This window comes from Bactrocera tryoni, chromosome 3, assembly GCF_016617805.1.
Source record: "Bactrocera tryoni isolate S06 chromosome 3, CSIRO_BtryS06_freeze2, whole genome shotgun sequence".
Taxonomy (NCBI): domain Eukaryota; kingdom Metazoa; phylum Arthropoda; class Insecta; order Diptera; family Tephritidae; genus Bactrocera; species Bactrocera tryoni.
Genome location: NC_052501.1, coordinates 11649949 through 11722037, shown reverse-complemented (window position 1 = coordinate 11722037; position 72089 = coordinate 11649949). Strand labels below are relative to the sequence as shown.

The 72089-nt window shown below is 35.3% G+C and overlaps 7 protein-coding genes across 10 annotated transcripts in view; 5 read left to right on the top strand and 2 right to left on the bottom strand.

Annotated features, from left to right (window-relative positions):
- The window catches only part of LOC120772976 (location of vulva defective 1-like), a 2495-nt gene extending 1068 nt beyond the window's left edge, over nt 1–1427 (top strand). The window contains exons 3-4 of the mRNA XM_040101888.1: nt 1–591; nt 682–1427. The exon at nt 1–591 is cut by the window's left edge and continues 335 nt beyond it. Coding sequence (XP_039957822.1) covers nt 1–591; nt 682–1337 — 1247 coding nt within the window. The 3' untranslated portion in view covers nt 1338–1427. The remainder of the gene's footprint in view (nt 592–681) is intronic.
- Nucleotides 1428–2096: 669 nt separating this feature from the next.
- Nucleotides 2097–8984, top strand: LOC120772975. Its single transcript, XM_040101887.1, has 5 exons — nt 2097–2197; nt 2266–2493; nt 2597–2726; nt 6430–8399; nt 8594–8984. Exons 1-5 carry the CDS (start codon nt 2097–2099, stop codon nt 8910–8912), a joined length of 2748 nt encoding a protein of 915 aa, XP_039957821.1. The 3' UTR covers nt 8913–8984.
- A 576-nt stretch (nt 8985–9560) lies between these two features.
- LOC120772114 (histone H1.1, embryonic-like) lies at nt 9561–10428 on the top strand. Its single transcript, XM_040100525.1, has 2 exons — nt 9561–9634; nt 9708–10428. Exons 1-2 carry the CDS (start codon nt 9632–9634, stop codon nt 10347–10349), a joined length of 645 nt encoding a protein of 214 aa, XP_039956459.1. The 5' UTR covers nt 9561–9631; the 3' UTR covers nt 10350–10428.
- A 1274-nt stretch (nt 10429–11702) lies between these two features.
- LOC120772599 (kunitz-type serine protease inhibitor nigrescinin-1-like) lies at nt 11703–16439 on the bottom strand. 2 transcript variants are annotated; one of them, XM_040101313.1, is made up of 3 exons: nt 16386–16439; nt 12028–12235; nt 11786–11967 (listed from the first exon to the last, which is right to left on the bottom strand). In XM_040101313.1, the coding sequence occupies exons 2-3, from the start codon at nt 12101–12103 to the stop codon at nt 11786–11788; spliced, it is 258 nt and encodes an 85-aa protein (XP_039957247.1). In that variant the 5' UTR covers nt 12104–12235; nt 16386–16439. The 2 variants fall into 2 exon arrangements, with proteins under 2 accessions (XP_039957248.1, XP_039957247.1); XM_040101314.1 differs by lacking the exon at nt 16386–16439 and having other exon boundaries at nt 11703–11967; nt 12028–12103.
- A 12312-nt stretch (nt 16440–28751) lies between these two features.
- On the top strand, nt 28752–34687 carry LOC120772022 (troponin C). The gene is made up of 4 exons (XM_040100389.1): nt 28752–29466; nt 31777–31804; nt 33714–34109; nt 34178–34687. The coding sequence occupies exons 1-4, from the start codon at nt 29461–29463 to the stop codon at nt 34204–34206; spliced, it is 459 nt and encodes a 152-aa protein (XP_039956323.1). The 5' UTR covers nt 28752–29460; the 3' UTR covers nt 34207–34687.
- Nucleotides 34688–39309: 4622 nt separating this feature from the next.
- On the bottom strand, nt 39310–39827 carry LOC120772389. The gene is made up of 2 exons (XM_040100978.1): nt 39614–39827; nt 39310–39538 (listed from the first exon to the last, which is right to left on the bottom strand). The coding sequence occupies exons 1-2, from the start codon at nt 39785–39787 to the stop codon at nt 39353–39355; spliced, it is 360 nt and encodes a 119-aa protein (XP_039956912.1). The 5' UTR covers nt 39788–39827; the 3' UTR covers nt 39310–39352.
- Nucleotides 39828–44727: 4900 nt separating this feature from the next.
- On the top strand, nt 44728–51958 carry LOC120772723 (troponin C). 3 transcript variants are annotated; one of them, XM_040101485.1, is made up of 7 exons: nt 44819–44907; nt 44985–45084; nt 45225–45312; nt 50516–50549; nt 50624–51022; nt 51089–51109; nt 51759–51958. In XM_040101485.1, the coding sequence occupies exons 3-7, from the start codon at nt 45310–45312 to the stop codon at nt 51761–51763; spliced, it is 462 nt and encodes a 153-aa protein (XP_039957419.1). In that variant the 5' UTR covers nt 44819–44907; nt 44985–45084; nt 45225–45309; the 3' UTR covers nt 51764–51958. The 3 variants fall into 3 exon arrangements, with proteins under 3 accessions (XP_039957418.1, XP_039957419.1, XP_039957417.1); XM_040101484.1 differs by lacking the exons at nt 44819–44907; nt 44985–45084 and adding an exon at nt 44728–44812; XM_040101483.1 differs by lacking the exon at nt 44985–45084.
- Nucleotides 51959–72089: the final 20131 nt, after the last annotated feature.

Sequence of the window (72089 nt, the reverse complement as noted above, 5' to 3'; positions counted from 1 at the left end):
GAACTGTGGAAAATTTCCAATTGTTCAATGTGCTCAAGCAGGAAACTCTGCCCTTCAGCGCTAGTAATTTCTTGCAACCAATGGCTGCGAGTCTCAACAATTTAGTGTTGCAACAAAGAGAGGAATCATGTTGTTCCAACATCATACATGATCCCACTGAGTGGTTGGGTGGTAACAGCACCACCGTCTTCAGTAAACTAACGTATGTCGATTTGAGCGGCACGAATTTTAACGACGCACTTAACGGTAATACATTCGCAAAACTAACAGCAGTGCAAGAACTTCGGATGACCAATTGCAGTTTGAGCACAATCGCCGAAAACGCATTCACTGGCATATTGTCGACACTAAAATCGCTCGATTTGCGATATAATCGTTTACAGACGCTGGACAGTGAACTCCTAGCCGCTGCTATTCCCATAGGAATTAACATGGAATTGGGGTGGAATATGTGGAGATGCGATTGTGACAATATGGAAATCATAGAGTACCTGAAGCAAATAAAAAATAATTCCGCGGCTGATACCGTATGTGCAACGCCAACAGAACTGCAGGGTACACAAATCCGTTTTGCGCAAGTAATATGTGATGGTAAGAAATTCGTATATTAGATGAGAATTAGTGAACAATTAGCTTTTACTAAAGTACTTACATTTTTTTTCACTTCATTGATTGTTTCAGGCAGAACTACGCTTACAACAATTATGACGACCTTAACGTCGATAGAAGCCACTACAACTATAGCAGTGGAAATGACAACAATAAAGGTCACAACCACAGATTATACGACTAGGGACCCGACAGAACCTATCAGTCAAGCAACTTCCACTTCTTCTACAAATACAATCACCACCTCACCCTTGCCCACATCAATAACTGATATAACACCAACTACTGAAGGTGGTAAGACTGAGGGTAACACAGACTCTACTACAACAATAAGCGCCGATTTAACCTTTCCGACTTCATCCTCTACCACAAATATAACGCCGACAACTACTGGTGATAGTAGTGAGGAAACCACAGAAACAACAGAGTGTAACTCAGAAACTCCATCAACTTCTTCTACGACTCCAAACAAGAACGCAACCTTGTCGACTTCATCCCCTACAACAAGTATAAAGTCGACCACTTCAGATTCCACTATCATTAACACAACAGAGTCTCACTCAGAAACTTCATCAACGTTTTCTACCACTGCAAACGACAACACGACCTTTCCGACCTTGTCGACTTCATCGTCGACCACTATTATAATGCCGACAACTTCAGATGATAGTGCTGAGGAAACAACTGTTTCTACTTCCTCGGGTGCAGTAAGTATTCATCGATGGTAACAACATAACTCATAACACTTGGCTTGAAGTTTCTCTTTTTAAACGTGTTTTCCCAAAACAGTATTTACCATACTTTTCTCCCTCATATTAGTCGACCTAATCTATTCTAAAAAAAGTGTCTACATACGTAAAATAACAATAAAAATATATGCATTATTCAAGTGTTTTTTTGTTTTTGTAATGAAAAATATTGGGGAGTAAAGAGTTCTGGTGGATCAGGTCAATCTAGAACCAGATCTGTCTATATTATATAATACAATTGGTTATACTAATGTTTAGTTACAGCACCGAAATATACTATAAAGCTATATATATGTATATGGAAATGGTCAGGAAACCGATAATACACTCTACATACTCAAAAATTCGTTGGAAGTTTTCACTTTCTGAAATACGTCGTACTTTAGGGCTTCTATGGTTACAGGATTCTACTTAAAATTCAGTTTTGATATAAATTCGAGGAAAAGCCTTTACTGTTTTGAACAGACATAATGAGGAACTATTATATACATCTGAGCGTACACAACATTAATCAAATGCAAATTTAATATATTCTTTATATGGTATCAGTTCGATATGAAGGAAAGATAACGAAGCACTGATAAAAAAACCAATAGACTATTAAATGCCGAAAGTAAATATTCATATAGACGGGTATATCAGCTCCAGTAAGATAATCAAATAATCGTGTGTACACAATATTTAATATCGCCGATTTTCTAGTGTTAGTTCAGTATTAAATAGCTACGCGACCGGGCAATGTCATCAGCTGAAAACAAAGATGCGCCTGTTAAACCTAAGCGCGCCACACAAGCCAGGAATGTGCATAAAAGTGGCAAAGAGGAGAAACCGAAAAAATGGTAGACATTGAGTATTGAATATATTTACGACTAACATACTCATAATTTGTCGAAATTTCTCATAACAGCTGCTGGAAAGCATACTTTCTGAGCGATATCTGCATACAGGTCACCGCCTGGTTGCTCCTCACCGCCGGCTTGTGCATTATAGCGTGCACCATTTATGTGGGGATTATGATGCGAAATAATCTCGATAGATATGAAGATTTCAATCAAACTCATGAATTTGATTACGTAACAGAGCACACTGACGCGTATGAGGAGACAACGACAGAGAATTTGAACAAAAGCGTCAGGTAGGCTTTAAGCAAATTTCTCTTACTTATACTTATACATAGCGAAATAAGGCTCTTGAACTTTTACATTAAAAAAGTGATCAATAAACTAATAAAAAAACAGTTATCCTAGGTCTATTGCTCTACAGATTTCGGATGTTGCGGAAGACAGAAACGGATGTAGAGAAATTAATTGCAGGATATCTTGTATGGACGCGCTTTATTTCTACGAAATGCTTTATGAGGCTACTATGGTAAGAATTAGTGATAAAATATATCCAAGTTAACAAATAATCATAACTTTTTAAACGTGAAAATGGTTAATTTTCAATGAACTCAAAGCTAAAAAGCTTGTAGCTTCGATCTATAATATCCTTCATAGGTATAGCTCTGATAACATAAAAGGATGTAAAACGATATTGGTTATGTTCGGTCAGTTTGTATGGCAGCTATATGTTATAGTGTCCGATCTGAACAATTTCTAGGGAGATTCTACATGGACTTTGCGCAATGATCCATTAATAATTTCGTTAAAGCATCTCATCAAATAAAGAATTTTTCTATACGTGGACTTGTATTTAGTACACTCAGTCCTTTTTTTACGCGACCTCTTTTTACGCTATTTCACTTTAACGCTGTTTTTTTTTCTGTTTTTTGCTTGGTCTTAAACTTGCAGCAGAATTGGAAAATTATTTTGTAGCAAATGATACTGATGCCGAACGTGCACGAATTTTTCAAAAAGAATTGAGTGTCTGCATGTTAAGATATAAAGAACTACATCGGAATTTATTGGGTCCAAAAAGAAGCATTCAAACAAAATTAACTGAATTTATGGTGCAAACTCAGTCGGAGACGCTAAGTCAATCAGAACATCATTCCACAGTTCTTACTATTGATTCTGATACAAATTCTAATGATATCAGTGCCGGCCATCAAAATAAGCGGATAAAAATAATTTAAACTACGGACAATGACTGTGATTAAACAGCATTCAACGGTTTTTTCAATAAATCTACCTATTTTCCATTTTCTTCTCTTTTATATATGGTTTTTGTTTTTTATTTTTTATTTTGTTATGAATGAATAAATCATAAGTCTGAAATTTGAAACTTATTGTATTGTTTTTGAATATTTTTTTGCGCGAATATTTTGTTATACGCGATATTTTATATATTCGGATCCAATTTGTCAGTTAATATTGGAAAAGTAACCATTTTAACGCGATTTGTTTTTACGCGATTAGTGGCAGAACCGAAAATCGCGTAAAAAAAGGACTGAGTGTAGTTCAGTTTGTATCGCAGCTATATGCTAAATTCATTCGATATCGTCTATTCTGCCAAATACATAACTTCTTGGATAGGAAAAGTCGTATGCCAAATTTCAGATCGATATACCAAAGACTGAGAGGCTTGTTCATTATATAAAAATTATGCAAATGTATGTAGTAATACTGGATTCAGTAGCCTTTATCGTCTACGTTTAGGCGCCAACACAACAACTGTTATATTGAAATTATTTATTATCGATAATACTACGTTGATTGTGGTGTCAATTCACGGTTTCGTTTAACGATAGATGTAGGATAATAGATAAGCCAGCAACACTCTTTTGTCAATGCAAAATAGGCAAAAGCTGCTTAATTGATTTTTTTTGAGATAATTGAAGGAACAGAAGGGAAATTTGTCAGTATTCATAATATGTGGGAGAGAAAAAATATTCGAACAAATGTACTAAAAATAAGAAATGGCAAGAGAGAAAAAGAGAATGTAGAACATATTATTTTTGGTGAAATATTTCCAAAGATCATCTCATCTCTCTTCATCTCTACATTCGGCGATTTTTCCATAAATGTATAGTAAGTCTTTATTTATTGTTAACCGAACATTTTATACTCTTGCAACTTACAGGAATCAAAGCTGACGAAAGTCCTTCAGCTGCATACGGTTTATTATCTAAGAAACATTTTCTCCGTATTTAAATAACATAACTGACAGATCGACCGATATTTTTGATGATTTGGTAGTTTTTAACAAAACCGTTATAGGGGGAGTCGGCGAGGTTTCCATCCAATTTCATCTATTTCCACACTGTCGGTAGGAGTTCTTCTAATATTTGTTCTAGGCGAATTTGGTTTTGGAAGCTTTGGTGGCTTAGCAGATATCTACAATAAACCTATTAAAAAGCGGGGACACAACCAGTTCTTTTTAAAAGATTTGTCCACAGGTGCCCCTTGCTACTGCAATCCTCTGTACCAAGTGTTTTATATCTTAATTCAGTGCTTAGTTAAGGCATTTTATAAGTTTTCTGTTAACGGCGTTTAGTGGGAGTGGCAGTGGTCGGAACTCGTCCTAACTTTTTTGCAAAGAGAAACGTGTACCAAGGTTCATTAAGATATCTTAATTTTTACTTAAGTTAGCGCCCACAGCAGACGGACAGGCGGACGAACAGACAGTCACTTAGGTTTCAACTTTTCTCGTCATCCTGAGCATTTATATATATATATGTATATAACCCTATATCTATGTCGATTAGTTTTTGGTGAGACTTACAACTGTTAGGTAAACAAAACTTTTATACTTTGTGACAACATTTTCCACAGTATAAAAACGAAATGCTGAAAACTGCAAAGTAGAACTGAAAACTTGTATGATAGAAGAATCATGATTTTAAATAAATGGTTTATCCCGAAAGTAATAGTATTGATTTTCATCCGCCGGGTCTGTACTTCGGGACGTACGCGCATCGACTGGATTCGATAGAGGGCGTTCCTAGCTAACTAACGAACGGCTGGTCAGTTGTCCCGCGCACCTGGAGAGTCAGGACAGACATTTTCGCGCTACGTGTTTCTGTCATAACTCAGAGAGGTACGCGATTAAATACTGCGTGAAACTCGGTAAATCTGCCACAGAGATCTTTGATATGATCAAACAGGCTTACCCAGATGTTGATTTAGCAATAAGTGGTGTGTTTCGGTAGTACAAGGCCCTTTTGGAGGACCGGGAGGAGGTCGCTGATGAAGCAAGTTCAAAGTGAAAACGATGTTAATGGTCTTTTTTGGCATCAAAGGCATCGTTCACCATGAATTTGTTCCTCCTAGACAAACCGTCAAAGCCAAGTTTTACATGGAAATCCTCAAGAGACTCAAACGTAGGGTAAATCGGGTACGACAAGACATCGCAGCCGATTGGAAGTTGCACAACCACAACCCCCCGGCTCACACCGCCTTTCTTGTGAACAGCTATCTTACCAAGGCCGGCATCACAACGATTCCGCAGCCGCCTTACAGCCCAGAAGTGGCCGCATCAAACTTTTTTTGTTTCCTTGCCTGAAAAGGCCGATGAAAAGCAAGCATTTTGAGACGACAAAAACAAGCAGGATGCACCTTGGCTCTCAAGGCTATTCCAGAGAATACCTCTCGTGATGCTTTCAATGCTTAGAAATCGCGTTGGCAGCGCTGCATCGACGCAGAAGGAGCCTATTTTAAAAGTTTTTAAAGAATTGTTTCGATTGGTTCAATCATTTTTTTTAGATTGACTCAGTCGTATTACTTTCCGGACAAACCCTGTATATGCTTGATATAAAGTGATTCACTTTAACTTTTCCAGCGAGTCTATAGTCCTGTCCCTTGTAGGTTTTACAGTAATCATAGTAAAATCCCTTTGTTTCCAACGCACTTCTTTTTATGGTGCTAAGAGGCTAATTATTAGCGATCACACTTTACTAGATCATATTAAAGAGCTTAAAAGTGTACATAACATAACCCAACTTTTTTAAAATTTTCAAAAAAACCAATTGGTGGTAGAAGTTACGAAAAAAATATTCTAATTTCGTTACGAATATATTTCATTACTTACATATGTATTTCAAATTATTTGAAGATTTTGATATTTTAGTGTTCAAAATATATAATCGCTGAACACAAATTACTGACCTAAAGCTTTCTTCACTCACTCAAAGGCTGCCACTTGTACCGTTTTCGACGCGTTACTAATCAGAGAGCAGAGTTTTGTTAATGGTGTTTTACAAAATTCCTGGATTGATTCCAACCAGTCCATCTATGAGCTGGTGGTGAGTGAGAGCAACATTACACGCATTAAAAGTGGCGCCTTCAATTCACCGCTCTTCGTGGACACATATCTCTTGACGTTAAGTGGCCTGCAATTGGCTAAAGTTGGTAGTGGTACCTTGCTAGGTTTGCGCTCGCTGCGTTACCTAATCATCGACACACCACTTACCGAGATAAATCGGGCTTTCTTCCAGCCAGTTCAATCGACACTGATGCACTTGCGCATGAATTGCGGTTTGACTATATTACCAGAGACTATATTCGGTGTGAGTATGTTGGAGAAATTGGAATATGCCGACCTAAGCAAAAATTTCTTTTACGGCCCACTAACACGACAAATGTTTCGGGCCACGCCCAATTTGCGCTATCTACACATGATTCAATCGAGAGTCACTGCTATCGAAGCGGATGCATTTGACGACCTGAGTGGTGTTCTGGAAGTGCTTGATCTATCGGAAAATTTAATCACCACTATTTCAGGCACTGCGCTAAAACCGTTATTGTTGGACTCGAAGCGCACGCTGATCAGTTTGGCACACAACAAGTGGGATTGTGTGTGTGAATTGCTGGAATTAGCTAAAATCTATCGGAAATACCGTAAGGCATTTTTAAGCAGCATTTTTTGTCAGTCTCCTGAACTTCAACATGGTAAGCCGTTGAATGAATTGATTTCTAAAGATGATAATTGTACGATAAATGAACAGAGCGAGCCTTACGAACCGCTGGTCACCACAATTCATAACAGGGTGCCTAGCATTCACACAAAAACAACTAAACCAAGTGCAACAACTAAAAGAACAATATTTACTACTACAATGCACCAAACAACACCTACAACGATTAGCACAACAACCACACATAAGCCCTCCACTTCTACTGTCATAAGCAACACCCTAAACAACACCACAACTGCAATGTCAAACGCGAGTAGCAATGGAGTATTGACACCAATAGATAGTGATGGCTCCAGCAGTCGTTCCAGTGCAGAGGATTTAAATACAATTCAATTGCGTTGCTTGCACATTTTGACTAGTGGAAACCAGAGTGAAGCGGTATCTACTTCGATGGTTGCCGAACGCTCGATAGCAGCTATTTCGTCGGAATCTAAAGCTGTGTCTGAACTTAACCAAACCAACATAAGCGAAGACATCGTAGCGAATTCCGTCAAGCTGGAGCAAAGCCCAACGGTACTGCTCACGCAGTATCCGAGCAAAACTACCTCGGTAGACGTCGGGATTACTAATATAACGAAATTGCGGAGCAAACGCGAATACCACAATCCATCAATGGCCTATTATAAATTTGAGGTCCCAACATATAATTTTAAGTTGACTTTGTTAGCGAATAATTCAGTGCAAGTGTTGATAAACGATTACACCGGTCAACCGAAAATCAATATGATATGGTTTAGTCGCCAGAATGAAGTGGCTAGTATTGAGAATGTCGATGAGGCAGCACAAAATATCGAGTATCATTGCGAGATGTATCAAGAACCATATTTATTGGTTAGCAAACTTAGTGAGAACACTACTTATACCTTCTGCATGTTAGAAATACCGCAAACAACGATTTCGCCATTCAATTGTCTGCCATTGTATGTGCCGAGTTTGATAATGGAACTAGATAATACTTGGATTACGCTGGATGATAAACAATTCACTTTGGGCATGTTGTCATTGATTTTTACACTCTCGGCATTGTTTGGTGGAATCACTGCCTATTTCGGCATCAAAACATATCCGGAACTGTTGGAGGGATCGAAGAATGTTTTGGTTGTAAAGCGTTCGGAACAAGAATCTGAATACTTGAAGAGTATGGGTTCCATTAAAAAGGAACCGCTCAGTAGGCGATCCACAACAAAGTAAGTATGATATATTTGCGCAATATTAACACTTTTGTAGTCAGAAAGAATAGACGGTAGATGGAAGACGCAACTTTAAGGATTATGATTTATTAAATCCCAAAAAAAAAAATAAAATAAAGCTATATACTTCTATATATTTCTATAATCTACTTCAAACGCAAATACTTTATCTGCAATATTATGGTTTGCAGGCATACACTAGCAGCTTCGGAAATGCCACCGTTGTCCTTGCCACCACCACCGCCATTCAGCGTATCGAATTATAATTTGGAGCGTTTATCGAGCATCAAATCGTCTTCCACATTATTTGAGAGTTCATTCTGTCCGCCGCCATTTTCCGTTATAGACGATCAATATGAGTTGCCCAAGCAATATAGTCGAAATGTCGAAGAGGAGCGTTGCGTGCCCAATCCATATGCCATGAGCCCGTGTTCGCCACCACCCTTACCAAAGCGGAATCCGAGCATTACCTCGTCCATTGCGACAAATCGTTTCTCCAAAATTAACTAGTTGCAGGGATTTCAGAAAAGATTTTTGAAATTATACAGTAACTTAAAATGGTTATAGCTTATATGATATAGAAACTAAACACTGTGAAAATTGGATTCAAGAAAATCAATTAAATTGTCATCTATATAAATATGTGTATGTATGTATCTCTAACAATTTCTAATAAAATCTAACTGTAACAAATATAATTCATACAATTTTTTCCCAAATATTTTATGTGAAGAAATTTCTGTAGGTTTCTTTCATTCCATATTAAACGTTTCGAAATTATTCCGAGCACCATCACATAAAAGACTATCATACCATATACGGGGTTTGTCTGGAAAGTAATAGAACTGAATCGATTTCAGTTCGCGCGATTTCCAAGCACCATTCGCCGGAATAGCCTTGAGAGCCGATGTGCATGCTGCTTGCCTTTCATGGTGTTAACAGACTCAAGCCTTAATATATATTGCCGAATGTGTCGAACGAAAGCGGAAATGAATATTGAGTCCTACGCAAACCCCTCGTTCCAAGATAAGATTTCATTATACAATCCTTTCAACTGTCTCAATTTTTACTGGAACAAAAAATTCTTTTCCATGAAACTTTAGTTTAAAAAAATATGTAAAACACATAAAAAGTGAATATTTTCAATATTTTTGAATACTTCAGAAAGATTTTTACTTATACAAAGACATTATTTTTCTACAAATTTTAATTAAGAAATTAGAAACGAAATGGTACGAAGCTTTACAAACAACCTTTAATATTTACCTTACTTATAAAAGCCACGAAATTATCTTTCTCAACCAGGCAACGGATAATTCAATCGACGTATTCTCTGACAGTTGGATTCAAATCGGTGCACTAATGCCGGGGACAAGCCACACTGAGCCGAAAATGAGCATACAGCCGATGCAAAGACCTTATCTCAAACGACGTTCGGTAGCATCGAAAACAATGGTAAAAACAGCTATTAAAACACTCACGCGTAATCCACGTGTTGGCGTCTCGTTTATGGCAATCAAAAAATTTATTGAAGAAAACTATTCCTTTACGCATACGAACAAGCGATTTTACTTCGTCAAGCGTTACATTAGGAATTCACTCGAGAAGGGTGAACTTATACGTACAAAGGGAGTTGGCGTGAGCGGTTCATTTCGTTTACCGTTCACAAAGCGCGTTCTTAAAAAGAAACGGAACAAAAAGAAGCCAAATATCAATAAACGAAAACGTAAAGTCAGGAAGGCAAATATCAATAAACGAAAACGTAGACTCAGAATCAGAAAAGCTATTCAAAGAAAAGTTAGAAAACAAATGAAAGAGATGAAATTGAATGATAGATCACGAGACGCACAATTGAGCGGCGAAAACGCCATTGATGCAACTGCTTGTAACACCGAGGACCCGAAGCAAGAAATGAGCAATGTTGTGAGAAAACTGAATGACGCTTGAAAAGCAACACATCGCTGAAGTGATTGTAGCCTCAAGACATAAAATCACGGCGGAAAAAAAAACTATATTTTTTATAAAAATAAACCACTTTTTCTACCGAATTCGAGTAAATTTTTTTCGAATCTAGTTTCAGAATAAGGCCTCTGGACTTAGATTTTTTTGGATGACAGCTATATGCTTGTAGATAATGATCTGATATCGGTCTTTTCGGCAAACATGTAGCTTCTTTGAAGGAAAGAACGTGAGCAAAATTTCTGGTCAATATCTCGAAAACTGGGACTAGTTCGCGTATATACAGACACACATGGATATGGCTAAATTGACTCAGTTCGTCACGCAATTTATTACGTTTTCTTGTTGTGTATATTTTCAGTTGAAACTTTGTAACCTTCCTGAAAGTTATCATACCTACCGATAGCATTGAACTCTCCTTCATATACTTTTAGCCACTATTTTCCTTTTTGGACAAATGTGGCTCTGTGGCGAATGTGTGCTGCAGAAAGGAATTCGTGTTTGCTGGGTTACGGACGATAAGAACAAGTGTCTTATGTATTTAGATATTTAAGTATGTATATACGTTGGTGTTTTGGTTGTTGGCACAGTCTGTCGCTTCAGCTATTTGCGGCTTTAGCTCGGCAATAATCTAAGAGAAACGCGCCTGTGAATATTCTATTTTTATTACATACTCGTACATATAAACACACATAAATCTGCTTCGAAATCGACTAGATTATTGCCCCAAGTGCTCATTCACTTAAATCTACATGAACATAAAAACTCTCATGCTAAGATACATACCATGTATTCGGTATGTATACTTATACAATATGTAGTACAGAATATATGTATACATTCATAGAATTTATTTGTTTTATGTATTAATGAGTCGCGTGAATTTCATCGCGTGCCACAAGTACAAATGCATATGCTTGCTTTTACTTATTTGAGGCGTCTTTGTACCTCATATAGCACATAAGTGAGGTAAGACTTCCGCTGAACAACTGAAAAGTATTTTCAAGTTTGACAGAAAATTGTTGAAAAGTGTTTTTGTTCCTGGCACTATGTTTACATATATGTATGTCTGAGATGTTGGAATAAATTTATTTGAAAATAATTATATAAATTTTACTGGTTTATTTCGTTTCTGTTGTGAGTCTTCATCTTATTCCATAAAGTGAGTGTCTTGACACCTCATAAATGCGGACGTCATAAAAATCGATTTCACTTTTCCAAAACACACTTAGAAGGTTCAGTTGGATTACCGCTGCTATTTCTACAAAGCATGTTTTTGACACATATACTTAACCTGCTTCCACCTTTTTAACTTAGTTGAACCTACCAAAAATATTAAGCTATTATCCAAATTTAATTATATTCCATAGTTGTGCTTTTTACATTTCAAAGTTTTGTTGAGAAGTAATCATAATAAACACTTTTTAATTAACATTTACACATTCGTTTACACAATCTTCGCGTAAATCATATGTGTGACCACCGATGACTTGACAACCACTCTCTTGCCACTCCTCACACGCATTTTGATCGGCATTGTAGTAGAAACCACTGATGAGCATATCGCAAAGACCCTGACCTTGTGGATGGGGTTGTAAGCAGTGTGCTGAATATATGATAATATAATAACAGTAAAGGTTTTTATAATATTACCAAAAAAACCAACCTGGTCTTTCGGCCGCACTGCAACTGCTGAAAGCGCAAATAATCATTATTATTAATAAGATGACTTTTGTCATCATTTCTGGTTATTTAATGATAAGTTTTTATATAAGTGACTAGTTTTCAGTTTTAAAATTTTCCAGCATTAATGCTACTATTCCGACCACCTGTAGCGCTTATTTTCAACTGAGGCGAGTTTAATCGCTAATCAACTGTGAAAGCGAAAATAATTAAAAGATATTTGATATTTGTTTATAAAAATTATCAACTGTTGGCGAGGCTTTTGATAACACAATAATACAGCAATGATAAAACAACAGGCACACATGTGGTTATGCATTCCGGTTAATAAAACAGGTCTGTTTTCATACAGCGCATCATATCTTTTTCATAACAGAGCAAATAAACATATGGGTACAAGTGAGGTCAGACTGAATGAAATGTATCGAACATGAGGTGCTTTTGGAGGTGGATTACAGCATAATTGATATATGGATATTTGGGTGATATATGTATGGATTTTGGTTTGGCACCCTTTTTATCAAAGCAAACATTTGGTTTTATGAAAATAAATCTTTTCCAGACCGATTTGGGAGATGAAATAAACCATTCTTCGATATGTTCATTTCTTTATGTAAGTACATATTATAATAACATAGTTCTATTATATCATGATAGGTAACTAAAAATGATTTTTGTATCGATTTCACTTTCTAGAATCGAAACCAATTTTCGAAAATAAGTGATAGATTAAGGTCTATTAGTCCTTTAATTTAATATAAAAAAATAACTTCACTCGGCTAGATCTGCGGTTAAACGCCGGAAAGAGATTCAAGATAGAGCTTTATGATATTGGCCGAAATCATCTGTGATTTTAAAATCATTGAGAGAACAACGGAAACATGTGAATAGAAACACTAATAAAAACTTTTCTTTCTGGAAACACTTCGAAGATGTGGAAACCCGAGTTTTACAGGGTGGTTTTGTCCTTAAAAATTATATTTTGGTGGTTTTGCCAGCATTCAAAATAATATGCAACAAATAAGATAAAGTAATTACAGAATATATTTTCACTCACATCATTATAAGCTCCAGATTGCAAGCAGCAAAGATATCAAAAGTGAGCTTAACTTTCTAAAGGAAGTATGCGACTCTGAAGCTGAACTTCCCAAGAGCAGAACACTACCTTCTTAATTTCTTTTTAAAATGTATAAAAAATTTTATATATTTTATTTTTATTTACTTTAAACTTACGCTCTTTGATTTACGACTAGTTTTAAGTAAATTTATTTCACTGCATGCTTTTAGTGACTTTGTTTCATAGAATTTCGCAAATTCTGTCAACATTTTGATTAATCGCCGCAGAGTGTTTGCCAATTCGAATACATAACGGTAAAGTGGTCAAATGTTTGTTTTCAAAATGGCGATGCGCTAGCACAAATGAGACAATCCAGCGAAATAGTATTATGATAAGTAAATTTAAAACACACAAATAAAAAAATAAATAAAAATTAAGACACTTAAATGAGAGCACAATATATTGACGTATGAAAATGCTTAAACGTTTAGAATAACAAATTGGCATGTCAGCACGTTTTGCCAAGAATTCTACCAGCATAGAGACACTGTGATATTCTGACTTGTGTCCACATTAGTTTAAAAGTAGTTCGGGAAGTAGTTACCGGAGAGGAAGAACTAGTTATACACTGAACAGGGTATATTAAACCTGTCCCGAAGTTTGTGAACCAAATGTAAATCTCGGAAATCTTATGAAATATGCATATAAATGATCAACGTGACAAGTTGAATTAATTTAGCCATGTTCGTTTGTGGGTATATACAGGAACTAGTTCCTCAGTAATTGATATATTGATCTAAAAATTTGCACACATTTCTTCTCCTAAAGAAGCTGCTCACTTATTGGAACCACTATAGAAGCTGGCATACAAACTAAATGATCTAAATCAGGTGCTTGTATGAGAACTAATTCCTTGTGACGAGATATTTGGCATGGATTATTGTCCAAGGCAACAGTGCAATCTTCGAAGTAATTGTTCTGTTCGAGTCACTATAGCTTAAAAACAGACCAATCACAGTTCTAAAAGGTATTTTAGCTTCGGTTCAATCGAAGTTAACGTTTTTTCTGTGATAGTCCACTCTTGAAACCAGTTGGTATAGAGTATTATAGTTTTTTTCACCTAACGGTTGTACGTATCACCTAAAACTGATCGAGATATATAAAGGGTTATATGTATATTATGATCAGGAAGACGAGAAAAGTTGAAATCCGGTTGGCTGTCTGTCTGTCTGTCCATCCGTGCTGTAACTTGAGTAAAAATTGAGATATGTATATCGATGAAACTTGGTATGTGGGTTCCTTAGTAAAAATTAAAGTTCATAAATGGGCGTAATCGGATCACTGCCATGCCCATAAATCGCCATTAACCGAAAGTATATAAAGTGCCTTAACTAAGCACTAAATTAAGATATAAAGCTGTAATTTGGTGCCGAGGATCATTTTTGAAAAAGTGGACGTGGCCCCGCCCTCTAATAAGTTTAAAGCACATAACTCCTAAACCATTTAAGCCACAGCTGAATACAAATCTTATAAAAACTTCTACCGAATTTGAGTAAACGGGTGAAAACGGAAGATAACTCCGCTCACTCCCCATATACATAATGGTACTGTAAAAACTAGTAAAAGCGCGATAAGTCAATAACTGAATACGCGAGAGACATTAAATTTTATCACCGAGATGGTATGAGAGGACTTTATGCGAGTCGGTCTTCTTATGTAACTTTGTGAAAATGGACTAAATCGGACAACAACCACGCCTACATCCCATAAGCCACAATTTTAAATTCCACTCGATTCGTTCACTTTCTGGTACAGAAATCAAGAAGCAATTGATATAATGGGATTACACTGTGCACTAATAATGCCTTTAGTGTATGCCACTTTAGGGCAGAAAATTGCGCAAATCCAACCAAAACTGTTCAAGACCCTAGGTACCGAATATGTGGACCCCAGTCCCGATAGTTTACTTTTGATCGAAAATATCAGTCAAATTGTGATATATATAACTTAAATTAAGGAATAATCATTCTCTTATAATGGTTTGTCTGTATATCAAAAATGGTTTGACTAATACTTCCCTTAGCCCCCATATACTTAATATAAAAATTTTCGAACTTCGCGGTGACTTTGTACCGCATATATCGGCCAATATGTGAGTTATCCCAATGAGAATAAAAGAGCGTGTTTTATTCATAACAGTGTATCTTTATGCCTAAAATAGATAAATTTGAGCAGAAACTTAGCCTAGCCCCTATATAACTAATATCTGGATTTTCGAACATCCGGCTGCCTCTGCTCTATATGATTGGTCTTACACCTCAAAATATTTCTTGGCTTTGACTTTTGCGAGTTGCAAGAGTATAAAATGTGTTTTAAATACCTTTTTTTTGACATGAACTTTCTAATTCTAAGAACTGGGTCGATTTCTTCAGTAAATTTGTTCCAAGTTTTGAAATATGGGAAATCTACCGATTTGGGGTAACCTTATACATAACTGTTTCGAGTTATGGAGGTTTTTAATAAATATTTTTATGGGTTTTCAGAAGTGTCTTGATGAGTCGAGATTATCCTCTCAAAGATTTCCATAAACGCTTATGAAAAAAATCGTGAGAGGGATTTTATTATTATTATAATTTTTTTCATCTTTTCATTAAATTATTAATGACTTTTTTGCATTAGAAAATTTAAAACTTTGTTAACATTGCATCGTCTCTATAACTTTGCTATTGATTTGTTTGTTTGATAAAAAAAAGAAAAAATTATCTACATATATATAATATATACAATAATGGCAATTTAAAATTAAAACATTTGATAATGTTGACTCTTTACTGGACAGGCCATACTGAGGTTCTCTCGAACCCTCTTACTACGTGGTTACTAAACTCAAACGCTGCGCACCTGACACTACATACATCTCTAGCCGTAGCGCTTTTCACTTGTGTCTATGCTTGTATAAATTTCACTGACATAAATTAATATTTACGAAAATTGTTTAAATATTTTAAGTTTGATTTCAATGTCAGCACTTGACGAATTTACCAAAGTGCAGAATTCTCTTTCATGCTATGTCTATGTATATGATTTTTTTCGTTTTTGCAAATATAGTCGATTGCCTACACAAATTTCTAGTAGCTTTCGCTTCATACTTTCGGCAGTAAGGCAAACAGACACATACACACACAACATTATGCGACTACATAGAAATTTTAAATATTGCTCCAACACCAGAATAACTAATTAATAGATACCACTAAAACCACAAAAATTATTTTGAAAATTACATAAAGGTTAGCCATTGTTTTGTATATGAAAGAAATTTTCGAATTTGCAAAATTCAAAATTAAATTTGCACTTGACCAATGGCAGAGGCAGAGCTCGTTAACGAATGCCCAGTAACCCAGAGACCCAGAAATGCATAAAACCGAGGAGTCAATATATTGCAAAAACCCATGCACATGCCAAAGCATTTATTGTTTCAGTTCGTTGGTCTGGCTAATTTTAAAACAAAAGTAGTTGTATGTTGGTATGTATGTATGCTTGATCTGCTGTGTACATTGCACTTTTGGCAGCAGAAGCCCTCTAACTTGCAACGCAGTCTTATCTGCGCTATGCTCAGACGATCTAGTAGTTTATATATTATGTACTTATTTACTAGTCTATGTACATGACAGTTGTTTCTTGTTTTCTAGCTGTTGTTCAGAGTTTGTAGTCTTTTTCAAAATACCTTCATATTGTTTAAGACATTTCTTGCCTTTTCCTATTGTTTTGTTAGACGCGTTCTTGGCAATGCCTACGAGTGAAAATAAAACTGATAATAAGATGAAGAGGAAGAGAAATCACACACACATTAGAAATTTTTCGTTTGTTTCTACTAAACTTTGTTAAGGGAACTTTCAAGACTCTAAATTATTGGTCGAACGTACAATGATTGACGGACAGTTCTCTCGTTATTAAAAAAGCAGATTAGTTTGCAGTAGCGCTATTTCTTCATAGAAAATATAAATTTTTGAGTATATTTTTCTTCATTCCACGATTTGAACTATTTCTAACATGTTTGATACCATCAAGAAATATAACATAAAAGTTCGAGGCTTTGGCGTTCGCTTTCAATATGAATTAAAAAGATTTACCCTTTCTCATTTAATTCACCTTCTGATACAATATTTTGGGTCCTCGCCGGCATTACAATTCGCATTTCCCATAACTCATCTAGCACCAAAAACCTAAAATCTTTCGGATTGTAAGATAAGGGGTCTTCTACTTGTACTTTTCATTCATTCGGGTTTCTTTTCTCTTTTCCCGTGCTCGTACAGTTCGTGTAATTGTTTGCCGACAATCGTCACCCACTAAATTAACCATAAGCATTTTCGAGTGTGTGGGTGCTAAAATATATTTAAATGTTTTCATCTTTCAGATGACGGAAATGTGCAATAAATAAACGCTTGTCAAGCGCTTACAACAAAAATGCTTCGCCACAGATTTTCCCACAGCTAATGGAGCTATGGTAATACTTTAGCATAAATTAAGATACATATAAATTTAAATATTATTGTGAAATGACAAAGCCCATAAGAACTACTAACATCAATAATAATCGCATTTGTGTGTTAGTTAGGATTAAAGGGATGTAAGTTGTCATGTGGAGCTTTTAGAATTATTACTGCATCAGCCACAAGTGATATTTATGTATGTAAAGCTTGCATGTATCAATTAGTTGCAAACTTTGGCACAAATTAACTCAATTCAACTATTAGAGGACTAGTTTAGGATTTTCCAAAAAAAAACTGTTATACAGTTTGCGTTAAATACCCTTAGACTTTCAAACAAACAGAATAGGGATGTAAACGAATTTTCGCTGCAGTGTCAAAGCGGTCGGGCCAGTCAACTCCACCACGGTAAACGTTATTGATGTCTTAATCGAAATTGTATTTTTCATTAAAATTTTGACCGTAACTTCACTTTAATTAAATTTTTTGTTATTATTGTCATTTTTTGGAAAAAATATACTACCAACTTTGTCGGTCACAATTCACAAAGTCTTAAGGAAACTAAGAATTCACTTTTCATTTTTTTCCATATAGCACGAGTTCGCAGAATTAGCGTCAGCCGTTGCGGTAATCTTGAGAAAGTTTATTCCAAAGAATGACTGAGTAGGAACGTTTAGTACAAAAAAAAAACAAAACAAATTTGAAACAATACATTTCTGTGTTGTTTAAATCTGAAGTAGAGACGTTCTATTCCAGTTTTATAAGAGCCAGAATAAATGATCAAAGTTAGGTGTTTTTAGTCTGTAGTATTAAATATTTTTATTTCTTCTTTCACAGTCAATGCTTAATTTCTATAAAATTTGTTTATGATATATGGCAACGTTATTGGCAACAAATGTCATCATTTTACAAAAGTCATCCATAAAAATATGTTCGAAATATTTAAATTATAACAGACAATACAAAAATTTGCTAAGAAAGTTACATATATCGAAAATGGATGAAAACAACCAAAGGACCCCGAATTTCACCGCTAGCGAATCGAAGCATCTATTGGAACTGATGGAAATCCCAATCAGATTCCATATTTTTTCACAAAAAAATAATTTCATATTTCTTATTATTTTTCTTTTGACAAATAACTCAAAATTCAAAACAAAACCCAGCTGTTACTTAAGCACTGCTTAAGTCTCCCAGTAAAGCATTATTTTCCTGTTTTAACTTAAGCACAACTTAAGTATGGACTGTGAAACCGGACATTAAAGTTAATTATTGAAATCAACTAAGATTATGACAGCGCAGTTTTTACTCGTTTGTTTTCTTCAAAATTAAGGATTGTCTGCCTATATACCACTCCTATTAGCGGCTCATGACTTCATTAGCTATAGTATCAATTTTTTCTGCATTAGACTTGTCTGGGTGCATGGTGACAGCGGAATCGCCGGAAATTGCAAAACTCATGGGCTCGCAACAGATAGCACCCTCATCTCACTTTCGTAAGATTTTGAGCGAGTCGCCAGACTGTTGTCTCAATCTCTTACTGGGGATATATGGAAATTACGTGAGATGCAGTGGTTCTAGGCAACAACCAGAACTTGTGCGACTGTGAGATTTTTTTGGCTCAGAATGAACCGATAGCGATCATCTGTACTACATACACTTGGCAAAGTCAATCTCGCTCAATTCTACTTCAAACAGACTGTCAGTCCGTGATTAAAATATCTCGGTAGACAGGCCTTCGACGAACCTGGCGAAAAGGATGGAAATGATAATCAAACGCTTAAGCTTCATTTAATAAAAAAAAAATTCGGGGAAGTTGAAAAAAAGTTACAGCTGTTCAAATATGAATGAAAATAAGGAGGAAATTCGCTAAATTTTGAAATTTTTATATAAAAAAGAGAAGAATGCCGCGCAAGCCACCAATGAAGTTTATGAAGTTTACGGAGACGATGCTGTATCAGTTCGTGTAGGACAATAATTGTTCGCTCGTTTCCGTTCTAGAGGAGGAGGAGATTAAAATAGGAGATGAAAAGTGGATCAAATACAACAATAATGTGCGAAAAAGATCATGGTCGAAGCGTGGTGAAGCTCAACAAATGGTCGCAGAGCCAGGATTGACGCCTCGAAAGGTTATGCCGAGTGTTTGGTGGGATTGATTGTACATTTTACTACATACATATCAACAACTGATGAGATAGAAGCAAGCAATCGAAAAAACGGCCAGAACTGTTCAATAGAAAGGGCCTCGTCTTTCATGAGGACAACGCTAGACCACACACATCTTTGTTGATTCGGCAAAAACTGGGAGAGCTTGGCTTAGAAGTTATGATACATCCACCATATAGCCCTGACCTTGCACCATCGGACTACTATTTGTTTCGGTCAATGCAAAACTCCGTTAATGGAGTAAAGTTGGCTTCAAAAGAAATCTGTGAAAATGACTTGTCGCAGTTTTTCGCCTAGAAACCAAAATAATGTCTCTAACAGAAAAATTGCAAAAAGTGGTCGACCAAAATGGTACATATTTAGTTCATTATAAATATAAAAAAATTAGTTGAAGTTTGATTAGAAATGCGAAAAGACTTTTTCGACTACCCAATATAAACTGGAAACACAAATGTTATAGCAAATAAAAATAATTAACATTGAAAAGAAAGTTACCAAAGTTTGTGTTCAAAGTGATTACTTTCGATCAGCATAACCGTTTATGAGCATTGATTTGTGGAATAACGAAAGATATACAGTACCTGTCCAATAAATTACGAACGAACCAAAAAAATTCTCCGGAGTTCTAACTTTAATCGCTAATAAAAACATAAATATTTGACGTATTTAAAAAAAAAAAAATATTTTTTATATGCTATATACATTAAACTTAAATTATCATATTTTTGTATTGAATCATATTCAATATTATTAAACTATATTAAAAATATTACATTTTTGTTTTTGTTCGTAATTTATTGGACAAGTACTGTATATGTAGATGAAGTATATATGTATGTAACGTTGAAAATAAAACTCACTAGCAATCTGCATGGAAGAGCTCAGAAGAGTCAGAAACAAAATACAGCATCGCTGGAAGTTCGCTATTGGTTACCAAAATTAGAGATAAGAAGAAGCATCGATTTGGTACATTTAAACGAGGAAGATTTTTCTGACGCAATATCATGAATACGCGAAAAAATTAAAATATTTTCATAAATGAATATATTTGATGATAAAAAAAGAAAAGTTACCTTACTTATTGAACACTAGTTACAGTTCAGAACCAAACCCAGACTTAATTTATGATTAAAGCATATTTTCGATTTTATTTACTAATCTTTTTAGAACAGTTGTATCCCACTGAAATTATCCCATAACAAATTTTCTACTTATCGGCCTATTTAAATAAGGTATAATACCTATAATACATAAGATACATATTTCAGATTATGCCTGTTTTCATTTTACGTAGTAAATCCAAGGAAACGTAGGACTGCTTAGTACTTGGACAATTTTTAAAAATTTCGTAGATATGAGTATTAAGATTTATAATTATATTTTTCAGCATCTAAGTACTAGTACTTACCTTATACATATATACACACGTACATATATATGTATATATGCTTTTACTCGTGTACGATCGGTTTACTTTCCTCCATAAACATGCAAATAAATATGTATATTTAGGTACACAGTCAAGTACCAATAATGATTTATATTATACATACATACATACATACATGCCATATATATGTTTCTTTCATACTAATTTTGAGGTTTCTAGCTTCCGTTAAATATTTTTATTGCTGTTGTAAACACTTTGAGCTGATTTGTTTTTTTCTCGAAATATTTATACCGCCAAATTATTAGTGTTGTTACTGTTGTTATTGTCGGAGCTTAGCCAAGATGAACGATATTTTAATGAGATTTATAGTAGATTTCCAAAAGAAAACATTTCAAATGTCAGACGCGGCAATCCGATCAGCGGCGGGCAGTGCCATCGGCCACCAGCCGGCAGGCCAGCAGGCAACCTGGCAGTATGGCAAAAAACTATGCACACACACATGAACTTATATATGTACATAAAGAGACGAAGGGGGCATTAGTGACTGTCGGTCTAAACATGAATTTAGTGGGTGAAATTGTTGTTGTCGGCTTTTCTTAAACAAATATGTGTATGCCTGTATTTGTGTGCGCCTAACTGTGCTTTGACGTGGACAATTGTCTCAATGCCTCCATCGTCCAGTTCAGTTTTGTCACTGAGTCAAAACGGGAAGAATTGAAATTCATTCACGCCAAACACCGAGTGTCCATCACACGCGCCATTGCTCCTATCGCTGACTCAAGTGAAAGACAAATCCCACGTCGCTTCAGAAGATTCATTGCGATTTATACTAAACAAATACTATTTCCCGTTTGTATAAACGAGGGCGTTGCCGCATTTCATTCCTTGCATTTACGCGTTTTTCGTTTCCAGTTTACGTGTGCGTGTGTGTGTTCATTGCATTTGATCGCTAATTAGTGCCTGACAAGTGCATTTCAAGTGTAACGCTTCATTTCTTTTACAGAAGAGGAAGAAGAAAAACATAACCAACACAATGGGCAACTCAACAATGGTAAAGATAATAGAAGAATAAGCATACATACCTACTTATGTATAAAGTTATATAATATTTTAGAAATTTAATAAATGATCTTCGAAAAGAAATTTGTAACGACAAAATATTTCTTTAGTTTTGCGCTGTTTTCAAAAGAGAATTTGCTCATTATTATTTCTTTAGTAGAAAGTAATTTATTTTAGACTTCCGTGTTCATAGAAGAACATAAATTCCTTAAAAAGTTAATTTTTAGCCAAAAAATCATTTAGTCAATATCATATGAATTCAATTACACCAGTTAACAGTTACTTAATGATAAAACTTCAAGCAGCTCCTCAGCAGTAACGATATTTTCTACATAACAGAGGACAATATTTAATTAAAGGTCCGCAAAGGATCTGAACGCAGCTCAAAATATATTATTTATTCAGATCAAGAAATTTACTCATTTTGTTAGAAGTGTATGTGCGAGTATGCGACTAATTGATATAAGTTATAAATTAAGTTCTTTTAAAACTCATGAATACTCACGGTCGACATAATTTCACTCGGATGAATTCAACGCAACACATTACAGTCTTGGAACTTCCTACTATGACCAAAAGATAGTAATGCCCGATTTCACAGTCCATACTTAAGTTGTGCTTAAGTACAGAAAATGGGAGACTTAAGCAGTGCTTAAGTAACAGCTGATTTTGGTTTTGAATTGTTTTGAATTTTCAGTTATTTGTCAAAAGCAAAATAATAAGAAATAAGAAATTAATTTTTGGGAAAAAATATGGAATCCGATTGGGATTTCCACCAGTTCCAATAGGTGCTCCGATTCGCTAGCGGTGAAATTCGGGGTCCTTTGGTTGTTTTCATCCATTTTCGATATAACTTTCCTTGCAAATTTTTGTATTGTCTGTTATAATTTACATATTTCAAACATATTTTTATGGATGACTTTTGTAAAATGATGACATTCGTTGCCAGTCCGCAACAATGCTTAGCTTAGATTTTATTTGGGAACAACTTAAGTATGGACTGTGAAACCGGGCATAAGACTTTGTTCATAACTTTAAGGATGCTTAGTGTATTCTTCAAAATCTATGTCGCCCGCCTCAAAGTAATCCCCTTTGGCCTCAATACACTTCTACCAAGGTTTTTTTACAATCATTGAAACATGTGTTAAAATAAATTTCCGTAATAGCACTCAATGCGCGCAGCGATTCCCGTTTAATGTTGTCAATTGACTCAAAACAGTTTCCCCTCTTTTTACGAATACGACAGTTTGGCCGGTCGGAAGGAATTCGGAGTGTGCCACGCCTCGATACATAACCTTAATTTTTAACCTGCCTCGTCGTGGTGATTCGGCTTTGACTCACCTTGGCCACGGCATTCGGCCGATTGATCAAATTCCAATTCTTTTAGCTGTTGATCATCAGTTGATGTTCATAGCCGTGCTGTATGTGATTCGTCGTAAATGTGCACACCAAATTTAATAGAAAATCGCCGAATGCTCTTTATGTACTTCAGAAAGACAACCCTAATAACTATTTTAGTGTCACATTTGGCACAGATGAAAAAGTCTTAATATTTTTTATACTCTCACAACAAAGTTGCTAAGGAGAGTATAATAGTTTTGTTCATATAACGGTTGTTTGTAAGTCCTAAAACTAAAGGAGTCAGATATAGGGTTATATATACCAAAGTGATCAGGGTGACGAGCAGAGTTGAAATCCGGATATCTGTCTGTCGTCCGTCTGTCCGTCCGTCTGTCCGTGCAAGCTGTAACTTGAGTAAAAATTGAGATATCATGATGAAACTGAAAATCGGCCTACTGCCACGCCCACAAAATGGCGAAAACCGAAAACCTATAAAGTGACATAACTAAGCCATAAATAAAGATATTTAAGTGAAATTTGGCACAAAGGATCGCATTAGGGAGCGGCATATTTGGACGTAATGTTTTTGGAAGAGTGGGCGTGGCCCCGCCCCCTACTAAGTTTTTTGTACATATCTCGGAAACTACTAAAGCTATGTCAACCAAACTCTACAGAGTCGTTTCATTTAGTCATTTCCATATACAGTTCAAAAATGGAAGAAATCGGATAATAACCACGCCCACCTCCCATGCAAAGGTTATGTTGAAAATCCCCAAAAGTGCGTTAACTGACTAACGAAAAACGTAAGAAACACTAAATTTTACGGAAGAAATAGCAGAAGGAAGTTGCACCCAGATTTTTTTTCAAATTGAAAATGGGCGTGGCGTCGCTCACTTATGGACCAAAAACCATATCTCAGGAACTCCTCGACCGATTTCAATAAAATTCGGTATATAACATTTTCTTAACACCCTGATGACATGTACGAAATATGGGTGAAATCGGTTTACAACCACGCCTTCTTCCAATATAACGCTATTTTGAATTCCATCTGATGCCTTCTCTGTATAATAGATATATATGTACATTAGGAACCAATGATGATAGCGGAATAAAACTTTACACAAATACGGTATTTGAAAAATATGTAAATGACCTATAATGAAATCTGGATTATCACTTTATCATGCTAGAGTAATGTTCGGTGACACCCGAACTTAGCCCTTCCTTACTCGTTTTTGATAATATTAGTAGTGGTATATTTTTACCATTTGTGCAATTCTCAAGTCTAACAAACAATTTAGATCCGTCTCTAAAATTATCAAGAATTATAATGCACACTGATGTTCTGCTATATACTTGGTTAGGCTTATGAGTCAAACTGTGTTGTCCGTCAATTGGAGAGTTACAAAAGTTTTAAGCCGTGTTTGTAAAGCTTATGATTTGGTATCGAGCTCAGGACCTACTCAACCTACTATTTATTGTCGAGTTCCCCCACAAATTATTCTATCCATAGAAAAGTGAAATATATTTATAGCGGACCAAAAATTTTTTTTTTATTTGAAGTATTTGATGTTATATCCGTTTTAAATGAGGAAAAATCCGTCTTTACTGAACCAAAAACTGAATGCTGGGTATTTATGGTAAAAGCATTTCATTTAGTGCTCCTTTTATAAAATCGCGTCAGATAATCATCTCAACATTTTGGAAAATCATACCTACTTTCCTGAGCCCCTCCAACAAAAGTACATTTCTTTGCACAAAATCATTAGCAGATAATATATCAAAAATTTCTGCTATTACATTTAAAAATTTTAAATATATACCTACGGCAGATTTCTCGCTTGATTTATTATTGTTCTTTATAAAATTCTAAAGGCCAATACGTTAGTATTATTACGCGTATAGTGTTTAAAACGTAGACTGAATTTCGAAAACGATGAAGAAAAGTTCTCTCGATGAACACAACTAATTCACCATAAGCCTCTCACCTTGCCGAAGCCTAGGAAGATTTTTTGACCTTTGCACATTAGCCATTGCAGTGAGTGCATGGGAGTGTACAAGCATGGTGATGACATTGGAAAATATCAAGCGAATTCAAAATCAGGTGTTGTGAAATCATTGGCATCTCTGGAAATGTGCTTGGTATTACCAGCTGCTGACATGAGACAAAGAGAAAAGGTGCATAAAACAAATAATAGAAAGTGGTTCCTTTCCAGGCCTGTAAAAAGTAAATTGATTGACTCAATTAGAGGAGGAATATAAATGTTCTCACCCTTCAATAATGCAAATGAATCGTTCAAATATTCGGCAGTTTGTGTGTTTCTTAAAAAAAAAAAAATAATTCTTAATAATTATTCTCTTCTTATATCAGCTGAATATAAATTTTTGTGTGTGTTTGCTTCTTTCTATGCACTTTACCTACCAACAAAACACCTGTTAATTCCGATTTGGAAACTTTATTAACAAATTCAAACAAATATTAGAAATTTTCTTTATACATATCATCAATGACAGACGTGATCACATATGTATGTACGAATACGCTCTCTAATAGGCATACGAATAAAAGATTTATATAGAGGTGTTTGTGCAAGGCTTCGTAATATAGTTGTAACATTTTCCGAGGTTCGAGGCCATGCGATGAAGGGTGCCTAAGACACTTTATAAGTGTTTTCCGCAGAAAGCAGCAATAATTCAATTCAAAATGCAATTTTGTCGGCCGTCAACAAATATGCAAACAAGATATTCTCACAAAATACATGTGTATATGTATATTTGCATGTACATATGTATTTGTGAAGCTGTCTATGTAACTTATGTTGTGTGTAAAGACAGTTTTCGCAAAGACAGCATGCAGCTGACAAACACCTCAATCGAGGATCCATTAAGAGCAGCTACAAAGTGCACGCTTTTTATATTTTCTAAAAGTTTTTATATATATGTATAGTGCGTATGTGTATGTATGTACTCGTAAGCGTGCTTGTTTGCAATTGCACAGGTGAATGTATTTAAATGCTTTTGTCGGCAAGCCACAGCAACGAACAAGAAACAACTATAAATTGCGGCACAACTTAAAAATATCATAAATATATATGATGACTTTTAAAAATAAACACTTTGAAAAGATTAATTAATTTAAAATATATTTTCAATGCAATTTTCAATATGCTAAAGACACCTCCCATTGTCCACAAAATGCAAGCATCGTTGCTAATGTGCGGTAAAAATGCAATGTGGCGTGCATTAGGATGCAAAAGTACACACATATAGACACATGCATACACATAACTGCACAAATATGCATAAGCAAAGTGCTTAGAAATTTAAGAAAGCATTGTATGTACACATGTTCGCCAAAAATCATGATGTAGAAAATATTTTCTAAATAAAATCCTAGCCAAGAAAGCTAAATTTGCATCTTATATATATATATACAAATAAGACATATACATATACATATGCACATAAATATGCACATAAACATATAGATCTTAAGGAAATGGCATGTTGCAACAACTCTCGTCATATGCTGCATTCGATACCCAGCGCATACAAACACTTGCTGGGCTCAAGTGGGTGCAAGCATTTATGTATTTTTAATTTGTGCATGTGCATATATACATATATATACATTTGTAAATATGTATATACACGCATCAGTGCATGTGGCACGACGCGTCAACTCACTGATGCGGCAATAAATTTCTAAATATTGCCATTACACATTAGGTGGGCATTGCTAGGGCAACATAAAGCGCCTGCTCTGCGGTACGCGTTGAATGGGCAGAGGAAATCTACATACATATGTATAATTCGTTTTGACATTTACATAGCGCAAATAAATGCGTCTTGAGGCGCTTTCCAAGGCGCGAATGATGCGTTGAATTGCTGAAAATTCAGACGGCAGGTCTATTGGTGAGTGTAAAAAGAAAATGTTTGAACCCAACGCGTGATTTATTGGATTATGCCGGAGTTTGTGATGAGTAAAGTATTCATGTTATATGAATAATTAATATTTTTTATGGGATGAAAATCGCCTCCTAACAGAGGAAATATGTTTGAGGTAAACTTAGCAAGTACATACAGGGCAAATTTGTTATAGTTTAGAAAGTAAAAAATGGGACTTTGACACAAAATTTTTTGCTATGAATATCGACGTACATGTAACAGGCCATTTTTTTTTGTAGTGTATTTATTATTTTAACTATTTTTTTTATTCGGCCGCTATCAGGTAATAAATATGGTAGCCCCTTCATCATTTTCCAGCGGAAGGTTGAATTTTCTGCATTAATTGCAACCTCTAAAATGACTAGTACAGCTTCAGAATAAGTTTCTTCAATTTTGTTGAAATTCGTTCAGATCCTGTCAAGATCAACTTCTTCCAATTGGCACAAAAAAGTTGGTTATTATCGATCTATACCGCTCTCCATTGACAGTAACGATGTCATCAACTTCATTTCGATAGTAGTACGGATCGATAATTCTAACAGACCAAAACCTAACAAAACTGTCAATTTAGGTGAATAATTTGTGGTTTTTATACACAACAGAATTGAAAGTTTTGTTATTTTACCGCATCACTGAAGTGAAGGTGAGCCTCATCGGAGCAGATGGTTTTCTTAAAAAATTCGTTATAGATGTAAGCCCAAATTCTTTTTCAAAATACGCCAGGGTGTTTCTTGAAATAGTCCCAATTCTTGAAAACGTTCTGGAACTGACAAATTTCAGTCTTTAGGAACACTTGCCTGTACGGCAGCAATATTTTCATTCTTCGATTGGATCTTTAACTTTTATTGGCACTTCATTATTACTACAAAATTGCAGATCGAAACGACACTTAGAAATCATATAATCACTATTCGAAAACTTGTTATAAGGCCTAAATAGTTCCAAAAGTATTTTCGCTTACTCAATTCATAAACCTCATGAATCAATTATTCACGGGGTATAAAATTTGCGAAAAATGTCATTATTTGGCACAAAAGAAATTCTGAGTGCCACTCATATGTGGCAGAGCTGTTTGCTATACCCTGTAGTATTAGAATTTTGCATACCTTCGCAAGCCCCTCCACACTTCTCCGATACATTTCTAATACATATGTGTATGCATTGCGCCCTCGGAGAGTGCGTTGACAGCGTCCATTGTAGCCGTTGCCCTATTGCAACTGCTAATGTGCCGTTTACCGCGGTTTGGCCTGCTCAGTCGTAATCGTTGTCGTCGTCGTCGTGGTCGTGGTGTCGTCCTCACACATTTCGCTCCCAGCCGCCAACCGCCAGCCTTTAGCCTGGCGCATGGCGGACGAGGTTGTGCGGCATTAGGCTGGGCCAAGCGGTCATTAGTCGCAAATTATTAACGTTATTATGTATTGCATCTTCCAACGTAACGGCCGGAGGCGGTGTATTTTTGGCGTTCAGGTGTAAGCGCGTTGGCGGCAGCAACAACTAGATACTAACACCACCACTAACTGCTATCCTATAAAGCAGCTATATATTAATTTTGAAAAAAAAACAGCTACAACAACTACTTCAATCGCTCTGCTGCTGTTGCTGCTTGGTGTGCCTTCCACGCCAACAACATCAATTTGCACAGCATTTAGCGATTTAGCGTTTAGTTGGTTCCAAAGAAAGCGCCACAAATAACACCCAACCACAAACGCCCAACGATCGGAGCGCCGCATTGCTAAACGTACGCGCATCCAACGCAAACACGCTCCGCGCCACAATACTTCAAGTTTGCAATCACAATTTATTGCATTGTCCTTAGCGAGTAGTCACTGTCGTAGTCGTTGTTGTGTGTCTTGTCGTGCCGTGTCGTGTTGCCACGTCTTGTGTCGTCTCGTGTTATCCTTATTTGTGAATTTATCCACGATTTTACACGCTTGATTTCTTTTTAACTGAGCAGGCAGCAACATGAGTGTGAGTATCCTGGCAGGATATAGCGAAATTTTGCGACGAACAATATACACAAGCAAAGAAATATCGAAAAATATCCCGCCTTTAGGGGACCTAATAAACATTTCCAAACCAAATTTATTTTTACTTTTAATAAAACCCATCTTCTGTTTAGAAAAATTTCAAATGAAAAAAACCTTAGTAAACCATTAAATTTTGTTTATGGCCAATTGCTAATTTTTCGAATTAGTCGACGGTAATAATCAGTAAAGTTTACAACTTAAGTACTCGTTCTATTTTGAGAATTTGTTATGGTGCGAAATTTTTTGAAAATTTATTTTTATGAGCTGCTACATGAAAATTTTCAAAAAAAATATTAGATGGTCGATAAAGTTTTTTTCGTATTTCTAAATAAACCTCGACTATTTTTTGTTATATTTATAATAATAACTAAATAAACAAATATGTACCATTTGTGGTCGACCTCTTTCTACTATTTTTCGACTAGAGACATTATTCCATCAGTGTAAATCGAAATTTCGAAATTTCCAAAACGGAAGCGAGCGAAGAATTGTTGTGCTACACGAACTGATACAGCATCGCCTCCATAAACTTCACAAATTTCATGGGTGGCTTTCGAGGCATTCTTCACTTTTTAATACAGAAATTTCAAAATATAGCGAATTTCTTCATTATTTTCACTCAGTTTTGAACAGCTGTACCTTTTTTTTAAACTTCCCCAAAATTATTATTTTTTCTTAAATGAAGCTTGAAGTCTTTGAACTATATAATATAACACAATGTGAGCACTGGAGATATACGACTGCAACGAAAAGTCGAAAAATAAGAAAAGACTTTTTCAACTACCCAATATTTATATACCTGAAAGTCATAACGTGACTTCATATTTTTGAAACGAAAACGGAATAAAATTTCATTGAAGAAGGAAAATACATTTGTAAGCTCTTAACTGCAGTATGAGAACAACCTCTAAATGTATCCAATATCTTATAAAAATATTTATTTACCATTATTTGACTACTTTATCGACATACATATTTCGACAGCAGTGGCATTTAGCGGTTTATGTTTTTGCTTGCGAGTCTAGCTAAGTATTTCATGTGTCCCAGAATTGTTCTGAGATCAACATCCTCAGAGGACTTCCACGAGGTCGAAAAGACCTGTTGCTATAAAAAGTTTTAAAATTCTCAAATTCAAAAAGCCCAATATTCTTAAAAAATTTCAAGTCCCGATTTTAATTACATATATCTCAGTGTTATTTGCGAAAAGTGGAAAAAGGGAACATTTTACTAAAAGTTTTGAAAACTAGAAAAACGTTTTCTTCGGTCTCACCTAAGCTATAATATCATTAAAAATACTAAATATTTTCTACAGGAACTGGATTTTGATAAGGAAGCTTTTAGGTATGACAAATGCCTTAATAATGGTCTTTGCAAAATTTCTTGAAGACATTTCATCAAATCAAAAAATTTTCATACAAGCACTTTATTTCGATCCTTCAGTTTATTTGGCAGCTATGTGCTATAGTGGTTCGATACCCTAGAAATGAGCAGCTTCTTGGTGAGAAAAGTACTTGTAAAAATTTCAAATCGGCACTGAAAAAAATGAGGGACTGGTTCAGATATATGTATGTATATAGACAGACGGACGGATAGACAGTCGGACGGACGGACAGATGGACATGTCTAAATCGACTCAGCTCATCGCGCTGATCATTTAAATATACATATAATTTATATGATCTCCGGCATTTTCTTTGGCTGTTACAAATTTGGCAAACTTAATACAGCCTGTTTAGTTCCTTTATAACAAATAGAATTCCAGAGTAAAGTTTATAAAACATTTTATAGTCCATTTACCGAAGACTTTCAAGTATTTTTGTTTTTTGGATCTGCAATTGATTACCTTGGCCAGAGATATGCTCTCCAGAAATTAAGATTGGCCTCAGCTGACTACTAATATTAAAAATATTTCTTTAATATTAGTATTTGTCTCGTAGAAAGCAATGGCAAACTTATAAGTAATATCCACCCATAAAAGGCTGCTCATAAAGGGCATCTCCCTAAAAGGTACAGGTCCCTTTACCTATCAAACATGCTCTGTCGAAGCACTGATAAATCAGAACAGTTATATAGATTTATATATATTTTATTTACTATATAAGAAAATTGTGGTTGTAACTTATAGAGAAAGTACAGTTAAGTACCAAAATTTTTTCTTTCCAATCTAATTCTTCTATTTTCATCCTTAGTGTTGATACCAACCTCTAATCTAAATGCTAAAACTAATAAAACATATTTTTCTTAATTTCAGGACGAACTCTCCAAAGACCAAATCGAGCGTAAGTATCACCATTGCATAGCTGAGAAGCCCATACAGACATCTACTTTACGCCTCACTCATACGCCGCTGTCATAAAGTTAGCCAACAGCTTAGAGCATTTCAAAACATCAACACCTGTTCAAAAGAGTATAGTAATTCCAAAAGACACAGCATAATTTCAAATGCCCACACATCGCATGGCCCCGACTCTTTTGTTTGTCGAACGGTATTTTATTGTGCTGGTGCGCTGGCGCCGCGCTGTTGAATCGCGATAATGGCAAACAAGTAGCGCATAATCTTAAAGCGGCTGACAAAACTGCCAACACACGCGATCAATGCAATACCCAATATTTCCGCCTAGGTTGCACGAGGTGGGTTGGCAGTAAACAGTCACCGGCACCGCATGACGTTTGCCACATGCCACAAAATGTGTCAGTAAACGCCTACCCACGTGATTAGAAAAATTTTATGATGAAAGCTCCACCGAAAGTGCTCTCTCACAAAAGCATAAGCAAAGCCAATATTGGAAAGGAAAATATAAATGTATTTGTACTCTGTTTATTGGCGGCTACATGCTGCGTTTGCGTGGAAGAAAAACAAATTTACATGCAAATACTTAGCGATTGTCGAGAAGTAGTTCGGCTTTTGATATGCTTAACTAGTTGCTAATGCAATGGGTGCACTATTTGCTTAGGCATTGCGTGTCTGGCGGTTTTCATTTGCATATGATATATATATACATAAACGTATATATAGATAGCTTTAAAGCAAGCAAAAGTGGACTTTCAAATTTATGTCATAGCATTAAACTTTCAATTCTCGCCACAAAAATGAATGAGACAGCATTATTTAGCTAATGTTCAGGGCCTTTGGCGACACTTAAATTGCTACAATTATATCAAAATTTCATAATATAGAAATTTAGTGACATATTATGCACTTAGTTAAAGCTATTATTTATTGATAGTATCACCTGTGTAAAGAACTGCTCTTTTTCCGCTCTTTTTACAAGTATTTCTCCCTTGTTAGGGAAGCTTTATAAATATGGAGTGGCTATTAATATTTTCCTAAAAGAATAACTACGAAACCAAATGTTTCAGCCACACAAATTGGATCTCCGTGGTCTCCATTGCGGGGTTCGGCTTCGAAACTTAAGGGGCTACACGGGTTTCCTCGGGTAAAAATCCGGTTTTTCAACAATTTTTTCCCTTCCTCCAAGTCTTTAAAAAATGTATCTCAAAGACCTGTGTAAAATTTCATGAAGATCGGTTGAGTCGTTCTCGGGAAATCTTGCCAACAGACTTCAAACACAATTTCGAGAAAAACGCGTTTAAATACGGCACACACCTACACAGCCTCGAGCGCACAAGTTCTCAAGGCTGCATCTTCGAAACTATTACTTGGATCGACTAATACAATTTAGGACAATATTCTAGAGATGTTGTAGAATTTAATAAGACAATTAAAAATCGATTTTCTGAAACCCGTAAATATATATGTAAAACTCTTAAGCTACTGTCAAACCAAGTGTCAGAATCAAAGTTTGTGTCTACCATATATTTTTTAGCAGAGTATTCTATTCGTGCGGCTTACCCAATATTTATACTTTTACCCTTAAACCATCTACAGCGAGGCGCATATCTTCGTAAATATCCAAAATCGACAGAGGCTCTTTAGGCTCTCTTGCAATGATAAAAAAATGCTCCCTGCTCTTTCTTGATTCCCGTTGCTATACGTACACAATTATATATTGTTTAGTATCAATACAAAAATGTAGACAAGGGTTCTATGGAACATACACCTATTATGTGGGATCTTAACTCCTAGAACTTAACTTCAAAACAAAACACATTTCATCTCTCAGTCCTCCCCTGCAGTCCTTAGCCTTCCTATACTATACTAAAAATTCCTCCAATATCTTTCCACAGTCTTGCGTAATGCTTTCAACGCATTCGATGCCGAAAAGAATGGCTACATCAACACCACCATGGTGGGCACCATTCTAAGCATGTTGGGCCATCAATTGGACGATGCTATGTTGGCCGAAATTATCGCCGAAGTCGATGAGGATGGTTCGGGACAAATTGAGTTCGAAGAATTCACCACATTGGCGGCGCGTTTCCTCGTTGAGGAGGACGCCGAAGCGATGCAAGCCGAACTGAAAGAGGCATTCCGTTTGTACGATAAAGAGGGTAACGGTTACATTACAACCGGTGTGCTGCGCGAGATTCTGCGTGAATTGGACGATAAATTGACCAATGACGATTTGGACATGATGATTGAGGAAATCGATTCTGATGGCTCAGGAACGGTTGATTTCGATGGTAAGTTGTTTTTCTTTGCATAATTAGTAAAAAATGTATTTAAAATTTTTTTTTTTCTTTTTGCTTAGAATTCATGGAGGTCATGACCGGCGAGTAAGCAGTAAATACTACGCAGGCGCTGCTCCATTTATTTGGCCGCAAATCTTTACCTACGGAATATGTAGTATTTTACAAAAACCAAAAATGCCAACAACAATGGAACAACACTCACACACACACACACACGCTCGTCAAACAGAGTTATGATTAATCTTTGTTATAATTTTTGTTAAAATATTTAAAACACATATATATATTTAAATCAACAAAAGAAAAGCAACCATTAAAAGTAAAGTCCATTAAGTTATTGTTTAATAAAAAAGTACATATATATATAATACAACTTAACTGTTTTGTCCTTATGTTATAGAGAAAATTGTTAAATACATTAATGTTTTCGTCCCTTTTCGTGCAACTATCAAACCAATTTTGTATGTACACATTGCATACCAAGTCAAGGGCTTGTGACTCAACACCCAATACTCACATAAGTCATGAACATAAATAAAAATAACATGCATGCATTATGAATACAAACATTTTTATTGTTTTTATTTTACAAAATTACCAAAAATTATTAAATATTTTATCAACTGCGCCGTCGCATTGTCTGGCCACAACTGCTTACTGGGTTGTGCGCCATGCGATGTGTAACTATAATGCGGAGTAACAAGTTTCTAAACAATTATTGTTAATTAAATATAATAAAAAATTATATATACATTATTCAAGTTAAAGTTAAATTAAATATAAATTAATTTTTTGCAATGCTCGTCGTAATTGAACCAAACAAGAAAGAAAGTCTACTAAGTTTAAACTAAGTTTTACAACAACAACGCGTATATATTTACGTATATGCATTTTAATACATACTTATACATTTACGTAGCCAAAAAAATGTGTTTTTTTTCAAGAAAGTCTCTAAATTATTGTTAAATAATTTGTTTTTCTGTTCAAATGTTAATGTTGTTATGTGAAAAAAATTATTATCTATTGTTCAATTGTTCGTAAAATTTTATTATTATTATTATTATTACAATTTACTATCATATTATGCAATATGTATGTATATGCCAATACACTTAGAGGAAATATATACATATGAATGAAGTAAATACTCGTGTAAGTACACATTTACTACAACACACACACTTACATCGCAAGGATATGCCGTTATTGATACAAAGGTTTCCTATAAAACTCCTTTTTTAGTAATTTAAGCTATAAACTACACGTTATTTAATGAAAACATACTTGACTCCACCAACTTTAAATAAAAATTTCAAATAAAACCGCAAAAACAAAGCAAATTTACAAAAATAAATTCGAAAATCAAGTAATTCACTTTCAACCTCGAATTACAACTACAGAAACAAAGACAAAAAACAACAATTGTTTTTTAAACAAAAGGCAAGCAAACAAAATAAGCGCAGCTTATAAATAAAACAACAAAACCAATGAACCATGAATGTCAACAGCAACAACGAATTTTAGAACCACAAAACCAAAATAAAAATAAAAAAATCTAAATTCAAATTTACACAATGAAGAGAAGAAAACAAAAAACATTAAACCAACAACAAAAAAAAAGAATGAAAATTGTAAAATATGTATTCAATAGATGTTTTGGGAGTTCCGTAAAAAAAAATAATAATAAAGTAAATAAAAGCGATTTGAAATAAAATCTGGTAAAACTAAAATGATTTGTGGTTTGGCAATAAGTTGTTTGATTTTTGAAAACTGCTTGAGAAAAATGGATATGCATATGATCGGAGTTAAGATTCCAGACGCAGCTTTTACTTCTAATACTTCCAACTTATCCAGCTTTTACATCTAATACTTCCAATTTGCATTAGTAGTCAAAGCCCTCATTTGATGAAAGCTCCAATAAGCGCAATTCACTTATAAGCAGAGATATTTTGATATTTTTGGAGCGCAAATATACGTCTTCAATTCGGCTTCAAAGATATCGCGCACCCAAAATCGTACTATACAAATAATTTTCGGGGAATCCAAAGATCCCATTTTGTTAACTAGCCGCACGATATGAAAGTTCAAAAAAATTAAATTTTGTGTTTATCGTAAAAATAATGAGAACATATTAATTTATTTTGGATTCCGAATTTCTAAAGCTGTTCAGAATAAAGTTTTCTTCTTCCAACGAAAATTTTAAGTAAATGTGTAAAAGACATTTCGTTTCGGATTACGTCTGTCAAGCATACACTTTTTTCAAGTCAAAGACATTATTAGCGGTTAAAATATTCTCAAACCCTACCCACAATGTACCCACGAACAGTGGGACGGCAGTCAAATCTTCATAAGATAAGAGTGCGTTAGATTCTTTCATATTAGAAACAATTTTACTTCGAGAAAGTTGTAGTGTCGGTATACCGTATTTTTTGGAATGACGAATATAGATTTCCATGATGAAATGCCAAATAATACTGAACAAGAATAACATGACAGCTTGACACGACTCACGCGTGATCTGTCAAAAAAAGACGACTGAAAAAATCTCCTTTACTAGGATTACCCTTATAAGCAAAACAATGACAACGAAAAATTCTAACAACCGTCTCATGAAGTCCAATGCAAAAGTGAGTCATAAAGAGCCATTACTAAGTTTTGGCCACAATATTTTAGTTGGTACGATCGTTCTATCATCTAACTAAAGTCTGCACAAAAAAAGGAATTTCACTTGTTTTAACTAAATACTTTGTTATAAAATTCAAAGGATGCTCTCTTTGAGCTGATGCCAATAGTTATTAAAATTTTCAAGACTCTTATTATAAGGCTAACGCCTTATAGCCTCAGCTAACGAATTTTCAATTGATTAAGTTTTTAGTTTCAAAAGCGGAAATTAGTATTAGGTAGCTAAATCCGGCGAATACAGTGGCTAAACGATGACGCTCGTAAACACCTCAAAACGGGCAACTAACCTTATTGAAAACTTGACCATTTAGAACAAATTAATAGTAAACCACACCAAGGGAATCAATGAAAATGAAGAACATAACATTTGCCTTTAACTGCCATTCACTAAGTTGTTGGACTGTCAAATACAAGTCTCGTCACCTGTGTTGCGTTTGGTAAATGTATAGTAGGGTGCTTCAAAAAAAATATTTTTTAATTTTTTTTCAACTCTTACCCCTTCAATTGTTAGTGATTGACAAACAAAAATTCCTTCCTCAAGCCAGGCGCTGTAGCTTAACTCTAAGGGGTCGCTATTTTTTTTAGGTTCCCATACATTTTACAAAGGAATTTTCGTTTTTTCATTCAAACTAAAATTTCACCAACTAATTTTCATTTCTTAAAAATAACCATCATATATTCAGAAAGTTCACTTCACATTTTAAAAATTTCTGCAAGTTATTGTTGGTGTTATTTGTTTGTTTGTTGATATTCATCACGTGAAAATTTGTCAAAAATATAATGGATCGACATACTATCAGTATATTAGCAATTTCAAAGAGATTTTCAAACTGCATAAGACAAAGAGAAAGGTCTAATTTTCTTCCTCCCTCCTCAACATTCCACTAATGGTTTCGTATATTGTTTAGATATACCCTGTGAACACTCCCAGGAGTTCAGAAATGAGGAAAATCAGAAGAAAACCCCGCCCATTTCCTGTACTAGTTCTAATTTGAAATTAGAATAAAGAAAACCTTAATAACCGATTTTCAATTCGATCAAGAGTGTGAGCATGATCGTATTTTACTAATGTTGATGCAACATGATGCCAACAGCTAGCTGGCTAGCCATAACAACAAAGCAGTGCGACATTCTTCTACTAATGTGCCTTGCAGCAGTGATTTACAAGCTTTCTGCTTTATTAGCTGCGAATACCAAAAGACATACACACATACAACATACAAACATACACATATACATGCATATGTGAATGTGCATATAATATACATATATGCACCAAATACTGTGTGTGCTGGTAACATGCGCAAAGAACGCAAGTGCATTTATTTGATTGCAGTGCGAAGAATATTTCTTGCGACCATAATTCAGTGACGCGCGAGTGCAATGTTGTTATTTGGTAGTGCTATCTGCAGAACGCTTTGTGACACACACATTTCTTCGATTTCCGCCACTATTGCTGCTGGTCAATGTGAGGTAGTCTTCGCTTAACTGGCGTGGCAACATCATAAATATTTTTTATGAGTATTTTATTTTGGGCAATCGACATGACAAATTGCCGACGATCACTTGGCGTTTTCAATAAGCCATGTTGGAACTTTTATACGAGAAAGATGCAAATTTTTCGTATAATTGTACATATATATACATATGTATGCACATATATTATTTTTTTACTAAGGTATGGTAGAAAAAATATTTTTTGAACCTCATTTAATTGTTCTTGGTATTTCTGTGGAAATGAAGGCTGCGTTTAAAGTGGCAATGAACAGTATTTAAATAACAAAGAGTGTAACTATTTACAATGAGGTCTTTTAAATTGTTTTCTACTTCTCAGTACATCCATTCTTCTTTCCTTATTTTTGACTACAGCTTCAATAGAACAGGAGAGGGATTTAGCTTTAGTCTGTTGAAATCTATAAATATTTGTCTGATACAAATTGGTAGTCGAATTATCCCCTTACAGCTATGATCACCATCACCAAGTACCAGTTGACAATAATGAAAGGTACTGTCAAAATATCACTAAATTATTCCCTACCTACCATACACAAGCAGTTGATTTTGTGAGAAAAATCTGAAAAAATAACTTCAAGTTGCAGAAATATTGAATGATTGGTCGACAGATTCAGCGTCTTCAAAACATTTACGAAAAAAACTCATAAAATAATTCAAGTAATGAGTGTTTTGGTAAACTCATTATAAATCGGCCTCATTTTGTAGAACCATACGAAAAGAGGAACAATTCATTAGTTTTTATCCAGTACGAGTTTAAAAGGAGGCAACGACCTATAACCCACACATGTCTTGTTATCAAATTTGACACGGACTGCTGATGACGCTACATTCATCAAAACGGGACGTAAGCTTATAAACATAACGTCAAAACTGTTCAATACTCAAGGAAGTAACCTTCCAAAAATGAGGTTTTTTTCAGTCTGCGTCATCTTTGATCAGGTGATATTTGTAGAGTTTCTAAACGCTGTAGTACTCAAGAAGAAAAAGAATCAAATAAAAATGTTCAGAAATCAACTTTTATTATTTATATTTGTTTATTATAGTACGTATTTACCATAAACAACGACGGTGACATTTAAACCATAACTACGTTGAGTTACCATTTGCACAATACCAAAAGTCCAACTAGGTCCACCAGAAATCAAGGTATTGGTTGGACCTGTGGTATTTTTAAATTCATCGTCCAGACGAATAGAGCTAATTACACGGCTATTACTTTGGTACTACAAGTACAAGAAGAAAATTAAAATCCCATCAATTAGAACAAAAGTAAATGGTATTAATTTCACTCAACCCACCGAATCTGGTATGCTGAAGAAAAATGTCTGCACAACATTCGGTACACCGGGGTGAACTATATTTTTCTGGTATATAACGGCGTCCGTGCTGTTTGCCGTACCCCAAACAGAACTCGCCGAATATGCGACACCGATAACGGCAAAGAGTACAAAAACCGACGGTATAATTCTCATTTTCGAATTTTAATTAATTAATGCACTACCCATTGATGGCTAAACGATACTATTTGCTTTGAAGAAAGTTTCTTTGGTTTTATACATTCTGAGCGTGCTGAGATATGAAATAATATATTTTATCAACTTTCTGAGAACTACATATACACATACATATATTTGTGTATATGTATATATATATTACATATCAATAATTGTTGCTTATGACTCAAACAAAATAGTAACAAAAGATTTTGCACATTTTCTTATCACTTCTTAAAACGTGGGGAGATAGTGCTAATATTATAAAGTACACTCGCGTTTTTTAGTAGCGTTCTTATCTAATCCGAAACGGAAGAAATTATTTTCGACTATAGTATATTTTAATATTCGGCTTACAGATTGCCAGAGTATGGCACAGTAATCGAAATTTGTAAAACTAATAAAATTCATTAACGGTAGGTATACTTAAGCATTTGGACATCTTTTAGGGCAATTTAAAAACTCTAAAGCCCGATAATTATTTGTTAAATATGAATCAATAATGGTTTCGTCGCTCGTAAATTTCTGCCTTAAATAAAGTTATCAAAAGAAAGTTTGTAGTTGGCTTAAACTCATTGGTCCCTACTCTAGGGAGCAAGAGGCTTCTAGATAGAAAAGGTTAGGTGTAGGTGGCAAGAACAATGGGACAATAGTCCTAACGGCCGAGTGACCTACGAGTACATTTCGGGACGCTGAGTTCCTTGAGGATAACCCAGACTTCAGATTTTGTCTGAGTCTGGGTTTTCTGCTTCCAAGGCATGGGCCTCTGAATGCATTTTTGCATCAGAGGCACCTATCGGATAGGTCGGGTTGTTTTTCTGGGGCGGGGGTAGAAGATTGGGCGCATTTAATTTCTGAATGCCTGATAAACTCGGACATTAGGGATCTGGGTGGTATGGAGATTAGCTGGACGATTAGATGTTAGTAGTGTGATCTCCACTAGTCGGAATACCGAACAGTTAGGGTCGTTGGCGCGTGAATTGTTTAAGCGGCGAAGGCGGTTTGCTGAGAATTAGGGTTAGATTCGGTATGAGTGGTGCGTGTTTGTGATGCGTTTAAGGGGTCCAAACCCTGGCCACCAGTCCAGAGCCGTCTGGAAGCTCAACTGGTCGTAGCTTCGGCTACGAGATCTGACTGAAGACTTAATTCTGGTACCACGGGGAGCAGGAGGCCTTGGAGTTTACTCCAACCTGCTCATGCGGACTGGACCCTCGGGAAGTATCGTGGTGGCTGGTTAAAACCCTAATGCGGGAAGAGCTGACTTTGTCAGTTGAATGTGGAGTTGCCTTGCAACCGGGTGCCGGACCCAAAGCACGGCAGAAGTTAGTGTGTCCATTCCACACTACCAATTGGTACTAAACATGCCTAGCATCAGGGCGCAGATTAATGCATTGATTTTATCCGCTGTGCTTTTGAGCGCCGTGGGGTAAGGCTGTCGACAACAGGTACCCACTTTAAACACACCGGACGTTGGTCCCTACATGTTGTGAGAGCCTTTCACAGATTATTGCTTAATAATGTACTCAAAATTTTAGACGATTAAATAACATAAACAGCGAAGTATAAACGCAAAAATTTCTATATTCGAATTCTTCGGGCAATCAACACGGAGGATAAACAATCAACAGCCTTCTTTCTAGTAAGACTCAACGTTGAAAATCGTTTGTTATTTGTCTTTTATTCGGTGCATTATTGTACTGAAAAAACAAGTGTTGTCGGCTCATAATTCCGCATCTTTTCACGAATAACTTCGCGCAAAAGGCGCATAGCGTTCACATAGTATTCCTTGGTAACAGTTTAGCCGGTCGCAAGGAATTCGGATATTTGGCATTTCGTTAATCGAAGAAAACTGTCAACGGACTGATCGTCTGTTTCCGGGTCGAAAGCAGAGACCCAAGACTCATCGCCAGTAATAATAAATTTCATAACATGCTCGTAGTCGGAAAGCATTGTTTCACAGACGTTACCGTTGGTTTTGACTGATTCTTCCAAAAACCCAACGGTGCCAGTAAGATCTTTGACTGTTAATTGTTGATTATTAAGCACCAATTCCTTTATTTTATTGACGTATTGATCATCATTTGATGCTCATGCCCATCCAGCACCTGGTTTTGCTCGCGAAAAACAATTATCTACAAAGGCCTTTTCCAACATCCTGATTATTTCCATTCCTGAAGATTGATTTCGCACACAAAATTTATTGGAACTTCTTTGCTGAATAATGAAGAAGTAGATATTTTCCAAATATTTTTTTTTAAAATAAAATTAAATGATATTTCAAAAATTCTATTTTGCTGAAATGGTAGGACTTTCCTTAATTACTAAACCTGTAACCAATCTTCGTTCGCAGAATCATTGCGAATATTGGAAAAGGCTAACGTTGATTTAGTTTTATCAAAAACACAAGCCTACGTGTGATACAAAGCCTTCAAAGACTGTCGAGAGATCATTGAAGACAAGCCTCGCTCTAGACAACCTTCAACCTTTTCAACTGATGAAAATATTTAAAAAAAAGTGAAGTACAAGTATGTGTTTTTTTAAAATCGTCAGGCAAGTGTTAGAAGGATGGCAAAGGCGCTCACGATCTCTTGCGAGTCCGTTCGAATGATTTTGGGATATTTTGAGTATGAAACGCGTTCTTGCTCGGAATGTCGTGATAAAACTGAATTTTTTTTCAAAAAAAGTGCCGTAAACAAGTTTCTTTGAACATGATTGATCGTGCGAATTCGAAATTCATGAAGAGCATTGAAATTGCAAATGAAACATGGGTTTATGAGTTTGACATGCAAACAAGTCAACAATCATCGGAGTGGAACCCGTTTTCAGTCTATCAAAGAGATAAAATAAAATTCGCTGAAGGAGCTGAAGGTCATACAAAAAAATTCTTATCAAAAGTGTTTCGAGGACTGGAAAAGCTTTGGCATAAGTGTATTACATCTGGTGGTGAATACTTTGAAGGCGAAAAAATAAATATTGATGAATAATTAAATAATTTGCGTTTTATTTGCAATTTTCGCAATGTATAATCTATGGGTGAACGGATGTTTATTGAATAGGCACCAACTTGATTTATCCTAAAACAGCCCCAAAAAAGGAAAGTTTCCCAACAATATATAACAAATAAAATTAATTCACCTTCAAAATTCATAAAAACATTCCGCATCAGTGAGTTTTTATCGGACAAATACAACTTGAAAGAATTCAATGAGGGAAATGCTAACAAATAAATCTGAAATGGAAAGAAAAAATACATATGAAATGAGCATCGAGTTCGCCATGAAAGAAGACGCATGAACTTATTACGGAAATAACAGATTGGCATATAACAAGTAATCAAAATAAAACTGGGCTAAAAATAGAAATTACACCACCACAGATTGGCAGCTAACAATTAGAGTAATTAAATCTAAATAGGCAAAAAACTGCAGAGTGAGTAATGGCCGAATTAATGAATAAAGAATTTAAGAAGAATCGCCAAATATTTGTTAATTTTTTTTTATGAAAATGTGGTACAAAAAGCAAATGAACGGCACCCTAAAGGCGCCACATGTCTATGGGGGCTGTGACGAGTGTTCGATGGGCGAATCAAATACGCTAATTAATCACAATAATTCGAACAAAACGCTTTTTTTTTAAGCAAATAGCAACAAAATTCTAACACCACTGTAAGTAGAACGTTTACAAAAACAAAAGCAAAAAATAATTTAGTAAAACTAGCGCTAACATTTAAGTGAAGTATCGAAAATTTCACACACCTAAAATTTACTGCTGTCGGCTAACACTTATACATATGTGCGTATGTGTGTTGCAATAGTGAGCGCAACATGCTGCAGCAACATTTACTCTACGTTGAAGCAAACAAACATGCATACATATGTTTGCGTGTGATACCTGCATATGTATTGCCAGCAGATGTCCACTGCGAAAGAGTTATTTGATTAAAATAAATGTAATTTGTCTAAAACAACAACAAAAACGAAAAAAGGTAAACGCGTCAAGTAAAAGCGCCGCAACAAATCAGCAAAATTGTCACCTTTTCTGGCTTGCATGTGCCACACGCTTTGTTGATGCTGCTAATCGTGTTATTGTTGTTGTTATTGCTCAAGAGCACAAGTGCTGATGTGTCGTTGAATTCCCAACGTAATTAATAGAATTTGGAAAAAATGCAAAAAAAAATTCATTTGACTGCCCGACTGTGCTGCACAAAGCGCACACCGACACACCTGTAAACGAAAAAAATAATTGTCACTTTCAATATGTATTCACACATACATACATACATACATGTATGCGCCTTTGCGCATTATATCTAAAAATCTATGTATTTTTTCAAATATGTGTCTGTGTGTTTGTGGTTTTGCTTGTTTTCATGTCACTTCTCTGATCGGTTCCGCCGCCCCGTCGCAATGAGTTCAATTCAAAGCCAATCCAATTCAATTCAATTCGAGTTGATCCAATTCGATGCGATGCGCTCTGGCTGCCAGCAAAGGTCTTTTCGTTGTGGTTGTTGTTTGGTGTTCGCTGCTTGTTGCCGCTATTTTGGCAATACAAATGTGGTTGTTGTTGCTATTGCTGCTGAATTGAATGTTGCCAGCAATTATGTATCCAACCGCATACTTACATATTTGGCCTGTGTTGACAAACTCACACTCACACACACATAACAAGGTATATACAGTACATGTTGCATATACAAGCATAGCAAATTGTTGTAGTTGTAGCTCGCTGCTCATCGCCAACATTGTGTCTACATAAAAGCTCATACGTGCATTCATACGTACTCATGCACACATATATACACACATACATACCTACAAATACACATGCATTCACACATACACACACACACATAAAAATGCATGTCGTACTTATGGCCACTTGGTGCTCCCCATTTGTAGGGCGTGCGTTGTCGTTTTGTTGCCATCGCTGTCGTCGTTTAGTTTGTTTAGTCGGCGACGGCGCGCATTCGCCAATATAAGTGCCTTAATTCGATCTGATCGAAAGGTAAATTTTTAATTGATGCAAATCACAACTCTTGAGTGATTATCGAAATTCGGAAGCGTGAACACATCGATCGTTTGCCGTTCGCAGCGTAACGGGTATTACTATTTATCCATCCATATATTATAATATACTTATGTATATAATATTTTTTTTATCCCTTGCTTGTCACAAGTGGCTAAAATGTGTGGCTTTCCTAGTGAATTCAGCGAATTCGTGCAAAAAAAAAAAATAAAATAAAGCAAGTGTTTTTCGAAGGATTAAGTAATCATTGCGTGCGTAACGTTACTTAATCAGTTTTATTTGTGTAACGACTAGATTATTTAAGGATGTATTCCTATGCGGATGCCTTAACTTAAAAATAACAAGTTCGCAATTAATTGTGTTCAACCGATTTCAACGTTTTTTGTTTCAGTTTACTCTCAAGGATAATCAACTCAACTCCTATATATTTGGATTAATTTATATTTGGCAGAAATTTGTTATAAGAATTACTGAAAATGGTAAGTCAAAAGTACTAATGTAGAATTTACAAGCATACATGTATAATACAGGTATAAATATGTATGTACATACAAGTATATAGAAAACCACATTTTACATATAGTATACCTCCATACTTGACACATTTGGTAAGATAGTTTAAAATTAGTATTATTTACAAATAAAGGCTAAAATTTTTCTAAAATATAATAATACATTGCAGATAGTATAAAAAGGTGTAAAAATGCCACTATCTTGGTTTTTATCAGTTATTTTGTATGACAGCTATATGATCAAAGTTTACAACTTGCTTTGGATAATAATCTATGATAGTTCTCATACAAGACATACATACATATATTTTGATCGATCATAATCCAAGCTAAATTTCGTGAATATATATACATTGTGACAAAAAAGTACCTGGCGCCTTTAAATTACAAGATGTAATAACATTTATGCCAACGATTTTTCCAGTCCTCGAAACACTTTTCATAAGCACTTTTAGGGGTCACCTTTAGCTCCTTCAGCAAATTTTGTTTTATCAACCGAAAACGGGGTCTATGCCGATAATTGTTGACTTGTTTGCATGTCAAACTCATAAACCCATATCTTATTCGCAGTCATAAGCTTTCCATGTCCATTGGGGCCTGTTTACGGTATTAAAATATTCACCAAACTCATTCGAACAGACTCAAGATTTCGAGCTCTCTTGCCGTCTATCTAACGCTTGCCTGACGATTTTCAAGCACCATATCCTTCACTTTTGTATATTTTCATCAATTGAAGAGGTCGAAAGTCTTCAAGAACGAGGCATATCTTCAACGATCTCTCAACCGCCTTTGAAGGCTTTATATCACTCATAGGTTTGTATGTTTGCTAAAACTGAATCACTGTAAGCCTTTTCTAACAATTGCAATCATTCCGTACAAGAAATTTGGTGAGATATACAAAATTTGAGACAAATTATTTGTTCGATAGTTGTATGTAAAAATCCCAACGGACTACTGAGGTGTACCGACTTAAGCAGCTTCTGTTAACAAACTGGTCGGCAGATCGCGCTCATATTTGGCATAGTAATTAAGGACAGTCCTGTTAACTTAGCAAAGTATATTTTTTTGAAATGTAATTTACCCGAGAATTAAAATTTCCGGGTGCTTTTTTGTTCCAATGTATACATATTGATAAATAAAAATGTTTGCATTCAAGAACTATGCAAAGTTTCAGATCAATTTCCAAAAACGGAGAAAATAGTACGGGAATGTACAGACGAAAAGACAGCTGGACGTGGCTAAGGCTAATCAATTTGTTACAGTAATCAATTATACTTATATACACTTAATAGGGTCTCCGAGGCTTCCTTTTGGGAGTTATATTATTATGAAACTCTTAATTATGCTAATAGAACGATTTTCAATCAGCTATTTCTCTTCTACCTTCCTTTACAGAATAGATATCAGATGTTAAAATTCATCTTTGGCTCTTAAGTGAAAAAGTTTATAAATGTTTAACTGAAAACTATAAATGTTTATCAAAGCGTTTTTGTTTACTATCAGAACACTTTTCGCATTTTCTTCTCAGATTTTTAAAGATAAAAAAGTTTGAGATACCTTTTAGAACCAAATAGGCTAATTCAAATGGAAAAGCACGAAGATGGTTTGGATAAAGACCAAGAAACAGTATAGCCGGGATAGCACAAAATCTTAAATCTCTTCAGCCAAATGAGCTTACTTAGGTTAACAGCCAGAGAATATATCAAGTGGAACTTTAAAACTTTATAACTTATGGGCTTAAAACTTTATTGGATTACTTTAGTAAATAAATGCAGAAGAATGTAGTTCAAAATTATTAGTGCTTATTCTGCATTAGAGTTTATATACTCTCGTCGTCAATATTTACGAGTATAATAATAAAGTTTTCGTTTTATATAGAGATATTTATATATCTATGGGTTTAAAGCACCGGCATAGTTATGGGGGTACTCTCATGTGAACGCATACATTTTACCACTTTTTAGGAACATTTTTTTTATGCGACAACAAAATTCAATCCTTTTAATTTTTTAATATATTTTTACTTGTATTTTGAAATGTACAAAAACAAATTTTTTTTGTTTTTTAGATTTTTAATATATTTTTTTTTTTAAATCAAAGTAGTCCCCAACACAAAAAAAGTAGTTCACTGGTCATGGTGATAGCCGCTGTTCATGTTGTCGTTTTTGAAATAAAAAAATCGAATGGATTATTATTCAGTAGTTCTGCGGCTATCGTCCCTACCAAATATAATCAATTTCATTAAAAACATAAAAAAATGTCGAATTTCAAAAAAAGTCACGAAAATCTTGTTTTTTTTCGTTAAAAATCGTTTAAAAAAATTTGAAAATATTGTCGAATATAAACAGTTCTGGTAGAGACGATAACTATAAATGAGTAGAAGAACATATGTAAATTTTAAAGCAATTGGTTCAATACTTTTTTTTTTAGGACCATGACAGTTTCAGAAAATGATGATTGGAGAAAAATGCGTTTAGAAACGTAGCAGCTGCAGACTTGTCATGGCGCCTGGTAGACAGTCGCTTACGACACGTCGGCGACTATGAGCTGTAACTTATCAAATACTATGAATTTCGGTCTGAATTTTTCACAGCATGTTTTCAATAGGTTTTACTGTCAAAATATAAAAAAAAAATCGATTTTTCGAAATGATTACATGAGAATACGCTCTTAACCTTTCCTTCAAATTAAAATTTATATTCAAGATAAAGTAAATATATCTTGCATAATAAAGTTAGCTTGAATCGCTTGAATCTCGGTTGGTGCCCAACTTTGATACTAAACAAAAAGTAACTATGCTTTCAAAAAGAACACAGGATACAAAGTAAAAATCGTCAAGAACAGGGAGGATTTTCTTTCTCTTCTTAGTCAAATATTATATATTTTATATCTAATATTGAAATTTCCGACACTTCTTAGTTTTATTATATTATATACATATGTATATCTTACAATTCGATATAAACAGAATTTCGCTATCACTTTTGACTTAATAACCACTTGAAATATGCCTTATATGTTTTCTGGCAAATCTGTTGCTACAGAGAACGAAAGAGGCAAAAATGGCGTTGCAAAATGCCATTTTTGTACGCAGGTACCTTGTCGTAAATCTTGAACGCCAATTGGGTCATTTTACTCGCCAACAGCCATAAGCGTTTCACATATGAATACTATTCAATAATAAACACATGGATGTGATGTTGTTGTTGGTTGTATTTGCCTTTATGATCAAATGTTTGTATGCATATAGAAATAATAATAAATAAAACACGCGTAATTTAACGAGCTGACAAATTTTGTATGCCACTAATTAACAAATAAACAAAGCGGAATGAATGTAATATACAAGTAATGAAAAATATAGAGGTATTTACGAATGTAATCATCTATATATTTATTTATTTTCTGCTTTTATACACTTCTGTAGAAATTGTTGTAGAAAAAATTTCGAAAAGGTCCAAAATAAATAATTAAAATCTCTGTACTTTGATTTATACTGCAGCCTAAAATCTTAAGCGGCAAAGAGAGTTTGAACTGTTTAAAAGTTGGTTTTACCAGAGGAAAGAGTAAAAGTTTTTTCTTTACTTTTTCAAAAAAATTTAATTACAGTCGAGTTGTGTTTTTTTTTTTTTGCTGAAGGGAGAATGATTCATTCTCTTTCCCATTATTTTCAATAACTCATCGATTTTAATTTGCTTTTTGACGTAAAAAATAGAATAATTCTTAGTTCTTCTTATTCTTCCATTATATTTACTTTAACAGAATATCTTAACGCATTAACAAACCAAAAGCTAACCTGAAATGTAACCTTTCATTGGGTTAGATTCGCAGAAAACCCGTTAAATAAATTTCTGTATTATAATGCCGAGTTGATAGTTCTTAGCGAGCTGCGAGGACCCTTCCGTTTACCTTTTCAAACCTATGTTTAATTCGACATACAATCCAATATATTCCACATTCTATTCTCCTTAAGGGAAGAGGATGGAGACATGTTCACGCAAATGGGGAAAGTTCTCTGAGCGCCATTCCCTTGGAGTGACCAGAAACGATTCTTTTACATATGGTTCAAGCAGTTCACGACTTCCGGTCACTGACCAAGTATTCTTTGGGGAGCCAACGAACATCCGTTTAAAGTCGAGAGTGAGCGAGGAACTTGACATGAGTTGAATCTTTCACCATCAAAATTAACAGATAAAAATCACTTGGTGCCAGATCTGAACAACAAAGTGAATGCATAAGAAAGTCCCAACTAAGCTCCCGGAGCTACTGGCCACTAACTAACGATGTGTGTGACCTAGAGCTTTCCTGATTGAGCACAATTCCTACCCTGTTGGCCATAACTGACCGCTTCTGCATAATTTCTTCCTTCATACACTCCAATTGTTGACAGTACAGGTCCGATTTAAGATAGTGCCCGTAAGGGAGCAGCTAATGATAGATGATCTTGACCCTTCCAATCTCATCAAGCACATGGCAAAATCTTCCAAACCGTCAATTCTGGATTGGCCAACATTTGTGCCGTCTCACCGAGATTCGAGCATGACCATATATGAAAGTAGCCAACCGCTTAAGAAATGAAATGATTTTATTGCGGTTCAGCAGCAATTCATAGAATATCGGACCATAAACTTTTGTTTTGCGTTAAATCGTGTGTTCTTTTTGTACCCAGTCTTATTTAAAGGTTAGTTTCTTTCCTCGTGCAATCGAAATGATGATTAGTCTCGACCATTACCATTATTTGATAGATATTTTCCATAATTGATCTTCTAGACTTGGTTTACATTATCAGGACTATAAAAGGTATTCACATTTTCAGCCGGATAGCTTGCATTTTCGAATTTATTTAAGGAAAACTTTAAAATATGGAGAATATTCTATTCTTTTGTTGAAGCCGTTTTCTAAACACATCTATTTGAAAAATAATATACTTCTTTTTACCAGACCTATGATATAATCAATCTAGGAAATCAAACAAAAATTTCATTTTTAACTTGAAGTAAGACTGGATATAATCAGTCGGAAACATCGGAAATCATTTATTCGCTTTTGATAACAGATTAAGAGTCTCACACAAGTTATTTGTACATTTTTATTAACACTCTAGTATATATACAAATAATTATATTATAGAAATTAATATGTTACCTTTCCTTTTATTACGTTTCTACAGACGGAGGCAGAATACGACAAAGAACAGCTGCGAAGTAAGCCCTTAATAGCCTTAAGATTTATTTTTGTATCTTGTTATAACTTTATACAAAATTCTCTTCAAAAACAGTTATGCGCAATGCTTTCAAGGCATTCGATCATGATGAGCGTGGTTACATCGAATACAATGATGTACAGACCATTCTCGAGATACTCGGCCAAAAGCTGGACGACAAAGCTATAAAAGCGCTAATCAAGGAGGTCGACAAGTCGAACTCGGGTAAACTAGATTTCTCACAATTCTGCAAATTGGCTGCACGCTTTGTGGAGGTCGAAGAGGACACGCCGGCATTGGCCAGCGAGTTGAAGGAAGCGTTCCGCGTTTACGATAAGGAGGGTAAAGGCTATCTGACGGTGCAAGTACTTCGTGACATTCTGCGTGAATTGGATGATAAGCTATCCGCCAGCGATTTGGATATGATTATCGAGGAAATTGATGCGGACGGCTCAGGCACTGTCGATTTCGATGGTGAGAATGCAATTTATTATTTTTACACCCAAATTACCGTTAAACTAATATCTTTTTATATTTTAGAATTCATGCAAGTGATGACAGGTAAAAATTTCTATGATCTGACATTCAAACGGCATTTTGTGTTCGCTTCCGACGCTGTGCCCCGTCACTGTTGGACACCTGCATGCAGAGCACACGATTGTCCCTCGCGTCGCTTGCGCTTACATCGTCGCATTGAGTGGCATTTTGAACGTTTGTTCGAGCAAATGTGTCGCCCGTTGCATGTCTGGCCTAAACCGCTAACCTCGCTTGCAAGCATCTCCACTACATGCCCCGCTATTCCCGCGGCACATTCCTTTATATGTACAACAAGCAAACATACAGTGAATATACAAAACAAAACAAAAAGCACGGACCACAAGGGAAATGCCAAATTTACACAGACAACAAATATTGAGGAAACCGAAATTATGCCACGTAAACACTGTTCGGGTTGTTATCACTCAGTATTTCGTCCACGCTTCCCAAAATGGGTGCCCATCTTTACCTTGTATCGTGAATTAGTACAGAATCCCTTCCGTCGCCGCACACGCCTCATGATAACCCATAACTGAAACGCTTGAGTACTAACTATAACCTCACATTTTTCACTAACTTGTTTATTTACCTCGCCACTGCCGTTTTCACTGCCAAAAATTGTGTTTATTTCATATTTGTTTAATACGTTATTATCACTTTCTCTAATCTATAGGTTAAGCTACGATTCTAGTTATTGAAGTACAAAAAGTCTTAAGTGTCACCGTTGTATTGCAGCAATGAAGTAAATTTTCTTATTCTAATTACTTTGAACAAGCGGAATATTTGTTTTTAAACATCTAATTTATTGTTGGATTTGAGTTAAACTCTTTTTTCCTTAAATTAATATAATAAAAAGTAAATGCTAAAGTGATACATAAAATGTTTTTTTCGAAATATGGATTAGAGGAATTCGGTACTAAGGCAAGGGAAGTCCAGATTTGGTATTGAAAGAGTTCTAGTGAAGAAAGGTTCTAAGTATAGCGCACGAAAATACTACAGCATGGTGGTCTGAAGAGTAAATCTCAACTCGGAATCCACGCTCACTGAAAAAAATTCTTAATAAAACTTGTCTCAGCAGTGCTACACAGCGATTTTAAGACCAATTGTGCTGTTCCATGCGCTAGAATGGAGGACAGGCTTTCGGAAATCTACCAACCGGAAGCCAAGGAAAACAGTTCCGCGAATCTGTGCTGTGTACATAGCGTGAGCTTTATAAGTGCAAGACCTGCCATCTATAGACATCTTCGCTGTAGACTGTGCAGCATTGTTCGTGGATAATGGCGGTTTGGCAAGCACCGACTACATGATTCCACTCTTCAATTGAAAACGAAGGCTCTGAGTAAACATAGAAAGAGATTGTTGGCGTAAAGGTGTGTTAGCTGCTAACAACACATTAAACATTTATACGGATTGATCAAAATGGCAGACGGAGTTTGTTGCAGTGATATATTTTCCAGAGTTAAGTATAAGGCAGTCATTTAAGCAGCTAGATCACTGCATTATATTTCAATTAGAGGTTTTTTCCTATTAGGAAAGCTCGGAGCTAGCCTCTAATGCATCAACAAACAACTACGGGGTTAATATCTAATTGGCTGTTGACTGAACCTTATACAGGTTCTTATCGGCCAAAAGTGTCTCGAGAAGCAAGGCAGCAGCGGAGAGTGTCACCAGAAACAAACGACTAAAATTCTACTTGGTGCCAGATCACAAAGGCCTACGGTGAAATACCTTAAGTTTATATAGAACTTGTAAAACATTTTAATTTACTTTCTGTTTTTAATTTATCTTAAAAGCAAATGGAAATATCTTTCATTAACCAAAGAATAATTGGTGTACTCCTAAATCTGACAGACACATAAGGTTTTTTAGAAAAACGTATACCTATATACTTATAAGGCAGTTGGTGTAGGATTGACCAGATTTTATCTATTATTCCATATACCACATGCTATTAACATGTCACATACTAAAGAACAAATCATCTATGTAGAGTAAAGTCAGCCGGATGTTCGAAAGGGCTGATATTGGTTATGTAGGGGCTATGTCAAGTTTTTGCCACTTTTTTTTGTTTTAGACACAAAGATACACTCTTATGAGTAAATTACGTTTTATAATTTTCGTTACGATAACTCACATATTGGCCGATATATGCGGTACAAAGTCACCCGGAAGTTCGAAATCTCTTTAAATTAGATATATGGGATCTAAGGGAAGTATTGGTCCGATTCAACCCATTTTTGACACACAGACATACCATAGTCAGAGAAGTACTGAATTTCAATTATAATGTATACCTCAGACTTTGACTGATATTTTCGAACAAAAGTCAACTATAGATATAGGTTCGAATTCAAAATTCAATTTTTGGTCATAAGGTGGCACACACTACAAACATTGTTCATGCAAAGATTTAACCCGTTATATTAATTGCTTCTTGATTTATGTACTGGATTGGATCAAGTGAAATTGAGAGTCGTGCTATATGGGAAGTAGACATGGTTATTGTCCCATTTCGCTCATTTTTGCAACGTGACATAGGAATATAAAAATAATGCCACGTACCAAATTTTGTCGAAATTGGTCAGTCGGGTCCCGAGATATGCAATTTTACCTAAAAGTAGGCGGTGCACCTTTCAATTTGATCACAGTAGAATATTATAAGTAATCAGCATGATAAGCTGAGTCGTGATAAAAACTGCGCATTTCTCGGAACCGCCGATAACCGACCACAATAGCCACACCAATCGTTTTTCCTTTTCGCTGTTTGGCGATTCCAACTGCACCAGGTCGTTCTCCAGCCGGGTCCTTCTCGGTTTCTCTGACCACCATTCACTTTGGAGTGGCCAGGAACAGCACACAACTTCCGGTCTTAGACCAATTATAGTATCTTCTGGGTAGTCAAATACATCTATTTGAAAGCGGGTTAAAGTGAGAAGGCGAAATCTTCGCTGCCGAGGGTTGTGCGCTGGCTTTGGGACCCGCCACGTAAAAAAAAAACACCCACAATGAAAAGATCAAAACAGTCTCGGATGACGACCACTGCATACTAGCACATAGTATTAACTGTTACATAAATTGAATAATCAGAAGCAAGTTCTTGTGGAGAATTGTTTGTACTTGTGAAGGATGTTATAGCGTTGATGCAATCGAAGTAAATGTTTTTTCTTATTTTTAATACAACATAATTTTAGTTTTTGGGATTAAAAATTTTAAAATTATTTTTAACTAAGATGTTCGGAATTAATAAGTATGTACATACAATAAAAGGCTTACTTAACAGTTAATTCATTTGTCTTTTTATTGGATTATTTTCAACCGTGCAAGGAATTGAGTCGTGTCAGCCGCTGTGAAAGCTCTGTAACTGGGAGTTTCTATAAAATTGCGGGGAAATCTTCATAAGTAGATCTACTAACTGACAGATGCACTTAAAACCCTTAGAAGATATTGAACGTAAGTTTTCATATATTACATTATGGTTTATTCTTTTCGGAATTATTGTAAATCTTAAACTTATTGCTAAAAATAGATGTTGACTCATTGACATACTGCATTATTTTACACTTTCAAGTATGTATTCATGTATACCATTTTATGTATATATGTACATATGTGAGTGGCTATTCATATGTTTTTTGCTATTAATGTTTGGGTTTCGCATATTTTTGAAAATCCAATTAATTTTCTTAACAAAATGTTGGCAAAAATAGTGCAAAGAATGTCATTGAACAGCGTTCATTAGTCGTTGGATATCGTGATTAGCGTGAAAAATTCACCAATCGACATTGCATTCAATTGTCATGTACCTAGGTAAGTACGTGTGTGTGTATATTTGCAAATGATTTGCTTGTCTGCAAAGCTTTTATGGAGCATAGCAACTCTACTTTATATTGGCAGCAGGACAAAAAATGTGAATGGAACGAACAACAAACACAAGAAAAAAATATGAAAATTAATTTGCAGCCACATTTGCATGCAAATATTTAGATGTATGTGTGTGTGCGAAGTGTGTTTGTGCAGCAAATCACGCGCTGGGTAATTAAAAATCAATTTTAAATATATTGGAGCATATTTTCTTCATATTAATGTATTTTGAAAAGCGACTTTTGACCCGTCGATTTATTTATATGCAAATAAAGGGTGATACAATAGGAGCGGCTGCGTAAAAGGTACTTCACTCGTCCTAAATCGGTTAATAAAATTAAGATAATATTTTTTGTGGCACATATAACATGCAACGCGAACATTTTCCTTTCGAAGCACCCTGTATGAAGCATACAGCGCTAATATAGAGCTGCCTTTTACGTGACTTGCAATTCGCATTCTTTTCATTGAGATATTTGATTTATACAAATATGCTCTTTTGTGTACACACACACCTTCATATACATATGTACATATATGTTTGTATGGTATACTATATATGGCATATTTAACAGTTACTATTTATGTTAATGGCTAGATCTGCATACGCATATAAATTATGCCTGTCATAAGCAATTTAGTTCCTATATGCGTACACATATTGACGTAACTACGGCAACTCTCATTTCTAACTGTCATTAAACCACAATTTAATTGTGCCAATAATCTAACGGCGCTTTTTTGTTTTCTTTTTGCCCAAACAACGTCCTTGAAATGGCTACAAAATGCCGTTATTGCATACAATTTTCATTACTCACAGCGTTTTGGCGTGTTTGTGCAAATAACGGTGTTTCTGCTATTTTTATCACCCATTCGCTGTGCTGTTATTGAAATGTAAAGTCATCTTATCATCTGACTTAGAGATTGAACGCTTTACAGTGCGTAATCAAACACCTGCTCTCTGTGGTGTTTTACGGTGTGTAATCAAATGCAACTGCAACTTGATGTCGCAATAAGTTGTGTCATTAATGGTGTTGCACTTAACTGCGTGAGTTCAATCATGTCGTCTACTTAGCTGTAAACAAGTGCACAAACTCAGAGATGCATTGGTGTTCTTAATTGTCACTTACTTGCTGCGACATTAACCCTTAGATGGTAGTCGACTTGACAATAATCGAAATTATAGTCATATGTTGTTGTTGTAGTGGCAGAAAATATTCCGCATATAGTTTCGGGGAATACTCCGGTTTATCTGTCGTTGACGCGATGAGAATTACGGGTCCATTCCGGGTAAAGCGAGCCCGATTGTCGGAGAGGAAGCGAAACAAATACTAACATGGTAGTTAATGGTATCCGAGTTCTCACCAATTCTATCCATTGTTCCCGTCATTCATCAGCCTTTATCAAGAGTGCTATTAAAGGTTCAGATATTGAGATCCGTGGACGATATAATATATATATATTTATAAATAATTCAACATTTTTTTATGTGTAATGATACAATTTTTTGGATTAAAAAACGCAACAAAATCTATCGTTTTACAACAAAAGATTGCAAGATATTTTGTCTTATGAAGTTTAGATCTCAGAACAATATTTGAATCTTGATGATTCTACTCATTCACCATCCGTTAATTCTTGAATTAAAAATAAAACAAAATAAAACCGACTAAACTTCGATGGAAGATAGTCCGATTCAACGGTTGAGCTGCGCGTGATTAGCTATATATTGCTAGGCGGCAATAACCACGATAGTGAATTAAAAACCCAAATAATGTGGATGATGCGATTTCTGCAACATTAGCAGAGCTTATTTTATTTTTCTAAATAAAACACATGCCGATTTTCAGTACGATCTGATCGGATTTGACTTTGCGCAAACCGAAGCAATTGAATTACGTTTTTTCTAGGCTGGTATAACCCTTTCTTATATTCTTATGAAGTTTGGTCATAAAATGTCAAATAGTGTGTATCCGCCTGTTGTTTGTGTTTGTTTAAAATGGGAACAGTTGGCCTAGCGATTTTAAACAAGGAAACAAACCGAAATTAAAAAACGAATTTCCTTAAAATCTAGTGATATCAACGAAGTCATTGCTATGGCATCGTTAAAAAGGTTGCTGAAGTGTTTTTGGGAGTCTTACATGGAGTTACATGGATTTGCGGATTTCAACATCGATTTTTATACCCTGAACAGGGTATATTAAGTTTGACACGAAGTTTGTAACGCCCAGAAGAAAGCGTCGGAGACCCTATAAAGTATACATATATTTAAATGATCAGTATGTAGAGCTGAGTCGATTTAGCCATGTCCGTCTGTCTGTCTGTCCGTCTGCCTGTATATATACAAACTAGTCTCTCAGTTTTTAAGATATCGTTTTGAAATTTTGCAAACGTCATTTTCTCTTCAAGAAGCTGCTCATTTGTCGGAACTGCCGATATGGGACCACTATAACATATAGCTGCCATACAAACTGAACGATCGGAATCAAGTTCTTGTATGGAAACTTTCACATGTGACAATGTGTCTTCACAAAAGTTGGCACAGGTTATTTTCTAAGGCAACAATGTAATCTCCGAAGAAATTATTTAGATCGGTTAACTATAGCGTATACCTTCATACAAACTGAATGATCAGAATCAAATGCTTGTATGGGAAACTTCCTCATTTGACGATATATCTTCACGAAATTTAGTATGAGTTATTGTTCATAGAAATAATGTAACCTCCAAAGAAATTGTTCACATCGGATTACTATAGCATATAGCTTCCATAGATTTACTTAAACACATAGTTACTAAAAGAAATGCACCTGTGAAGGGTATATTAGCTTCGGGGTTTTTCATTATCTTATTAAATTCGATAAAACCTCTAGAATATTGTCCTATGTTTTCAAATTGATCTCATAAATAGTGTCGGAGATACAGCCTTGAGAGCTTTAGGCTAGCTAGGCTAAGTGCGCCGTCTTTTAACGCGTTTTTCTTGAAATTGTGTTTTTGATGCCGAATGGCAAGATTCTCGATAAATCTTCATGAAAATTTACACAGGTCTTTGATATACAATACTGAAAAATTTGAATAGAGAATTTGTTTTCGTCAACAACTATTTGAAAAAAAAAAATCCCGAATTTTACATTGAAATTTTAATTTTTTTCTAAAAGTGTCTGCCAAAAATTCAATTTCCAATTCTTTTTCTTTCATCAAAGTTCTAAGCAAAGGTTTTAACTAAAACATGTATTTTTTACATTAGATGATTCTGCCAATGCGGCCGCAACTTTTATCCGAAGAGTCACGGAAAATGGCGCCGCAATGACCGAGCTTAAAATAATTTTTTCTAAAAATTTCAGAACTTGTAACAATAAAAAATTCTAATAGAATATTCCATTTTTATATGAGAAAAAAAAGTGTTGAAAAAAGGCTGTTTTTTAACCGTGGAAACCCATGTAACCCCTTAATGGTAATAACATCGAGGAATGCAAATAAACAGTGCTTGAAAATCGTCGAAAAAGCAAAAGATTTCAGTATCTCTAAGGATTGACTCAATAAATTTTAGATGATATTTTAGGGTGAAGCGTGTCAATTCTAGACTCGTACCAAAGAATATGAATGTTTTACAAATCCGAAGACCAGTACAGGTCATAAAAGAGATGTTTGACAACGTAGCTGAGGACCGTACACTCATCAATCGCATCATTAACGTGTATATGTGTAATACATTGAAACTCTTTAACAATCTAACTAATAACGCTCTGAAAATGAGGCATAACCGCAATAAGCAAAAAGGCACTTAAAGCCATCCCAGCAGAGGCTTATAATAAGTATATGAAAAAATCGGATTAAACGTTAGCATGCTTGCATTGGCTTAGAAATTTCAAATAATATTGCCATCAAGTAATTTCAACGGTACACTCGTAATTTCTAGCAAACCAAAACGCCTTGCAAGGGTTAAGACTGTTCTAGTTATTAATGAATTTTTATTCTACTGCAATTTTTGTTCAAAAAATCTCGAAAGTGTTAGTTTTATAGTGGTTTGCCCGCTGATTTTATATATTTCTTCGCTCGTTAAGCAGCTTGCTTTAGTTGGATTAATTGAAGTTTTTTTTCGTAATTTATGTCGACTATGCTACGGTAATCACTGTTTTGGTTTAACAGTTCTGTATATTACGAGTTTACTTATTCAGAAAAATTGAACAGCCGCCAACTGTGATAACAGTTCTTTTAGCTAGTCTAATCAAAAACTATTTAAGTAGAGGTCTTAATTAAGAGTTGCATGCAGCGGTGGACTTTAGTGAAAAAAATTATGTGAAATTAAGCTATAAATAACCGTTTAAAAACCACAAATCCAAATCTCGTCAATAATACTATAAAATATAGTGATAACTTAAAAATTTGGAGTTAGTGGCATATTCATGATTCCTAGATTATTTTAGAAGTTTTTATTAGAAACTCATTACTTCCTGAAAATCTGTGAATTTTTTAAGCTGCTGAATGGGTGCAAAATATTAAAAATCAATTAAAAAGTAAAATATTCAAGTTATTACTACTTATTAAACAATATTTTATTAAATTTTTTCCGCATTGCAATGCGAGCAATTAAACACTTTTAAACCGTCAGACTTTTCTCACATTAATACAAATGTTGGCATTTTAGGCAGCTAACGGCGGCACCTGTTTTCCCCACAGACGGGCCGCACAAGACACAAAATGTACTGAGCAACACAGCCAACGCAACCTTTCTGGTCACTATGAGTTGTGCAAAAGGAACAAATAATGCATAAATAAATACTGCAAAGTGTAAGCACTGGCCATATGTGAGCCCCCCCAGAAGGCGGCGGTCAATTTGGCACTTGTACGTCGACCGTAATACACTTGTTAACCCGAAATAGGCATAATTTGTAGTAAATTCCAATTGGAATTCGAGCGATTCTAAAACGATGTCAACAATTGAAAAACGAACAGTCGGAAATGAAAAGCTCCAACACTCTGCTGGGGAATTTAAACTGTGAAAAGCGTCTAACTAATTAAGAGACTATTTTCGTAAATAGTAAGATATTTAATGTTTTATTGATTCGATTTTAAATATGGGCAAATGAATGTGTAACAGTTGCTTTGCTTTATAATGGCATTTTATTAGCATGCGGTTATGGGTAATTATATGTCCGCTGATTTCGGAAATATGATATTAGATAAAAACTACTGAGTAATAAGTAGAGTTAGCGCACCATCATTCGTAAGTGAATCAAAGAAGATAAAACGAGTCTCTAGGTTAGTAAAAAATACTACGAACTTAGCTAGGATTTTCCCTTGAAACTGTCACCTCTTTTTATGATGCTAATTCTTAAAATACTAAAAAACTGTATCGTTTCGAAGGACTTTTGTCTGGCATAGCAGTCACCATATTAATGGGTAATAGAGAAGCATTAATTCAGTCGTTTTAGAATGAGTGTTTCAACGCCTTATCGATATATTTTGCATTTTCACGAATTTGGGTCCTCTGTTCTACAAAATTCAATCCTAATTTCTACAGAAGGGCTGATACAGGTTTCGCCAATAGGGATGATATGATTTCTAAATGTCGTTTCGGACATTTTTAATATGGCATGATGCGTAATTTTCTCATTGTTTTCAGAATTGGGACTGTCTCAAACCACAACATGGTGGATTCTAAGAAAAGATTTGGGCTTGTAGCCTTATAAAATTTGTCTCTCTTAAGAACTGAACACATTAAATCACCGTACACGTCGTGAATTTGCAGATTTTGCCTTGGAACAACATGAAAACGATATCAATTTTTTTAAGAAAATCATCTGCTCCAATGAGGCTCACTTTCATCTGAGTGATGGAGTAAATAAACAAAACTGTCGATTCTGGTGCGAAGAAAATTCACAAATTATTCATTAGCAGCCATTACATTCACCTAAATTAACAGTTTGGTATGGTTTTTGAGCTAGGTGGAATTATCGGTCTGAAACTGGTGACACCGTTACTGTCAATGAAGAACGGTATAGATCGATGATAAGCAAGTTTTTATGGCCACAATTATAAGAAATTAATTTTGATAACGTCTGGTTCCAACAAGACGAGGCTACATGTCACATCACACGTGCAATAACTGAATTATTGCGATAAAAGTGTGGAGATTCGATTATTTCAAGAAATTGTGACATTGAATGGCCTCCAAGAAGTTGTGATTTAACACCATTAGACTACTTGTTCTGGATCTATTTGAAATCATTGGTTTTAGTAATAAACCAGTCTCTCTTCAAACTTTAGAAGTCAATATTGAAGGTGCTATTCACGACATACGACTTGATTTCGTGGAAAAAGTACTTGAAAATTGGGTTCATCGCATTCGATCCTACAAAAGAAGACGTGGAGGTCATTTAAATAATATTATATTTAGAACTTAATTGTATCGATTGTATTTCACATTACAGAAAAAAATCATTTGATCGAAAGAAATCATATCACCCTTATCTGATAACCCTGTATAAATTTTGACTCAACTGCTTCATTACACCGAATTGCTAAATATCCTCAGAGAGGTTGAAATTGAACCAATGCTTTGGCGATTTGGAGGCTATTATGCTATGATTCCAGCTTTTTGTTTGATGTTACTGACCATATTTTCTTGACTGCAAAAATGCAATCATGTGTAGAAGTTCACGCAAGCGAGGAAAGTTCTCTGAGAGCCATTCACTTTGCCAAAAACGATTCTTTTACATATGACTCAAGCAGCTCACGACTTCCGCTCTTAGATCAAGTATCCTCTGGGTAGCCAAAAAACATCCGTTTGAAGGCGAGCTAAAGTGAGAAGGCGAATCACTCCTCCTCAGGGTTGTGCGTTGGGCTTGGGACCTGCCATATAAAAAACACTACAATGAAGAGAAGACAACAGTCTCGGTTAACGAGGTTTCAGACAAGGTGACTCTCTTTATACCTACAACTTCTACAATCTACTGCTGGAGAATATAATTCGAGCTGCAAGCATATCTATCGTTCAGCTTTCACATTGCTGACGATTATGTGTTTTAAAACCTGAGAAACTAAACTTTAAGGAATGCTGCGAGTTGGCATTGTCATTGTTATAAATTGGTCCGAATGTAGTGGGTTCGAGTATTTTTTCACATATGTATGTATATCGGAACCTTGTGCTAGGGCCAATCACTTTTCGGCTTAAGTGTAAAAAATTATTATCGGTTGGTATGGAATGTTGACATACTTTTAAAGAGGGTAAATTAAAGTATATAAAGCAGTATGTCTACTGACTTAAATAAAACATAACGACATAGCTACTATGTACATTTTATATATGTATGTAGGTATATTAAAGGTTTCATATATTATATGTACATACAACTATATACATATGTTCTTGTTAAGCACTATCCGCATACTTTCAAAAGTGGTGCACATTAGCCAAATGTGTATTTTTATCACATTCACTCCCAATTCACATATACACGCCCACTGAGAAACCAAAGGCCATATAAACCAAAGTACATATGGAATATATATTAATGGATGTTGATTGCTAATGCCCACTAATATTGGAAGGCTTAGTAAGATATTCGGGTCTAACTCTGTACATACACCCACACACACTTGTATAAATGTTTAAAGTTAAAGTCACAGAAACCGCAATACTGCAAGCTTCATTACTGAAATATAAAGCAAAAATCGGTAAGCACTTTTATAGACGTCAGCGACTGGCAGCATATAAATCGTGGCAGTGGAACACCCAAATTTGTAACAATCACGATTTTATGCAAAATTCTGTTCGAATACAGAAATCGAAGCAAAAAGTCCAAAAAAATAAAACTGTTATGCAAAGCAGTAATAAATTAAAAAAACGCCACAGGACCGAAAAGATTGTTGACCAGATTCTATTTTCTATGTGAATTGTGCGCTGAGTTCGAGCTTTTGTGGCCTGTAATTGTTTCATTTGGCAAGTATTTAACGCAAATTTGCGCAAATGTTGTTATCAACGAGACGCGATCCGGTGCAGCAGGGCGCAACGAGTGAGTAAGCCACCAAAAACGTTTGTTTAGTTTTGCCAAACTGTGGCTAATTTTGAGCCTTTGACGTAAAATGTCGCATGCAAGTGTTCGCTGTGCTGGCGTTTGTTGCAAGAAGCGCATGCAGATCTACTTTGAACTATTATTTCTATTTTTTCGATCTTAGTATACGACTTTTAGCACAACATGTAGGTATTGCACACGGCCGTTGGCGTTATTCTCCCCTTTTTGGCCTCTTTTTATTGCCAAATTTTTATTACTATTGATATTCATGCTTTAACGCTCGTCATTTATGGCTCGCACACCATTTACTAATGAACTCGTTGCCCGAAATTCGCTGACTCGCTAACTGATTTGGTCGGCTTACACCCTCGCATGGTCAACCGAAACCAAAAGTAAGCGCAGCTCAGCGTCCATGTCCCACATTGTTTTTGTCAGCAGATGCCTGCGGCCAGCACGAGTTGCCTGTCCGACATTCGCTGCTGAAAACTTGCACTGTGCAAACTTGCTCGTTGCACTTTTATCTTCCTCCTCCAATTTTAGACGAATTACTTGCTGGTTCGCTTATTCACTGACTCGCTGAGGTCAGAAGCTTGCAAAATCATGGTGATGGGCGCTGATTGGATTTTTGGCACGCAAAATTCTGTTGGAGGTCATTCCGTCAGCGGCAAAATTTTTGCGTCTTACTTCACTCAGCGTGTTGTTCTTGTTTGGGTTTACTAAATATACAATTTTTCATACAGCGTGCGATTTGGTTAATGTGAATACACTCGAGGGCTCATGTTGTCAACATTAATTCTGTGAGACAACTATATTTCCCAGAATATTTAATTAACATTGTTATTAGGTAAGATTTTGAGAACTAAATTTGGTGGGGAGTTCTTCTTCTGAAAGCATCGATCGACGAAGCTTGTTGCCAAACACAGGAAAAATTCGCAAAATCTTTGAGAGACAGCCAGGCAAACATTTCAAAACGTTTAAAAGCAAACGGATTCATTGAGAAGGAAATTGGATGTCTATGATTGGAAGCCATATTGCTTGAACGTTCCCAAAAGAAGTGAATTCGGCAACGGACTATGACTGGTGATTGAAAATGGACTCATTATGACAACCTTAAACGTGAAAAATCATTTGTGAAACCCGACCAACCAGCCATGGTTATACTCTAAACCTGATGTGATCAGCAGGACGTACTGTATTACGAACTGCTTAAAATGGCGTCGAAGATTGTCGAAAAATGGTCGGAATTTGGACTATGCACGTGGCAATAACTTTGCATCATGGCAATGCTCGGCCTCATATCGCAAAACCAGAGCTATAAAACATATTTGGAAAACAGCGACTAGTAAGTTCTGTCATAACCGCTTTATACCATAAACCTTGCCTCTGTTGACTAACTGTTTTTCTGGACGATTCAGAACCCCGCACTTTAATACTATTTACTTCAGAACAGGGTTTTAAAACATTGCTTGATTTAATACTGGCGGTCGGTGCAGTTCCTTTGGGATGGAATGGCAGAAAGTTGTATCTAATACTTTGAGTAATCCTATTACATATTGGGTAGTCGCAAGAGTCTTTTATATCTACAGTGCTACCAATTACATTGTGCCATATCACATAGTGTTGGAAAGGTGAGATTTTAATCTTCATTCAAAAATGAGTGAAAATAATGAAGAAACTCGCCATATTTTGAAATTTTTGTTTAAAAAAGGCAGAATGCATGCAAGCCACCAATGAAATTTGTGAAGTTTGCGGAGACGATGCTGTGTCAGTTCGTGTAGTACAACAATGGTTCGCTCGCTTCCGTTGTGGAAATTTCGATGTGAAATATGCACCTCGCTCTCGTCGACCTATCGATGAAATTATGAAAAAGATTGACCAGAACTGTCATATTAGCGGCCATTACAACGCTAAGAAACTTGATACTCATCACTAAACGGTTTTTAACCATTTAAAAAAGGCTCACTACAAAAATAAACTTGATGTTTGGGTACCACATGAATTGTCTGTGAAAAATTTATTGGACCGAATTAACATATGCGATTCTTTGCTGAAACGAAATGAAATCGAACCTTTTAACGTGCGAAAAAGAACATGTTCCAAAAGTGGTGAAGGTGAACAAATGGTCGCAAAGCCAGGATTGACGCCTCGAAAGGTAATGCCGAGTGTTTGGTAGGATTGCAGAGGAATTATCCACTATGAGTAACCCCAGCCTGGTCGAACGATTGATTTTAAATATTACTTCCAACAACTGATGACATTGAAGTAACCAATCGAAAAAAACGGCAAGAACTGACACACACATCTTTGCTGACTCGGCGAAAACTGGGAGAGCTTGACTGGGAAGTTCCGAGGCATTCACCATATAGCCCTGACCTTGCACCACCGGACTAGCATTTGTTTCGGTCAATGCAGAACTTCCTTAATACAGTTGGCTTCATTAAAGTTAATTATAAATTTAAAAAAATTGTTAAAGTTTGATAAAGAAATACGACTACTAAATATAGTTATCTTAAAAACAGTTTTGAAACGGTTATAGACTATATGGTAACCTTAAAGCTTGCGTTCAATGAAAATGAAAAATATAATTTATTTTTCAACGAAGCATACTTAGATTATTTAATAAAAATCAAGTCGTTAAAGCATGTTAGTTCTCTCGCAGTCAACAAATATTCGTCAAAATTACTTTCATTTCTTCATTAATTTATCGATTTTGAAATCTTTTTTAGCTAATAAAACATGATTTTATTCTCTTAATTATTACCAAATTTGTACCAAAGATAAGCAAATCATAACAAACCAATGCTAAAATAAGACAGCATGTAGGTTTTAGTTTAAGTTTATTGCTGTTTGATCAGATAAGCTCAAACTAACAGTTTAAATCACATTAAAGCAATCAAATTCATGACCTTCATGATCAATTGATTAAGCACTAAAACAAGCAAACGAAATCGCATTACTTATATATTAGCAAAAGCTGTATTTAATTCGCCAAATATTGAGCAGAGGCGAATCGAACATAAAACTGGTATAAACCATATACCATATTACAGCATAATCAAACAGAGAACGGTTATACCCTTTTTAGTTAGACTTGAATGAAAATGAGCTCAATTATGTTGTTGTTGTGTTTTGATGAGCTGTCATTGGTACCTAATTAAAAATGCATTGACATATAGAAATTACAAATATTTGTAAAGTTTACAATTTATTATTTCATATTTTATTTATGCTTTTTAAGCTTTTTGACAAATCTTTCCACATTTAAGGCGACACTAATGCTCAATATGTTTAATAACACAGTTTTCAATGTCAAAGCTTCTATATTGTCTCTTTCCGCCATTGTTTTGTATATCTTAATTATATGTGACATTTTGTTAAATGGTGATTAATCATCGCTAGAATTAGTGTCGCTTCAAATGGAACCAATTCATTTATAGATAATGTTATTGAGACATCATTGGTGCATCTCATTTATTATGAAATATTGGGTCGACTGCTTCAAAAATAATATAAACAATTTATTTTTATATATTGTACAATAAATGAAGCATAAAATTTCTGAACAGTTATTTATGAATAAAGTTTATTTTATTAATGCAATAATTGTGTTTGTTTGGAGGTGTCAAATAATTCAATTGTCATTCTATAGCATCCGCTTTAAGAATTTTAAGAGCGTGTTTTTCTCAGATAAGCTTAAGCTATGCAGCTAAAGAGTGGTTGTTGTGCCTCTTTTGTTGTAGAAACGTTAACGTATTTATGGGAAGCACTGTTGTGTGTCAATCGGAGATCAATTTGTCACAAGTAATTTATCAATTGAAATTAAATCAAACAATGATTTGCAATATGAGAAATATGTTATGTGAGTGAAGAATAGCACTTAGTTTGTCCTACCTAGGGTATAAATTTGAAAAGTTTAAATTAATAAAAACAAGTAAGAAAAGAATAAGTTCGAATGCAACCGAACATTTTATACTCTTTCAACTTGCAATCAAAGCCAAGGAAATACCTTAAGATGTAAAACGTCAACCTGAGGATCTGAATCTAAGCAATTATAAATATTCATATACCCTATATAACTCATATACTGGCCGACAAATTTGTCATAAGATTTGTTAGAAAAAACAACCTAGTACGGATCCGATTTCACCTTTTGACTCCTACCATGTCTCAAACAAAAAAAAAGAATCCCTGGATTTCACTAAGATACCTCACATAAAATCACCAACCATATGGAACAAAGTAAGCCGGTTTTTCGAAAATCCTGAAAATAGTTTTATGGGTGGTACAAGTTTTCGCCTAGTTATATCTATTTTACGCACAAAGGTATACCGTTATGAGTAAAATGTGTTCGGTATTTTTCGTTGAGATAACTCAAATATTGCCCGATACATCCAGCATAAATAAAATACTATTGTCAGGAAAGGATTATGACTGAATGTCAATTGTATATCTCACACATTGATCGATATTTTCGGTCAAAAGTCAACTGTAGATACTGGGGCTTCGGTACCTAGGGGCTTGAACAGTTTTAGTTGGATTTGGACAATTTTTGATCATAAGGTGGCATATTTTAAAGGAAATATTTGTGCAAAACTTTATTTTTATCTTTAAGTAGGCGTGGTTTTAGTCAGATTTCGGTCATATTCTCTATATGAGATAAGAACGGAAAAACGGAATAATGCTTCGTGCTAAATTTTGTCGAAATCGATAGGTGGCGGCCCCTGGTATGCGATTTCACCAAAAAGTGAGGGGTGCCACTCCCATTGTCCACAGCGTTTCACAGCGGCTCCATAAAATTCTTGTACCATCTCGGTGGTAAAATTTAATGCCCCTGGCGTAATTAATTATTTATTTGCTGCGCTTTTAGTAGTTTTTAACATTACCGTTATATGTGGAGTGAGCGGGGTTATCTACCGATTAATTGAGTTGGGTAAATTTGGGTGCTGTAGCTTTAATAGTTTATGAGATATGTAGATATATTAAACTTATTATTGGTCGGGGCTAGGCCCAGTTTTTCAAAATATTTTGTCCGCAGGTGCGCCTTTTTAATCTCCTGTGTCAAATTAGAGTTTTATATCTTAATTACGTGCTTAGTTATGGCACTTTATATATTTACAGTTAATGGCGATTTGTAGGCATGGCAGTGGCAAAAAACGTATTTTTTTGTACTAAGGAGTCTGCATACCAAGATTCATCAGATATCTCAATTTTGACTCAAGTTAGAGCTGCACGGAAGGACCGACAGACAGACAATCATCCGGAGTTCAACTTTTCTTATTATCCTGATCATTTATATATATGTATATAATCTTATATCTATCTTGCTTACTTTTAGATGCTACATACAACCCTTAGGTGAACAAAACTGTTGTACTCTGTAACAAAAGGTTGCAAGAGTATAAACAAAAACAAAACGTTAACTTCGCCACCAAAGCATTAATACTTGTCATATCTCTTAAAGCATAACAGAACATACAAAGGTTTTATATTGATTGTGATCGGTCTATACCAGCAGGTATATGCAATATCCGATCTAATGAATTTTTCCGGAGATTATAGCGTTTCATTGAACATCCAAGAACTTGATTTTGATCAGTAAGTTTGTATTGTAGCTATATGCTACAGAGATTTGATCTAAGCAACTTCTTCGGACCATTCACCAGCTTTGAAAATGAAAGGTTTTCCACACAAGCAGTTGATTCCGATCGCTCGTTTTAGAGCAGCTTTATGCAATAGCGGTCCGTTATCGTCGGTTCCTACAAATGAGCAGTTTCTTGGGGAGAAGAGGATGTGCGCAAATTTCAGATCGATATCTCAAAAATTAGGTTCTAGTTCGCGTATTTACAGACAAATGGCTAATTCGACGCAAGTCGCCAGTCCTATCATTTATTTATACGTATTTTTATAGCCTCCGACGTTTCCTTTTGAGTGTTACAAACTTCATGACAAATAATATACTCTCTTTATTATGTAGATTCACCGCCGTATTAAATACTCTTTATGTGTAATCCGATAGAGTTTCTGTGTAATTTCGCGAGCGTCAACACTGCTAAACACTAGAGGCCAAGGAACAATCGAAACAGAGGTGCTCACTCACCTAAGACTGTGCTATCTGCCAGATAGAGAATCACGAAGACTGAACTGCATCACCTGAAGAGGGACCTAACGGTCGTAGAGTTTGATTCCGGCTAACTTTTGAGACAATTCGAAGCAGAATTGCGGATAAAATGGCAGCATTTGACGAAAAGGCTTTTCCTACTGGTAAAGCGTCGGCTAACACCTACACCTTCCGCGTAGTTAAATTAGTTGAATTAGGTCACTAACTGCTGTTCCTGACGAATTCTTTTGATTAGGGTCCGTACTGTTATTTTAATCTTGAAAAAGTCAAGCATAAATTTTAGAACAATGAGAATGCTAACGTCACCATAGAGCCCTACTTTGCAAAACTCCAGATGAGGTATCTTTCGGAACGCTTTTCTGTAGCCTAAATATTTATCGGGCTGCCCTTGTTAAGAGTACAAATACTGGCTATGCAGACGATATTTCTTACAAATCACTGCTCGAAATATATACGGATGGTATGACCAAGTATGGCAGCACAAAATCGTAATAGAACCTTAAGTAGCAGAATATTCACTTTTACAATACTCAGTTACATACCTAAATCGAATACTTAACGAAAATTCAAAACGAGCTCCAAAACTTTACATAACGCTTTGTAGGATCCTTAATCCGTATTTAAAGCATTTTTCGTTTATAAAAAGAAATATTTCATGAATTTACAAAAAATCAGCGAATAACTCGCGATTTCACAATATTAACTCGGCCATTCTCATCTTTGCAACTTGAAGGTTTCTCACCCACAGCTGCTGCAAAACGTTCCGTACAATGCCAAGTTGAAAGTTGTAGTTTTTCTTGCCACCAAAAAAAGTAAAATCAAAATGGCTTGCAACAACTTTATTTATATGCCGGCAATTGCCGAAAATTACATGTTGCAAATGAGCGGGTAAGTAAACATTAAGCCGTGCAGCAAATTGTGGCACATAGCCGACTATGTTTGGAGCGCAGCATGTGCACATACTATATACTTACATACATATATATAAATAAACGATATACATTAACTATTTTTTAAAAACAGCAACAACTGCAACAAAAGCGCGAAACGTAATCGGCCATAAATCAAAAAGAACACTACAAATGGTAGTTGCAATACCGTTAGTGCTGCAGCTGTGCAACAAATAGCAACAGCATATGCACCTATGGTAAAAACAACACGGTGCTACAACATGTTGCAACTATACAATTAGTTCACGTTTGTTTTCCATTTTCCATTGATAAATGTCCAATATATTGGTCGCTTGCCTTTTGTCAACTTGTTGTTGTTTTTGATTTTGTGACCACCGCTAAATATAGACACGTCAAGTGAAGTATATGAGTTTGCAGCTACAGAGTTGCTTCTGAAATGTCCTTCACACTGCTTCCTCGCAAAGCAGTTGTTGTAAACTCTAATGCATTTTGTTCTACTTTTTGTTCTCACATTTTGTGTTTTCTTTTTGTTTTTGCTTTAACTTCTATTTTGGTTTATTCATACATAACTCTTGTTTAATTTCTTAATTTGCGCGCTCTACCGTTTGACGTAATGAATAGTTTTCTGCTATTTTGGTTGAAGTGTTGTTGAGTTTCTTATATATATTTTTTGAGTTTTGTTGTTGTAGCTGTTGATTACTTTATAACGGCTGTCACAATGCTGCCTTCCCCAAGGCTTATTATTTATGTCGGTGCACGTTTGAAATAAGGCGACAAATGTCGGTATGTAGAGAAGTATATATGGATGTTTAAGTATTGTATTTCGAAATTGTAAGCCATTAATTTTGCTACTGATGTTCGATGACGAAATTCGAAGAAAGAATTATTTATTTCCGAAATGAATTTAATTCGCACAACAGAAATTTTGAAACCAAAAAAATATTATTTTCCAGAGTTATTTTTATACTCTCGCAACAATGTTGCTAAGGAGAGTATTATAGTTCACATAACGGTTGTTTGTAAGTCCTAAAACTAAATGAGTCAGATATAGGGTTATATATACCAAAGTGATCAGGGTGACGAGTAGAGTCGAAATCCGGATGTCTGTCTGTCCGTCCGTCCGTGCAAGCTGTAACTTGAGTAAAAATTGAGATATCATGATGCAACTTGGTACACGTATTCCTTGGCTCCATAAGAAGGTTAAGTTCGAAGATGGGCAAAATTGGCCCACTGCCACGCCCACAAAATGGCGGAAACCGAAAACCTATAAAGTGTCATAACTAAGCCATAAATAAAGATATTAAAGTGAAATTTGGCACAAAGGATCGCATTAGGGAGGGACATATTTGGAAGTAGTTTTTTTGGAAAAGTGGGCGTGGCCCCGCCCCCTACTAAGTTTTTTGTACATATCTCGGAAACTATTATAGCTATGTCAACCAAACTCTACAGAGTCGTTTTCTTCAGGTATTTCCATATACAGTTCAAAAATGGAAGAAATCGGATAATAACCACGCCCACCTCCCATACAAAGGTTATGTTCAAAATCACTAAAAGTGCGTTAACCGACTAACAAAAACGTCAGAAACACTAAATTTTACGGAAGAAGTGGCAGAAGGAAGCTGCCCCTAGGCTTTTAAAAATTGAAAATGGGCGTGGCGCCGCCCACTTATGGACCAAGAAGCATATCTCAGGAGCTACTAGACCGATTTCAATGAAATTCGGTATATAATGTTTCTTAACACCCTGATGACATGTACGAAATATGGCTGAAATCGGTTCACAACCACGCCTTCTTCCAATATAAAGCTATTTTGAATTCCATCTGATGCCTTCTTTGTATAATACGAGTATAAACATTAGGAACCAATGATGATAGCGGAATAAAACTTTACACAAATACGGTATTTGAAAATATGTAAATGACGGATAATGAAATCTCGATTATCACTTTACCATGCGAGAGTATAAAATGTTCGGTGACACCCGAACTTAGCCCTTCCTTACTTGTTAAGAATCATATAAATTTAAAAATAACCGTTATTTTAAAGAGCTGAAATTTTTTATTAGGTGGACGTAGCCTCGCCCGCTAATAGCTT

Excerpts from the sequence above, each read along its gene's own strand:
- LOC120772022 (XM_040100389.1), top strand. Across the intron at positions 31,805-33,713 it reads CTCCAAAGACCAAATCGAGC|TCTTGCGTAATGCTTTCAAC; the intron begins GTAAGTATCACC and ends ATCTTTCCACAG. Across the intron at positions 34,110-34,177 it reads AGGAACGGTTGATTTCGATG|AATTCATGGAGGTCATGACC; the intron begins GTAAGTTGTTTT and ends CTTTTTGCTTAG.
- LOC120772389 (XM_040100978.1), bottom strand. The coding sequence starts at position 39,787 with ATGAGAATTATACCGTCGGTTTTTGTACTCTTTGCCGTTATCGGTGTC. Across the intron at positions 39,539-39,613 it reads TCTTCAGCATACCAGATTCG|TACCAAAGTAATAGCCGTGT; the intron begins GTGGGTTGAGTG and ends TTGTACTTGTAG.
- LOC120772975 (XM_040101887.1), top strand. The coding sequence starts at position 2,097 with ATGTCATCAGCTGAAAACAAAGATGCGCCTGTTAAACCTAAGCGCGCC. Across the intron at positions 2,494-2,596 it reads AATTTGAACAAAAGCGTCAG|TTATCCTAGGTCTATTGCTC; the intron begins GTAGGCTTTAAG and ends ATAAAAAAACAG. Across the intron at positions 8,400-8,593 it reads AGTAGGCGATCCACAACAAA|GCATACACTAGCAGCTTCGG; the intron begins GTAAGTATGATA and ends TATGGTTTGCAG.
- LOC120772599 (XM_040101313.1), bottom strand. The coding sequence starts at position 12,103 with ATGATGACAAAAGTCATCTTATTAATAATAATGATTATTTGCGCTTTC. Across the intron at positions 11,968-12,027 it reads CAGTGCGGCCGAAAGACCAG|CACACTGCTTACAACCCCAT; the intron begins GTTGGTTTTTTT and ends TCATATATTCAG.
- LOC120772723 (XM_040101484.1), top strand. Across the intron at positions 50,550-50,623 it reads CGACAAAGAACAGCTGCGAA|TTATGCGCAATGCTTTCAAG; the intron begins GTAAGCCCTTAA and ends CTTCAAAAACAG. Across the intron at positions 51,023-51,088 it reads AGGCACTGTCGATTTCGATG|AATTCATGCAAGTGATGACA; the intron begins GTGAGAATGCAA and ends TTTATATTTTAG.